The 72089-nt window shown below is 40.2% G+C and overlaps 1 protein-coding gene across 1 annotated transcript; it reads left to right on the top strand.

Annotated features, from left to right (window-relative positions):
* The first annotated feature begins 33758 nt into the window (after positions 1-33758).
* On the top strand, positions 33759-68576 carry LOC132864736 (uncharacterized). The gene is made up of 27 exons (XM_060898151.1): positions 33759-33920; positions 53856-53902; positions 53997-54377; positions 54578-54868; positions 55042-55338; positions 56190-56564; positions 57366-57653; positions 57791-58087; positions 58364-58738; positions 58999-59286; positions 59398-59691; positions 59945-60316; positions 60402-60689; positions 62439-62732; positions 62817-62855; positions 62948-63289; positions 63477-63773; positions 63876-63990; positions 64082-64114; positions 64217-64243; positions 64942-64989; positions 65085-65117; positions 65214-65240; positions 65348-65389; positions 67148-67216; positions 67503-67530; positions 67702-68576. Exons 2-27 carry the CDS (start codon positions 53866-53868, stop codon positions 67714-67716), a joined length of 4992 nt encoding a protein of 1663 aa, XP_060754134.1. The 5' UTR covers positions 33759-33920; positions 53856-53865; the 3' UTR covers positions 67717-68576.
* The last annotated feature ends 3513 nt before the right edge of the window (positions 68577-72089 follow it).

Genomic DNA, 72089 nt, shown 5'->3' with positions numbered 1-72089 from the left:
GACATTCAAAGAGATGGTTAATTAATGTAATTCAAAGCAAGTTACCAGGGTAATAAAGATACATTAATTAAGATACAGTGCATACATATCTGTGGTTACACAATCTGCATCCCTTGCCTGATTTGCAACATACATGTGCAACATTGTACTGTGCATTTGTGACAGTGCTACATGTGTTTTGCTACAACCCTTAACCAGAAAAAGTTGGGACGGTATGGAACATGCAAATAAAAAAAGAAAGCAGTGATTTCTAAATTTACCTTGACTTGCATTTCATTGCAGACAGTATGAACCCAAGATATTTCATGTTTTGTCTCGTCAACTTTATTTAGTTTATTAATATACAGTTGTGGTCAGAAGTTTACATACAGTGACATGAATGTCATCTTGGATATGAATGTCATGGCAATATTTGGGCTTTCAGTCATTTCTTTGAACTGTTCTTTTTCTGAGTCAGAATGAATGTAGGGCGGCATGGTGGTGTAGTGGTTAGCGCTGTCGCCTCACAGCAAGAAGGTCCTGGGTTCGAGCCCTGGGGCCGGCGAGGGCCTTTCTGTGCGGAGTTTGCATGTTGTCCGCGTGGGTTTCCTCCGGGTGCTCCGGTTTCCCCCACAGTCCAAAGACATGCAGGTTAGGTTAACTGGTGACTCTAAATTGACCGTAGGTGTGAGTGTGAATGGTTGTCTGTGTCTATGTGTCAGCCCTGTGATGACCTGGCGACTTGTCCAGGGTGTACCCCGCCTTTCGCCTGTAGTCAGCTGGGATAGGCTCCAGCTTGCCTGCGACCCTGTAGAAGGATAAAGTGGCTAGAGATAATGAGAATGAGATGAGAATGAATGTACAGCATACATCTTTAATAAAAAAAAAAAAACACTAGAATTTGGGGTACAAGTTTTAATTTTCTTTGGGCCTTCTGAAATCAACAGAGGATCAAAATTATACATACAGGGTCAAAAATTTACATACGCTCACTTAGATTATTAATTCAGAGGTGCTGAAACTTCCTCTTATTTTGCCAAGGCCGAGGTCTCTTAACTTCCTGTTAGTGATCATGATTGACTTCAGCTGGTAGCTTCTCTGTACCTTCGTAAAAAGGGTTTGTTTACAGCACTCATTGGATTGACCAACACACAGTAAAATGGGAAAGTCCAAGGAGCTCAGTGCAGATCTGAGAAAGATATACACAACTCCGGAATGTCTCTTGGAGCCATTTATAAACAACTGCAAATTCCAAGATCAGTTCAAACAATTGTATGCAAGTTATTGTGAGGTGTAGTCACTTTGCCAAACCACTTTGCTTCAAGAAAATCCAAACTGTCACCCTCAGCTGAAAGGAAAATACTGATATTTCTCAGTTTGTATGATTATTAAAATTTTTGAAAAGGCTTGGATGGTCAGGAACAACCTGGGAACCACCATGGCACAGCCCTGCCATGAACTGGAAGCTGATGGATCACTGTCTACAGTTCAGATCACCATGGACTAAGAAGCTGCTATCCAAGAAATTACCCCCTGCTCCAAAATTGACACCTTCAAGCTTAACTAAAGTTTGAAGCTGACCACATGGACAAAGAAAAAGCCTTCTGGAGGGTAGCTGTATGGTCAGATGAAACAAAGATTGAGTTGTTTGGCCACAATGACCACCATGTACAAAGGAACATTGTACTGTACCAGCTGGTGGTAGGATCATCGTGCTCTGGGGCTGTTTTACTGCGAGTGGAACTGGTTCATTGCACAAAGTGGATGGAATAATGAAGAAGGAGGACTACCTCATAATTCTTCAGCATAAACCATCAGAAAAATAATAATAATTAATTTCTTAAAAACGCATATTCACATAGAAATCTCAATGCTTTTTACAGTAAAAATCATGAAAAATACTTTAAAAAAGTGATAAATATAAAGAATTATCCCCCCACCCCAAAAAAATAACCATTTACGGCAGGAAGAAAAAGATAATAAAATGATACTAGTAGCTAATAAAAAAAAATAATCATGGTAGTTAATCACTTAAACAAAAATGTCTTTAACTTAGATTTAAAACTATCCATTGAAGGAGGGTCGTTAAGCTCAGCAGGGAGAGCGTTCCAGAGCTTCGGTGCTACTACAGAGAAAGCACGATCTCCATAAGTTTTTGTGTATGTGCACGGAACAGCCAAGAGATTCTTCGTAGTGGACCTCAGACATCGAGTTGTAGAGTAATCGTTCAAGAGACAAGTTAGGTATTGAGGTGCAAGGCCATTATGTACTTTATACGTCAGTAACAGGATCTTGTAGGTTATTCAATCTTGAACTGGGAGCCAGTGTAACCTCCTCAGAGTATCTTGGATATTATCATCAGGCTTTGGTCTTGCGACAACTCTGGCAGCAGCATTCAGAACCCGTTGAAGCTTGTTGATCTCGTAAGCAGGTAAGCCATACAACAGGCTGTTACAGTGGTCCACTCTAGAAGTGACAAAAGCATGGACCAACTTTTCAGCTTGGTCTTGATCCAGAAATCGTCGAATCTTAGCAAAGTTACTCAAAGCCATAAAAGACGCTTTGCAACAATTAGTAATCTGACCCTTTAGAGATAGATTATGATCGAAGAGAACACCAAGGTTGCGGGCCTCAGGCTTGGGTGCTATAATTTTATTGCCGACAGCAATTCCAGGTAAGGTAGAGAGTGACAGGGCAAACTTTGAGTGATTATGCAAGAGTTCAGTTTTGCCATCATTCAAAACAAGCTTGTTGGCAGAACACCAGGACTTGATATCACATATGCAGTTCTCAAGAGTAGATTGTGCAGAGTCTTGCTGATGCTTCTGAATAACACAATACAGTTGTGTATCATCAGCATACGTCATAGGCGATATTCCATGAGATGTAAATGTGTCTTCCAGTGGTGCAACGTAGAGGCAGAATAGAACTGGTCCAAGAAGAGAACCCTGTGGGATGCCAGATTCCAGTAGATAGTTGGGTGATAAGAAACTATCAATCTTGACGCACTGAGTCCGGTTGTTAAGATAAGAATGAAACCAAGAGATAGCAGTGCCAGAGAACCCAAAATGCTTTTCAAGACGTTGGAGAAGTAGACAATGATCAATCGTATCAAATGCAGATGAAAAGTCTAGCAAAATCAGGAATGCCTCATTGCCTTCATCCAGAATTCTAAGATCATCATTTTGTACGCGGAGTAGTGCAGTCTCGGTACTGTGGCAAGAGCGATAAGCAGATTGAAATTCAGGATACAGTTTATTCTCATGTAGATAGGACAGCAGTTGAGGAAGAACAGCACATTCAAGAACTTTCGAGAGAAAATGTAGATTGGAGATAGGTCTATAGTTATTCAGTATGTTAGTGTCCAATTTCGGTTTCTTCATGCAGGGAGTAACCAAAGCAGACTTGAAGACACTAGGAACAGATCCAGAGGCCAGAGAACTGTTGATGATGGACATTATAATAGGAAGCAAAACATCAATGCATTCCTTTAACAACACGGTAGGCACAGGATCCAAACTACAGGATTTAGAAGGCGATCTCATGACAATTGAGCGAATTTCATCAGCATCTGGCAAGATAAATTCCATCAAGTGTACAGAACGTGTGTTTTCAGGAAGAGCAAATAGATGTTCAGAGTCAGTAGTGGATGATCGAAGATTGTCACCTTTGCTTTTAAAATGGTCACCAAAAGGAGCTGGCAAATCAGACTTATCAATGTTAGTCGGTAGAATCGTGGCCTTTCTTCCATGGACAAGCATGTCGACTTCTCTGAATAAAGCTTTTTGGTCAAGATCTTTCAACTTGTTGTTATGATAGGTAGACTTGGCATTCTTGAGTAGCTGTTGGTAAATTGCACAGTATTCACGATATATTTGGCGATCTACTTCCAAACGAGTCGAACGCCATTTTCTCTCCAAACGATGTATAATGAGCTTGGCATTCCTTAGTGAGTCATCGAACCAAGGAGCATGAGGGCGTAACGTTACATAGCGCGTACGTTGAGGTGCATGCTGTTCAAGAAGATCACATAAAACAGTGTCAAATTGTTCCGTTAGTAATGAAAGGTCAGCAAAAGGTTCACAAGCCAAAGACGAACAGATCACTGATTCCCTAAATTCATCCAGATTGATGCTACGTAGGTTACGGCGAGTCACCAGAACTCTAGTCGGGCGTGGTCTAGACAAGGTAACACGACAAGAGATCAAGGCGTGATCAGATGGTAAACCAAAGGTGACATTAGGCTTGATGGCCAATCTGCCAACTGATTTAGTAATAATTAAGTCGAGTAGATGCCCACGTTCATGTGTAGGATCTTGTACATGTTGGATCAGCCCAAAAGATGAGAGGAGATCAGCGAAAGCAGAAGCATCAAAATTACTAGAAATAGCATCTAATTGAAAATTGAAGTCGCCAGCAATTAAAAGATTATGGGTAGGGATCGAAACAGTCTCCAGAAACGTCGAGAACTCGTCAAAAAATTGGGAAACAGACAAGTTATTTTTCCTTGACGGAGAAGGACGATAGACAACAATAATACGAAAATGAGTAGATCCAGATTCAACTCGTAGATCCAAGTGCTCAAATGATTTAAATACAGATGTAGTGTTCCTTTTGACAGAGTAACCTTTTCTCAGTATAGCACATACGCCACCACCCCTTGAGGACCTTGACTGTTGGAATACTTGATGATCCGTCAAACTGTTCATAATGTCTGCTATAATGGGTGAATCACGGACATCATCTTTAAGCCAGGATTCTGTTATAAGCATGATGTCAATATTCTCAGAAAGTACAGTATCGCACACAGCCATAGTTTTTTTAGTCAGTGAGCGAGCATTCCATTAAGCAAGATGAGAATCAACATTTTGAAAAGAAGCTTGATTTTGACTAACATTTATGTTAATCAAAACATAATTTTATGTCTAACATTTATGTTATGTTAAGAAACTTGAACACGACTTGGGACTTGGGAGTTACAACAGGATGATGAACCCAAACACGCATCAGAGCTGGTTGTGGAGGATAAAGCAGGCTAACATTAAGCTTAAAACAAGTCCTGACTTCAACCCTATTGAAAATATATGGACTATGCTTATAAGTCAAGTCCATGCCAAGAAAAAAAATGAATTTAATTGAACTCTACCAGTTCTACCAGTAAGAGTCGTAAAATATCCAACCAGAATTCTGCGAGAAGCTTGTTCATGGTAAACAAAAATGTTTGGTCGAGGTGAATCTTGCGAAGAGACATTTTACCCAAATATTAGGTGTGCTGTATGTATATTTTTGACCCTCTATGTATACTTTTGATGCTGTGCTGATTTCAGAAAACCCAAAGAAAATTAAAACTTGTGCCCCAAATTCTAGTGTTTTTTTTTAATTAAGGATGTATGCTGTACATTCTGCCAGAGATAAAAGAACAGTTCAAAGAAATTACTGAAAGCCCAAATATTGCCATGACATTCATATCCAAGATGACATTCATGTCACTGTATGTAAACTTCTGACCACAACTATACATCCATTCCTGCGTTTCAGGCCTGCAACACATTGCAAAAATAATTGGGACTGGGGCAATTTAGGGTTAGTAATGAGTTAAAACAATTAAATAATGATGTGATTTGAAACAGGCGGTCAACAGGTGAGTCTAATCATGATTTGGTACAAAAGCAGTATCCAGGAAAGGCCTAGTCTTTGAGGACCAAAGATGGGCCGAGGCTCTTTAGTTTGTCAACAAATGCGTGAGAAAATTATTGAAATGTTTAAAAACAACGTACCTCAAAGAAAGATAGGAAGGGATTTGGATATTTCACCCTCTGTGGTGCATAATACCATAGACACGTAGCAATGACACAAGGATATTTTGCATATTACCGTATAAGTTCCCACTGAACATTAGCTTCTCTATCAAAAGTTGTTATCTTTACGCTTCATAAGTTAGAGTTTTAGTTCCTTTTACTGACTGATGATTAATCAATGTTCATACCTACGCACTGATTCCATAAAGAAGCCCATCTAAACATCAACTGATTTTATAAATGTAAATAGAAATATCTTTACCACTGAGCCTGCCCTGTTTTTAAATGAGGATAATGAACTTACAAAAATGCTTGTGATTTAATTTTGTTAAAGAAAGACTCGCTTTGCAAAACAGTTTTGTATGAATGATTACATTCTGTTCAGTTGATTAGTAACTGTACTAATAATACAAATAATATTGCAGCTTCTTTGTGGCTTTTTTTGGCTGTCACCAGTAAAGTGTAAAAAAAAAATTAAATCTATTGACTGTGATCTTTTATTTGATTTTAATATATACTGATATTTCTCAGTTTGTCTCATCTCATCTCATTATCTCTAGCCGCTTTATCCTTTTACAGGGTCCCAGGCAAGCTGGAGCCTATCCCAGCTGACTACAGGCGAAAGGCGGGGTACATCCTGGACAAGTCGCCAGGTCATCACAGGGCTGACACATAGACACAGACAACCATTCACACTCACGGTCAATTTAGAGTCACCAGTTAACCTAACCTGCATGTCTTTGGACTGTGGGGGAAACCAGAGCACCCGGAGGAAGCCCATGCGGACAACATGCAAACTCCGCACAGAAAGGCCCTCGCCGGCCCCGGGGCTCGAACCCAGGACCTTCTTGCTGCGAGGCGACAGCGCTAACCACTACACCACCGTGCCGCCCTTCTCAGTTTGTATGATTATTAAATTTTTTTTGAAAAGGCGCTGTCAAGCAAGAGTTTTTCAACACTACTACACAATGACACGAACAGGCTCCTACTCGAAGTTCTGAATCATTGTGTTCAAATTACACAATACAGTTGTGTATCATCAGCATATGCCATAGGCGATATTCCATGAGATGTAAATGTGTCTTCCAGTGGTGCAACGTAGAGGCAGAATAGGACTGGTCCAATAATAGAACCCTGTGGGACGCCAGATTCCAGTAGATAGTTGGGTGATAAGAAACTATCAATCTTGACGCACTGAGTCCGGTTGTTAAGATAAGAATGAAACCAAGAGATAGCAGTGCCAGAGAACCCAAAACGCTTTTCAAGACGTCGGAGAAGTAGACAATGATCAATCGTATCAAATGCAGCTGAAAAGTCTAGCAAAATCAGGAATGCCTCATTGCCTTCATCCAGAATTCTAAGATCATCATTTTGTACGCGGAGTAGTGCAGTCTCGGTACTGTGGCAAGAGCGATAAGCAGATTGAAATTCAGGATACAGTTTATTCTCATGTAGATAGGACAGCAGTTGAGGAAGAACAGCGCGTTCAAGAACTTTCGAGAGAAAACGTAGATTGGAGATAGGTCTATAGTTATTCAGTATGTTAGTGTCCAATTTCGGCTTCTTAATGCAGGGAGTAACCAAAGCAGACTTGAAGACACTAGGAACAGATCCAGAGGCCAGAGAACTGTTGATGATGGACATTATAATAGGAAGCAAAACATCAATGCATTCCTTTAACAACACGGTAGGCACAGGATCCAAACTACAGGATTTAGAAGGCGATCTCATGACAATTGAGCGAATTTCATCAGCATCTGGCAAGATAAATTCCGTCAAGTGTACAGAACGTGTGTTTTCAGGAAGAGCAAATAGATGTTCAGAGTCAGTAGTGGATGATCGAAGATTGTCACCTTTGCTTTTAAAATGGTCACCAAAAGGAACTGGCAAATCAGACTTATCAATGTTAGTCGGTAGAATCGTGGCCTTTCTTCCATGGACAAGCATGTCGACTTCTCTGAATAAAGCTTTTTGGTCAAGATCTTTCAACTTGTTGTTATGATAGGTAGACTTGGCATTCTTGAGTAGCTGTTGGTAAATTGCACAGTATTCACGATATATTTGGCGATCTACTTCCAAACGAGTCGAACGCCATTTTCTCTCCAAACGACGTATAATGAGCTTGGCATTCCTTAGTGAGTCATCGAACCAAGGAGCATGAGGGCGTAACGTTATATAGCGCGTACGTTGAGGTGCATGCTGTTCAAGAAGATCACATAAAACAGTGTCAAATTGTTCCGTTAGTAATGAAAGGTCAGCAAAAGGTTCACAAGCCAAAGACGAACAGATCACTGATTCCCTAAATTCATCCGGATTGATGCTACGTAGGTTACGGCGAATCACCAGAACTCTAGTCGGGCGTGGTCTAGGCAAGGTAACACGACAAGAGATCAAGGCGTGATCAGATGGTAAACCAAAGGTGACATTAGGCTTGATGGCCAATCTGCCAACTGATTTAGTAATAATTAAGTCGAGTAGATGCCCACGTTCATGTGTAGGATCTTGTACATGTTGGATCAGCCCAAAAGATGAGAGGAGATCAGCGAAAGCAGAAGCATCAAAATTACTAGAAATAGCATCTAATTGAAAATTGAAGTCGCCAGCAATTAAAAGATTATGGGTAGGGATCGAAACAGTCTCCAGAAACGTAGAGAACTCGTCAAAAAATTGGGAAACAGACAAGTTATTTTTCCTTGACGGAGAAGGACGATAGACAACAATAATACGAAAATGAGTAGATCCAGATTCAACTCGTAGATCCAAGTGCTCAAATGATTTAAATACAGATGTAGTGTTCCTTTTGACAGAGTAACCTTTTCTCAGTATAGCACATACGCCACCACCCCTTGAGGACCTTGACTGTTGGAATACTTGATGATCCGTCAAACTGTTCATAATGTCTGCTATAATGGGTGAATCACGGACATCATCTTTAAGCCAGGATTCTGTTATAAGCATGATGTCAATATTCTCAGAAAGTACAGTATCGCACACAGCCATAGTTTTTTTAGTCAGTGAGCGAGCATTCCATTAAGCAAGATGAGAATCAACATTTTGAAAAGAAGCTTGATTTTGACTAACATTTATGTTAATCAAAACATAATTTTATGTCTAACATTTATGTTATGTTAAGAAACTTGAACACGACTTGGGACTTGGGAGTTACAACAGGATGATGAACCCAAACACGCATCAGAGCTGGTTGTGGAGGATAAAGCAGGCTAACATTAAGCTTAAAACAAGTCCTGACTTCAACCCTATTGAAAATATATGGACTATGCTTATAAGTCAAGTCCATGCCAAGAAAAAAAATGAATTTAATTGAACTCTACCAGTTCTACCAGTAAGAGTCGTAAAATATCCAACCAGAATTCTGCGAGAAGCTTGTTCATGGTAAACAAAAATGTTTGGTCGAGGTGAATCTTGCGAAGAGACATTTTACCCAAATATTAGGTGTGCTGTATGTATATTTTTGACCCTCTATGTATACTTTTGATGCTGTGCTGATTTCAGAAAACCCAAAGAAAATTAAAACTTGTGCCCCAAATTCTAGTGTTTTTTTAATTAAGGATGTATGCTGTACATTCTGCCAGAGATAAAAGAACAGTTCAAAGAAATTACTGAAAGCCCAAATATTGCCATGACATTCATATCCAAGATGACATTCATGTCACTGTATGTAAACTTCTGACCACAACTATACATCCATTCCTGCGTTTCAGGCCTGCAACACATTGCAAAAATAATTGGGACTGGGGCAATTTAGGGTTAGTAATGAGTTAAAACAATTAAATAATGATGTGATTTGATTTGGTACAAAAGCAGTATCCAGGAAAGGCCTAGTCTTTGAGGACCAAAGATGGGCCGAGGCTCTTTAGTTTGTCAACAAATGCGTGAGAAAATTATTGAAATGTTTAAAAACAACATACCTCAAAGAAAGATAGGAAGGGATTTGTATATTTCACCCTCTGTGGTGCATAATACCATAGACACGTAGCAATGACACAAGGATATTTTGCATATTATAAGTTTCCACTGAACATTAGCTTCTCTATCAAAAGTTGCTATCTTTACGCTTCATAAGTTAGAGTTTTAGTTCCTTTTACTGACTGATGATTAATCAATGTACATACCTACGCACTGATTCCATAAAGAAACCCATCTAAACATCAACTGATTTTATAAATGTAAATAGAAACATCTTTACCACTGAGCCTGCCCTGTTTTTAAATGAGGATAATGAACTTACAAAAATGCTTGTGATTTAATTTTGTTAAAGAAAGACTCGCTTTGCAAAACAGTTTTGTATGAATGATTACATTCTGTTCAGTTGATTAGTAACTGTACTAATAATACAAATAATATTGCAGCTTCTTTGTGGGTTTTTTTTGGCTGTCACCAGTAAAGTGTAAAAAAAAATTAAATCTATTGACTGTGATCTTTTATTTGATTTTAATATATACTGATATTTCTCAGTTTGTATGATTATTACATTTTTTGAAAAGGCGCTGTCAAGCAAGAGTTTTCCAACACTACTACACAATGACGCGAACAGGCTCCTACTAGAAGTTCTGAATCATTGTGTTCAAATTACACACACACACACAGATCAGCCATAACATTATGGCCACTGACAGGTGAAGTGAATTAGATTGATTATCTCATTACAATGGCACCTGTCAAGGAGTGGGATATATTACACAGCAAGAGAACAGTCAGTTCTTGTAGTTGACGTGTTGGAAGTAGGAAAAATGAGTAAGCATAAGGATCTGAGTGATTTTGACAAGGGCCAAATTGTGATGGTGAGATGACTGGGTCTGAGCATCTTCAAAATGGCACATCTTGTGGGGTGTTCCCAGAATGCAGTGGTTAGCACCTACCAAAAGTGGTCCAAGGAAGGACAACCAGTGAACCGGCGACAGGGTCATGGGCGTCAAGGGCTCGCTGATTCACATGGGACACAAAGGCTAGCCCATATAATCGAATCCCACAGAAGAGCTACTGTAGCACAAACTGCTGAAGAAGTTAATGCTGGCTAAAACAGAAAGGTGTCAGCGTTAACTTTTTCATAAGTTTGTGTATTTATAAAATGCAATTAATTTGACCCGTAAAACGATTGAATTTTTTTTTTGTACTTTTGTCGGTTAAATAAAGGTTCACGTGAATTAACAAACCACCGATTTTTGTTTTTATTGCATTCTGGAAAATATCACAACTTTTCTGAAAATGGGGTTAGTAAATAAATCTCATCTCTCATCTCATTATCTCTAGCCGCTTTATCCTTCTACACGGTCGCAGGCAAGCTGGAGCCTATCCCAGCTGACTACGGGTGAAAGGCGGGGTACACCCTGGACAAGTCGCCAGGTCATCACAGGGCTGACACACAGACACAGACAACCATTCACACTCACACCTACGGTCAATTTAGAGTCACCAGTTAATCTAACCTGCATGTCTTTGGACTGTGGGGGAAACTGGAGCACCTGGAGGAAACCCACGCAGACATGGGGAGAGAACATGCAAACTCCGCACAGAAAGGTCCTCGTCAGCCACGGGGCTTGAACCTGGACCTTCTTATTGTGAGGCGACTGCACTAACCACTACACCACCGTGCCGCCCAGTAAATAAATCAGTAAATAAAACGTATAGTTGTGTCTAGGTGCTATTAAAATGACATTTACAGAGAAAGAGACATTTCAAGCAAATTACCAGGGTAATAAACATACATTAATTAAGATACAGTGCATACATGTCTGTGGTTACCCAATCTGTGTCCCTTGCCTGATTTGCAACATACATGTGCAACATTGTACTGTGCATTTGTGACAGTGCTACATGTGTTTTGCTACAACCCTTAACCAGAAAAAGTTGGGACAGTATGGAAAATGCAAATAAAAAAAGAAAGCAGTGATTTCTAAATTTACTTTATTTGCATTTCATTGCAGACAGTATGAACCCGAGATATTTCATGTTTTGTCTCGTCAACTTTATTTCATTTGTTAATATACATCCATTCTTGCATTTCAGGCCTGCAACACATTCCAAAACAATTTGGGACTGGGGCAATTTAGGGCTAGTAATGAGTTAAAATGATTAAATAATGATGTGATTTGAAACAGGCGATGTCAACAGATGAGTCTAATTATGATTTGATACAAAAGCAGTATCCAGGAAAGGCCTAGTCTTTGAGGACCAAAGATGGGCCAAGGATCTTTAGTTTGTCAATGCGTGAGAAAATTATTGAAATGTTTAAAAACAATGTACCTCAAAGAAAGATAGGAAAGGATTTGGATATTTCACCTTCTATGGTGCATAATATCATTAAACGATGCAAGGAATCTGGAGGAATTTCGGTGCGTATGGGGCAAGGGCTCAAGCCTAAGCTGAACATCGCTGATCCCTCAGACAGTGCTGCATCAAGAACCATCATTCATCTATAGTCAAGTCAAGTCAAGTTTATTTGTATAGCGCTTTTAACAATAGACATTGTCCCAAAGCAGCTTTACAGAATTTGAATGAATTAAGACATGAGCTAATTTTATCCCTAATCTATCCCCAATGAGCAAGCCTGTGGTGACGGTGGCAAGGAAAAACTCCCTCAGACGACATGAGGAAGAAACCTCGAGAGGAACCAGACTCAAAAGGGAACCCATCCTCATTTGGGCAACAACAGACAACATGACTATAACATTAACAGTTTTAACATGAAGTCAGTTTCGTTGATGTTATAAACTCTTCATATAACCACATGGGCTCAGGATTACTTCGGCAAAGCTTTGTCAAGCACTATAATATGGAGTTCCATCCACAAATGCCAGTTAAAACTTTGCTGTGTGTGACAGGTAGGCTGCTTCATTTTCAACGTTTGCTATTCCCCCTTTGTTTTCTCACACAAACTTAGTTTAAGGGGGTGTGGTTTCACCCTAATGTAGCTCATCAGCCAATTATCAGGCTTGATGAAAGGAGTAACTGACTGTGCCATTCTCTCTCTCTTTGCTTTGCTTTGCTTCCTCCTTTATGCTGTCACAAGTTGCTCTGGTGTGATTCAGGCATATGCAGTGCGAGTGGTGGTTTTTGTGTGGATTCTGTTTAGCCAAAATGTTAAAGCTAAGTTTGCCCTTGCTATGCATTCATAGGCAATTATTTCAAGTTCAAATTCAAGTTCAGAGTGTTTATTGTCATATGCACAGTAAGGACATGTCCACAATGAAATTCTTAGTTTGCTGTCCACCATGAACACTGTAAAAAAAAAAAAGTTACGCCAACTTAAAAATTCAAGGCAACTTACTGCACAGGATTTTTGAGTTTATGTGACAACTAAGATTTTTAAGTTTTGAAGAAAGTTGTGCCAACTTATACTTTTGGTCTCAGATAACTTAGCCTTCATATTCACACAAACTTAATTTTTTCAGTTTTACATGATAAGAATTCAACTTTAAGGCCACTAATCTTTCATCCAAGTAAAAACTTCAAAATTTGAGTTCAATTTTCTTTTTATCCCACAATAAAACAAATAACAATCCAGTTCAAATAGCATGTTTATTTTAACATGATGGTAGCAAATGACGTGCAGTTTGCAATTTGTCAACCTTTTGAATATGTATGTGTTTTAATAGATTCACTCTTTATGTTCATTGTATACATATTATACACCATTATATGCCATTTGTAGCATTTTAATTGGCTGGTACTGAATTGTTTGCACATTTCGTTTGTCAAATTAGCTTCAGGCTTAAAATAAGTGAATGTGTGACTTAACAAAAAAGCACTGCCATTACAGTTTTATAGCAGTCTTGCTACCATCATGTTAAAATAAACATGCTATTTGAACTGGATTGTTATTTGTTTTATTGTGGGATAAAAAGAAAATTGAACTCAAATTTTGAAGTTTTTACTTGGATGAAAGATTAGTGGCCTTAAAGTTGAATTCTTATCATGTAAAACTGAAAAAATTAAGTTTGTGTGAATATGAAGGCTAAGTTATCTGAGACCAAAAGTATAAGTTGGCACAACTTTCTTCAAAACTTAAAAATCTTAGTTGTCACATAAACTCAAAAATCCTGTGCAGTAAGTTGCCTTGAATTTTTAAGTTGGCGTAACTTTTTTTTTTTAAAGTGAATGCCAATTACAAATAAATAAATCAATCAATAAATAGGCGGAAGAAATAATACAAAGTAAAGGCAATATAGTGCAAAATAAAAGCAAAAAAACAACCACCCAGTATAGTACAAAATAAAGGTAAATGTAGTGCAAAATAGACAGTATAATACAAAAATAAGGCAATGATTGGATGTAGCAGCAAAAAGGGCAGTAATGTGCAAACATGTGCAAACAGTGTTTTGCTCATAGTTCAGTTTTATTTTGTTGATTGTTTTGCTTAGGCCAGATTACTGTATTTCATTATTATTATTCGGTCTCATTTTTCTTGCTTACTGGTATACCGTGTAGAAATAGAACACTAGAAATGACTACTACTTACAGAAAATCATTTTCTGTTTCAGGGCCTTGTGGTCAGAGTGGTTGGTTGTGCTGGCTGGTTGGTTGTCCTGTTGGGGCTGCAGTGGGGGAGGCATGGGTCTGGTCACATATAGAAGGTTCCTTGCACCCACACTTTTGTTCACATTTGCTTGTTTGCTGTGCTAAGTTTTGAACTTTATTTTGTTGTGAGTGATCTGCATGAGCACTCATGGTCACAGGTAATGGACCTTTGGTAAGTCCCTGAGTTTCCCTCCACAGCCCATGCCCCCCACTTCTTCCTTATAGTCCCTCCTACAGGTAAACTACAATTGCTCTTTGGTACCTTCCGTTTTATCTCTTGTCACTTCTGATTCATTTTTAACTCCTTTTAATAATACTTCATGGTGTGTGTAGCACTCTTGTACGTTAAGGAATGAGGAAATAGGAGTCAGACTTGACAAGTCACTGTGTGTTTTTTTTATTATTATTCTTTACTTTTCACTTTTCAGTGACTTTCACTGTAGCTCACATGCACACTTGCACACAAAGAACATGGCTCTGGGTAACTCAGCAATCTGTCTCTGATTACCAGCTTCACTCTGCAAGAACACAGAAAAACACATGAGAGTAAATTGCCAGTAATCAAACACAGGAGAAACTCGTCATGTGTTACCTGCAGGTTCTATCTGATTCCTTGTAGCCCACAGCTGACGCTCAACCACACCCCTACTGCCACAGTGTGGTTAATAAATTATGACTTGGCTATAATTTTCATTGGCAGTGTTTTACTGATGTTTACAAAAAGCTACGTATGTTCTTAATTTTGAAAATCCTGTCTCCGCATTCAGTTATTGAAATAACCAAAGGGGAGTCCTTTTTCACTGTAATACTAGTGTGTAGAAACTTATTGTGTCAAAGTATATCTTTTAGTGAAAGGCCTAATGTGGCATAGTCTAAGGTATATGTTAAAGGATATCTGCAGCGAAAAATAAACAGGCTAGAAATATTACATACAGTGTCTTGCAAAAGTATTCATCCCCCTTGGTGTTCGTCCTGTTTTGTCACATTACAAGCTGGAATTAAAATGGATTTTTGGGGGGTTAGCACCATTTGATTTACACAACATGCCCGGGGGCGTGTCTACGGGGGGGGGGGGGGGGGGGGGGCAGTGCCCACCCTGAGATAAGCCTTGCCCACCCTGATAAATTGGTTGCCCATCCTATAAAAAACGCCTGTGAATATCATCACAATATGCGCGATTTTGCTCGGAGGTGGCGTCTTGTGTTCTCCTTTAAATCCATTTTGCACTCTACTGCTTTCTCACTGGCCATTTCGAAAGGGAAGGGGGGGTGCCCTGCCCACCCTATATATAAAAAAAGCTGCATGCGTGCTCGCTCTACGCACATGCGGTAGTAGCAAAGTCAGTGTGTACGGCAGTACTGTAGATTCCGAGTTAATAGTTAACAGTAATACATTGCTTACTTTCCCTTCTGATAGTCATGCATAGGTTTCTCATTAAAAAGCAGACACCCTCACCCCCCGTGCCCAGCACTTCCTCCGATACTGAGGACGTTTCTCAGCCCAGCACCTCTGCCCTCAACCAAAGTTGCCTCAACACCGTGCTAAGCGCTGCATCTTTGTCGGTGGATGCTAACATCGTACATGTCTCTGTTCCCGTTGACGCTAGCACCTCTGCTACAACAGATATTACCGATAAAGATGCATTGCTCTGCACAAACGTTACAGGCATACAGTCTTCCGTTCCCCTTGATTTAAACACGGATAGCCCATCTCAGCCCATTCTAAAAATTTATCCAAAACGCCTTTTTGGCCAAACCTACCGGTCATTTAGTGCAGGCTGGTTTCAGTCATGGCCATGGTTGGAATATTCAGTCTTGCAAGATGCCAGCTTTTGCTTTGCCTGTCGCAAATTTAGTTTAAATTCGGACAACATATTCACCAAACGTGGGTACACTAATTGGAAAAAGGCTCTGGAAAAAGACGGTGGCTTTAACAAGCACGCTTCCAGCCTTGTGCACATTAGGGCGATGTCTGCCTGGCAGGAGTGTCAACGCCGTGGAGAGACAGGAGAAAGTATCGTTCACCTTCTCGGTCAAACTCAGATTGAAAAGAACAGATACTATGTGAAAAGTGTAGGTGAAGTCATACAATTCCTCGCAGTAAATGAACTGGCTTTTCGGGGGCACACTCACGGGGCTGAAAACGAGGAAGGGCTTTTAATCCGGCTGTTCGAGTATACACTCCTCAAAGATCAAAAACTGAAGGATATCGCAAAATGCATCCCCGAAAATGCTAAATACACGTCTAACACCATCCAAAACGAGATAATTGAAACTCTGGCAAAAATGGTTCTAAAAGAAATCAAAAGGAAATATGATGAGGCTGACACCCCTGGCATGAGCATCAAGTGTGATGGCACCAGGGACCGCTGTAACATTGAGAACCTGTCAATAATAATTCGATTTGTCTGGAATTCCATTCCAGAGGAACATTTAATTGGCTTAGTTGAATTGGACCAGCTTAGTGCTGAATATAAGTGCAATCAAATCCTTTCACATTTGTCTGATCTGGGTTACAGTGCAAATAATTTGGTCTCCCAATGCTATGATGGTGCTTCTGTTATGTCAGGAGTGAGGGGTGGTGTCCAGGCCTTGCTACAGACCAAAGTTGGCAAAGACATCCCTTATGTCCACTGTTACAATCACCAACTACATCTGGCAGTGGTACATGCAATGCAGTCTGAGCCTCTAGCAAAGAAGTTCTTTGACTGGTCTGGTGCAATGAACACATTTTGTCACAGACATTATGTTGTACATAGATATGACACCCCCACACTGAAAAGACTCCTTGAAATCCGATGGACCAGTCATCATGATGTCACAAAATCAATTGTTGACAATGAGGATGCCATCAGGCAGCTTCTGTCTGAGGTAGCAGATGATAACACTGCTCCTTTTGACCTCTGTACAGAAGCGTGTGGTCTTCTGACCCAGCTGAACTGCCTGAACTTCTTTGACACTGGTAGATTTCTCCTTCGTGTGCTTGGTGCGCTGAAGCCAGCCAATTCAATTCTCCAGTCACAAACAGTAGATTTATGCACTGCAGGAGAGGTGGTGGCAGCCTCACTGAGTACACTGAAGGAGTTACGTTGCGACTCCTTCTGGGAGGAGCATTTCTCTCACTGTGGAAGCACTCCTAATCCACCTAAAAGGAGACGGACAGTTAACTCCCAGCTTGATGGTAGCATTATTTTGTCAAGTATAGGGCATGGTGACTCCAACAACCTAGCAAGTGCTCCTAATCAGGCATTTAAAAGGGGTATGTACAACATTCTTGACAGAGCTATTGTGGAAATGGAGACAAGGTTCTGTCAAAAAAATGTTGACTTAATGAAGGCGACATCATTCCTCCTGCCCAAATCTGTCTTTTCTTGACCCCTCTCTCCTACAGCCACTTCAAGTGCTTGCAGGCCAGGAACTTAATGATGTGGGCTTACAAAATGAAATTGCTGTGGCAAAAACACTGTTAGTCAATAATCTAAGCACAGATGCTAACCTCTCTGAAGTGTGCAAATGCATCCAGCAGCACAAGGAGGCCTTCCCCATGCTGCATAAACTGTATGTCACCGCACTCATCATTGGTGTGTCATCAGCTGCATGTGAAAGCTCTTTTTCTACTCTGACTCGCATTCTCACACCTCTCCGAAGAACAATGCTGCATTCAAGGAAGACACATTTAGTCATTCTGGCACATGAAAAACAAATAACAAAGAATTTGGATATGAATGAATTTGTTTTAGAATTTTCCAAATCTAACCGCAGACTAATACTGTAGATATTCCAGGTTATACACTAGAAACTGATCACTTGTCTAACTAGACTGAGAGCAATTTTCCACTATTCTTGTTCTCTAGTAGGTATAGTTCTTAAATACACCTATATTGCAGCCTATAAGTTCTGTTTGTATTCATAAAAAAGGGAAAAAATAGTGATATAAAAATGTTCCATTGCTTCTATTAATCACACAAGTCCATGTAATGACAGGTCCTTTCCTTTTATCACTAGATGCATATATGGTGCATAATGAAGCCCAACCTTTTTTTCATGTGTCTGTTTTTTTCATGTTTGACCCTCTGAATGTTTATGTGTGAGTATGGATCTCAACTTACACTACATTCCAAATTATTATACAAATGACTTTTTTCACTGATTTTCCTGAAGAGTCAATAGAAATGGCAATCGTCCTAATTTTCAAGTCATCAACCGTCAGTGTACAAATCAACTGTTTTTGAACAAACCTTCCAATGCTAACTGTATTTTTTTAAATTAAAAAAAACCTAAAAATGGACTGTTCCAAATTATTACGCAAAATAGAGTTTCAAAAGATTTTTGTTCTTGTAAAGAACTAAAAATGGCCATTTGTGAAATTGGAAGCATTAGTAGGTGATAATTACTGGAATCAAAACCTAGTTCAATCAAAACATCTTATAGTTCAAATTGCATTACTGGATTTGTAGCAGATTCAGAGCCCAGTGGGGCTACCCAACTCCCTGGGGTCAAGCAGATGATGATGGTGAGGACGATGATGATAAAAAGTAGCAAATGTCACAAGAGCAATAAACAAAACCTCTTCCAAGCAGTGCAGATTTCCCACCATTATGTTATTTTATCCACTTTGCTTTAACCAATCACCAGCAACTATCATTTATTATTTATTATTTTTATTTTTATTAAACCTTTATTTTACCAGGAAAGAAGACCCATTGAGATTAATAATCTCTTTTACAAGGGCGTCCTGGCCAAGAGGCAGCACAGGTTACAAAATTAAAATTACAATTTACAGAAGTCTAAAGAAAAAAAGAAAAAAATCATTTAAAACAGTTACAAATCAGGGACGCCGTCTCAAGTGCTCTCAGTCTGGAGTTAAAATCGCTCAATGGAATAAGTTCTTTTATTTTTAAGTCCTTTTGCAGCTTGTTCCAGGTGGTAGGGGCGGAGAAAACAAAAGCTCTTTTTCCCTGCTCTGTGCAGACAGATGGGACAGAGAGCAGCAAATGATCATTAGAGCGCAGGCCATAAGAGTCAAGGTTCCTCAATGTGATTAGGTTACTGATGTAGGGTGGCAGTAGTCCAAGTATTGCCTTGTATATAAAGGTATACCAGTGAGTCAGCCTCCTGGTAGACAATGATGGCCATCCGACTCGGGAATATAGTTCGCAGTGATGGGTCAAGGCCCTACAATTAGTGATGAACCTCAGGGCAGCATGATACACAGAGTCAATCTTACTCAGGCACTGAGCTGAAGCATTCATGTACAACAAGTCTCCATAGTCTAAAATAGATAAACAAGTTGCAGCGACAAGGTGCTTCTTAACATCAAAAGAAAAACAAAATTTATTTCTAAATAAAAAACCCAGCTTCAGTTTAAGTTTCTTAACAAGATTTTCAATGTGGGCTTTAAATGTCAGGGTGTCATCAAGCAAGATATTTATACGAGTGGACCACCTCTATTTCATTTCCCTCAAGAGTGAATACTGTGGGGATGTTTAACAGTCCCTTCCTTGGCTTTGAAAACAACATTTGTTTAGTCTTGTCCACGTTAAGTACTAATTTTAACTGCAGAAATGCATGCTGGATCACATCAAAAGCCTTCTGCAAGGATTCAACAGCATTAGTAGGGGATGACCCACAGCAGTAAATGATTGTGTCATCAGCATAGAAATGCATATTTGCATCAGACACATTTTGACCCACGTCATTTATATACATAATGAATAGGAGGGGACCTAATATAGAACCCTGTGGCTTTAGGAAATCTTTGTCCTATTAATTTGCTCATACCCGTCTGAATGCGCTATTAATCATGGGAAACACGTCTGATCACGAAAATGGGGGACTTATACACACATACATACACATACACTACAATAAGAAATGTAATTTGTTGCCCCCCCCCAAATAAACCAAATGCCCACCCAAGCATGACATCCTGGCAACGCCTCTGAACATGCCTAACACTTTAAAGGTGCACATAGTTTTTTATTGTGACGCAAACAATAATTAGGATGAAAAAACAGAAATTTGGAGTGTGCATAGGTATTCACCCCCCAAAGTCAATACTTTGTAGAGCCACCTTTTGCTGCAATTACAGCTGCAAGTCTCTTGGGGTATGTCTCTATTAGCTTCTAGCCACTGGGATTTTTGCCCATTCCTCAAGGCAAAACTGCTTCAACTCCTTCAAGTCAAATGGATTATGTTAGTGTACAGCAATCTTCACATTATGCCACAGATTCTCAACAGGATTGAGGTCTGGGCTTTGATTAAGCCATTCCAAGACATTTAAATATTTCCCTTTAAACCACTCCAGTGTAGCTTTAGCAGTAAGTTTAGGGTCATTGTCCTGCTGGAACATGAACCTTCGTTCCAGTCTCAAATCTCTGGCTGACCTAAACAGGTTTTCCTCCAGTATTGCCCTGTATTTAGTGCCATCCATCTTTCCTTCAATCTTGACCATCTTTCCTGTCCCTGCAGATGAAAAACATCCTCACAGCATGATGCTGCCACCACCATGCTTCACTGTAGGAATAGTGTTCTCAGGGTGTTGGGAAGTGTTGGGTTTGTGCCACACATGACATTTCCCATGATGATCAAAAAGTTCAATTTTTAATTTTTAAGTTCACGTCTATAATGAATTTAATTTAAGGACTAATGACTCTTCTGAGGAAGATTGGAGTCTCAGTCAAAGCTATCAAGCAGGTAAAGAAACATCTACACTATTATGTCTGAAGATAAGAAAATATTGAACACATCTAAACTTATCAATCCATCACTCACTTCAAAAATTGTAAAACTTATTAAACCTATATCCTCCCATAATTTTTGTTCAATTGACACTAAATGTGCAAGAGCATCTTCAGACTGTACTACTATGCAGATTTTTGATTAATCAAAATTGAGCCTGGAGTACATCAAAATGTTTGACTGTAAATGGAACATATACTAGCATGCAGGCTACTGATTAACCCATAAGAGCCCAGACAGATTTCTCAATCAAGGAAAATTATTGAGGAAATAAAATTAACTAAATAGACAACTGTAGCACTTCCTGATGTGGGTGGAGCACAGAAGCACAGCAGGCGAGAGTTGATGTTTATCCAAATAGTGGGGCGGTTTAGCTCGAATATTCAAAAGGATTGTGCATTTTGTGATACAAGCATCAAATTTGGCACAAATGTACATTGATATATGGCGAACACTTTCAGATATTGAGCCACTCGGAATTCTCCCTTCATGTCCGCCATATTGAAATTCAAAATGGCCGCCATTTGAAATCTACATTTTCGATTATCTTTGGGTCAAATATTTTTATAGTACATGACAATATTTGCTGGTATCCATTTTTCAAAATGACATACTTTATTACAGTACTCCACTTAATTCATGAGAGATGAATATTCATCATCATGTATTTTTGACAAGACAACATTTTACTCAAAGTCTGTGAAGTAAAAATTGTTGACAAGTTTGAGTTATTGATTAGATTCTGTGTTGTTCTAGGTTTGATATGGAACCTGAAGGAGTTCCAACAGTTAAGCAATAGGCTCATCTCATCTCATCTCATTATCTCTAGCCGCTTTATCCTTCTACAGGGTCGCAGGCAAGCTGGAGCCTATCCCAGCTGACTACGGGCGAAAGGCGGGGTACACCCTGGACAAGTCGCCAGGTCATCACAGGGCTGACACATAGACACAGACAACCATTCACACTCACATTCACACCTACGGTCAATTTAGAGTCACCAGTTAACCTAACCTGCATGTCTTTGGACTGTGGGGGAAACCGAAGCACCCGGAGGAAACCCACGTGGACACGGGGAGAACATGCAAACTCCACACAGAAAGGCCCTCGCCGGCCCCGGGGCTCGAACCCAGGACCTTCTTGCTGTGAGGCGACAGCGCTAACCACTACACCACCGTGCCGCCCTAAACAATAGGCTAATTATCCTAAAGTAGGTGAAGGTGACGGGCAGCACGGTGGTGTAGTGGTTAGCACTGTCGCCTCACAGCAAGAAGGTCCTGGGTTCGAGCCCAGTGGCCGACGAGGGCCTTTCTGTGTGGAGTTTGCATGTTCTCCTCATGTCTACATGGGTTTCCTCCGGGTGCTCCAGTTTCCCCCACAGTCCAAAGGCATGCAGGTTAGGCTAACTGGTGACTCTAAATTGACCGTAGGTGTGAATGTGAGTGTGAATGGTTGTCTGTGTCTATGTGTCAGCCCTGTGATGGCCTGGCAACTTGTCCAGGGTGTACCCTGCCTTTCACCCGTAGTCAGCTGGGATAGGCTCCAGCTTGCCTGTGACCCTGTTGGAGAGAATATGTGGCTACAGATAATGGATGGATGGATGGAAGGGTGAAGGTGACTGCATTGTCAAGCAGGAGAAGGTGTGTGTTCCTGAAAGTTTAACTGGAACAACTAGATAATGCTGATGAACAAGAATGAGCATCTATTCCGTCCTCTGCCTCTTGGTTACTTACTCAGTCACTGACTTTTGGTGGATGACTTCCTCATGATTGTACCAAATTCTTTCCTTTTTTTAAAATGATGGATTTAATATTGCTCTGTGGGTGCTCCAAGTTTGGGATATTTTTTTAATAACCAAACCCTAATTGACACTTTTTCAGAACCTTGTCCTGCATATGTTTTCATAGGTTATTAGTTTTCATGATGCTGTTTGCTTAAGTATGCTCTCTAATAAACCCTGGAGCTTTCTACAATCAAATCACTGTCTTTAGAATGGAAATCACCTCATAGTTTCTGGAAACTTTCAGCTGATTTAACCATAACTAATTTAGGGGTTTTACACCAATGGAGGGTGAATAGTTGACAAATTAATTTTTTTATTTGTAAATAATTTTGCAAACTATACTGATCAATCCATTTCTCAATAATATGGGCTATTTTGTGTAGAGACATGACATACAGCTCTGGAAAAAAAAAAAGAAATAAGAGACCACTTAAATCTTTTCTTAAATCAGCATCTCTGTGTACGGCAGCCATTTCATTCCAGTGTCTGTGCTGGGATTCCAACACATCTCATTTTACTTAATGAGGTATTGATTAGGTCATCACCTGCACCAAATATTATTTAATGAGGAAAAGTATAAAATCCACTGATGTGGTCATCACTATCCTCTTGCAATAGGACCAGTCTGGATGGCAAACACAGTGCTAGTATTACCTTAAATTTAATTGGAATATAAAAATATCTATTCTTCATGTAACAGTCCACAGAATGGAAACAACAGGGAAGTGAAGTTTAGGTCAGATAAGCGCAAATGTAGATTTCAAATGGCGGCCATTTTGAATTCCAATATGGCGGACATGAAGAGAGAATTCCGAGTGGCTCAATATCTGAAAATGTTCGCCATATGTCAATGTACATTTGTGCCAAATTTGGTGCTTGTATCACAAAATGCACAATAGGTTAGCTATGCTGCCCCACTAAAAGGTTTTATTGAGCTTTTCAGCTTCCTTTTATCTATTACTCACTCACTCACACACACATTAATTGACAGCAGGTGGAATGACTTAGCCACTTGCCTTCCCCGAACCCGCCCTCCATTCACAGACTGCTGCTTGGCCACGCCCCCACTGCCACAACGACAAAGAAAACATTTCTGACCTTTTATTTTTTAAAATAGCACTTTCAAGATCTGAAATATTAAATTGCAAATTTGCAGAACACTGCAACACTATACTGCTAACCCCAAAGTTCATTCTATGCAAACAGTTTGAGTGTAAATACCACTTTTAAAGATTAGTTTTATTGCATTACTTAAACAGTATATGAAGAGTATATGAGACAGTCATTGGGTGTACTCATTTTTGTAATTTAAACAAACTTAAACTATTATGTTTTACCTCAGGCCACAGTGCTGCCCTGTTGTGATTGGCTCAAAACAAGTCTGTGCTTGTCCATTGACGGCTACAGTAGTGCAGCGGTTAAGGAGAATATTTGGAAGAATTGTTCAAATTGTGATAAAAGTACCAAATTTTGCAGATGCATAGCCAAGACCATTGGTAAGCAGAAAAACGAGAGCTTCAGCAAAAATTAAAAGATTAAGGGGGTGGATTCAATGTTTTATTTAGGATACTCGGTTTTTAGCAAGAAATATGCATTGTGTGTATTTTTATTTTGTAACTATCTCTTTGACAACAACAAAAACAGGGCTAAATGTACTTTGTAAATACTTAAAAAGTGTTGACAATGTAGAAATGACCAATAAAAAATATTTTAAACTTTCAGAAAAAAAGTAACTAAGCACACCAATTATTTAATTGCCATTCAAAAGTTTTATTCAAGGAATTACTTCCACCAACTAAAATGTCTAATTACAATCCTCCACCATGAATTTACATTGCAGGTATTAGTCAGTAAGCTGTTATATGCACATGAAAATGCTACAGTTCAGTACCATCAGGAACATGCACATGCATCTGAAAGACAAAATAGTGTTAGGAAAATTAGTGCCATTTTCATAGTAGTGAATTGCAAAAGAATTGGTGTCTATAAATATGTACAAGCATCCTCCACATACTGTAGATAGACATTTTAAAATATAAAATTCAAAATGATTAGCTCATATTACATGTACATGTATTAATTTACATCATCAATTTTATGATAATCACCTCCACTATTCTACTCAAGCTGAATCCACCACCAATTACAAGAGTTCAAAATTAATGGCAGCCAGGATGTCGGCGGTCCTCAGTTCAGGTCTCTCATTTTGTGATTATGAACATGCACATGCATCTGTAAGACAGAATGTGTAATCATGTAGCCAGAGGATATAATCAGATCAAATAATCAAACCAATGTCACCCACTCAGGTCAATATCAACTTTTTGTTCTTTTTTTTTTTTTGCTCATGCAGGAGAGTCTTGTAAAAACCACAACAAAGTTTTCTGAAAATGATAATAACAGATGCAGACAGACAGGATAGGTGCAAATCAGACCCATTTTTAACATTTCAACTCACCATTGAACCATTTTCTATAATTATGCTAAGTCTGTACAGAAAATGGTTCAACCAGCCCTTAAGAATAACATCATATTTGAGATCAAGAAGTATAATAATAAACTGAAACCCTTTAAATCAAAATTTAATGTTTAAGGACAATACTCTAAAGAGTGAAATACATGAAAAAGACATAGGATTGTTACTTTTAAGTTACACAGCTATAAATTGTGCAACAATTGGATGAACAGCCATGTATAATGTAGGCCAAATGTTACTGATATGGTATAATTCTTAACTGTTAAGTATTCTGTATATTCAAAGTTTAAATTGTGTACATTTTGAAGTATCTATGCTGCAGAACCACTATTATTTTAGCTAAACATGCTTAAAATCCCTCTAATCAATAGCTGTCTTCCACTTGAAGGGAAAATAGGCCACCAATTTGGCTATATACACAGTGTTAAATGATTTTTATAATATTTAACATATTAACCGATACCCAATATTTAATACTTAATCTACCCCTGAAATAATGCAAATTTCTGGTGAAGCTCTCCCTTATGTGGAAGACAAAGGTTCAGGCTGTACTTGGTCCCAGTTTGGTACTTTTATCATAATTTGAACAATTATTCTCTTAACCGCTGCACTACAGAGGAAGTTGCGCCATTTTCTAATTTACACAGAGCAATTTAAGGTCTTTGCACTTTGCATGCTCCTTGGACAATATGCCTGCATTTTTCTGTTTTTAACAATGAGATAAAATCTCTTGCGATGGTGATCTCGTCAAGATGGCAGCAGTTACACTTCGGTTAAACAGCAAAAAGAAACATACAATGCTAGTAACAAAACAATGCTAACTGCATAGATTAAAAAAGTGGCTATGAACAGACAACAGCACATATCACGTATCATATTACAGCAGGAACAAGCAGTAGTAACATCCATGACCTTACGCTTAAAGCTCGACAAAGGAAAAACTTGACAGCAAGCTAATTAGCATTTGTTAGCGGCTACAGTCGGTACTCGGCACGTTAAAAGTGGGTCAGTGTTGTAACGACATAACGTTACTGTACAAGCAATGCTTATTTAACAGTAACAAACTTAAGCCCTACCAGTATATGTTGAAATTTCTATCTTATTCATTCGTTAATTTATCACACAGTCTTACCTCAGTCAACTTCTTCCCTCCTTCTGTGAAAATTCAACGTCTTAGACACGGACACAAGTGGGCGGGGGATGCGTTTGATTAAGTCTCCTGGGTGGCTGGTGATAGATTGGTGTCATTATAGTGCTTCGGAGCGGTTCATGCCAGGCTCGAGTCCGATCCACCACTGATGAGTTGCCCAATAAGAATCCAGAATGTCATCAAAAGCCGTATTTTTTTCTCAATAGACGCAGGTGATGTTAAAGCCTATTGGCAGTCACGAGGCAGACTACAAAACCACAAAACCACAGGGCATCAAGGCCACTGTGGCCTTAAGGCAGATATTTTTTTCCAAGGGCACAAGGCCAAATTGAGAGGGCACGAGGGCCATGGCCCTCGTGAAATTCCTGCCCTGCACGCAAGTTATGAGTGATTGTAACATGCTAATCACGTGCGTCACACATGCTTTACAAGTGCGGCCCGAACTCGTAGCGCAGGAAACTGGTAAAATGCAAGTCATACGCACTGATCACACATGTCAGACCTACGCTTTCCACGGGCTAATGGCGCAATTTTTCCCATGCTTCAAGGAAGTCAGGTGTGCAACCTGTTCTTGACAAGTACTTTGCCCGTACTCCTCACCCAAACTTTCCCCCGGGTTGACCGCAACCCTGCGGCACGGCTGCGAGCTACCAAACTGTGCGACCCGTGCGTGTCCAAAACACTTACGGTGGGTTGTGAGTGAGGCTTTAAGGATTTTGATTTGGCTGTGTGAACCATAAAATCTATGTTACCTGCATTTGGATCTGCTCCTGCCACATATACACTCACTGGCCACTTTAATAGGAACTTGTTCTTGATTCTAAGATTCTTGTTCTTGGCTGCAGGAGTGGAACCCAATGTGTTGTTCTGCTGTTGCATGCTGAGATGCTTTTCTGCTCACCACGGTTGTAAAGAGTGATTATATGAGTTATTATATCCTTCCTGGCAGCTCGAACCAATCTGGCCATTTTCCTCTGACCTCTCTTATCAACAAGATGTTTGTTTCCACCCACAGAACTGTCACTCACTCAGTGTTGTTTGTTTTTCACACCATTCTGTGTAAACTCTAGAGACTGTTGTGTGTGAAAACCCCAGGAGATTAGCAGTTTCTGAAATACTCAAACCAGTCCATCTGGCTCAAACCAACACCCACGCTACAGTGAAAGTCACACTTTGAGATCACAATTTTTCCCTTTCTGATGTTTGAAGTGAACATTAACTGAAGCTCTTGATTTGTATCTGTATGATTTAGTGCATTGTGCTGTTGTCAAGGGACTGGCTGATTAGAGAACTGCATAAAACAGCAGGTGGATGGGTGTCCGTAATAAAGTGCCCTGTGAGTGTATGTCATACTTAATGCATGATTAATTACATTTTCATATTCATATATTATTCATTTTTAAATTTCTGATTTAAAGAATTTTCTAGGAGCGGATTTCTGATTTAAATAATTTTCTAGGAGCGGATATTTAGGAAATCAGACAGTGTTTCGGTAATTTGTCTCCTGCACAAGAAACTTTGCTCTTGCAAACCTTCAGTGTTCTCTGTGCTCTCAAATTAGAAGCCTCTAATGTAGCAGGTTTCACTCTGACCATTTCCTCTGTTGCTTCTCTCTTGTTTCCATATAAACTGAACTCCGCTGTTTTTTTATTCAAGTAAAAATAGAATCTGGAATTTTTTTATGATGCAGGCTTCCTTAAAACAGACAATGAGGGGATGAGAGGCGTTAGAGCACTTCTTAAATTGTACACTATTGCTATAGACCATTAGCCTGCTTGTTAACCTGGACAATTTCTCCTCAGCCTCTCAACATCACCCCTGCTGACACAATTTATTAAAACTGTTTATTGAATATACAGACATACACTGGCCACTTTAATAGGAACGCTGGTACAAGCGCATGATTGATGATTGGAGGAAGCACCATTTTGTCTCAGCAGACCAAAGAAAAGAGACATGATGCTATTGAAGGATGTAACACTGACCTCTGGGGATACCTGAAGTAACATAGTTTAATGTTGATTTCATATTTTTCCATCCAAAGAGAAATAAAATTAAGAACTCCTCAAGAAATTCTTATAATTGGCAAATATTGCAAAGAATGTGCTGATCCACAGTACTGTGTGTGTTTTCCTTTCAAGAGATGGTATGAGCCAAACCAACACAAACATGACACAAACACAACACACTCGACTTGAACTTGACTTTTGATGGAGCCATGTTATTTATAAATGACACAAAGAAGAATTTAAAAACATCCCACAAGTTGGTTTTCACTTTTCTAATGCCACATGATTCTTTTATCCAGTCCTGCCTTTATTTTCTGCCAAAAGTTTACTTGTTTACTCTATATTTTATTAAAAGTTTACTCTATATTTTATTAAAAATAGTACAAAGACAACATATCAAATGTTGAAACTAATATACTTTTGTGTTTACTTTGTTTTTTGGCTGTTACCATTAAAGTGTAAAAAAGTATTAAGATATTGACTGTGAGCTTTTATATTTTTTAATATGTACTGATTTATCAGTTTGTATAATTCTTGAAATTTTAAAAGAAATACACTGTCAAATTATATACTGTTCAAATTACATACAAATCAATTAATTAATTAATTTAATAATCCCTTGCAATTGTGCCTTCTCAAAATACTGCTAAAGTGAAATAAAGACAAAAGAAAATACAGTATTTGGGGGGAAAATACTGCTGAATATCACTACTGATATTTTACTGACACCTACTATTAATTTATTACTCTACCTTTAGTAGCTGCTTTTATACTGGTCTGTCCAGCCTATTTCAGAAAGTGAGAGAAAACCAGCGAACATTTTGGAAACATACACAGACATGAGGAAAACATGGAAAATTCCACCTAGACAGTAACATGAGCTCAAGACCAAACCAGAGACCGTGATAAAAATGCATTAAAAAAAGGTGCTGATTTAAATAAGATCATTTCATAAGTGTTATTAAAATCACATTTAAAGAGATGATTAAAAATCTTTCAAAGCAATTTACCAATGTAATAAAGATACATTAATCAAGATACAGTGCATACAGTACTGAGGTTACCCAATCAGCTGTGTCCCTTGCCGGATTCACAATGTGCATGTGTATCTTTGCACTGAACATTTGCGTGAATTGCACATTTTACGATATTACAGCACATTTTGTGACATTTCCAAATAAACATTTACACTATATGTTTGTATGTTGTGATCAGTGGGAACATAAAAACATTTTAATTTTATCAAACGTTACAAAAATATCTTGTGCAGCAGTTGCTGCAAAAGGATGTGATAAGCTGCATGTGTGAAAAAGCACTTTGGAGTGAAATGTAATTTGATTGCCAAAGTTAAAAATTACATGATGAGATAAGTTAAGTCAAAACTTGGTGTAATATAGCATGTATGGACCTAGTTGTTATGACTGAGGATGAGGCAATGCCTGGTGTGTAACAAAATCTTAATTGCACATTATCACACACACACACACACACACACACACACAAATCCTTTTTATTAGTCAATATTACATGACATATCCAAAATTATGAGACAAGCTACAACCACAAATCAGAAAAAGTTGGGACAGTATGTTCAAATTAAAATTGAAATGATGATTTGGAAATAATCTTTAATCTTATAACACCACATTATTTGATGTTTTACCTCATGAAATTTTTTTTTTTCAAAATAAACACATTTGAATTTCTTGCAACACATTTCAAAAAAGGGTCCATACCGGAGTCCATGCCTGTACTGACATCTGAGTCCATGCCCATGTTCAAGTCCAAGACCATGCTGATGACATGTCCATGTTCTAGCACAGGTCCATGCCTGAATCCATGTCCATGTTGCATGAGGGCCCATGTACATGCTGAAGCCCAGGTCCATGCCCATACTGATGCCTCAATCCATACCTGTGTTCAAGTCCATGTACAGTGGTGCTTGAAAGTTTGTGAACCCTTTAGAATTTTCTATATTTCTGCATAAATATGACCTAAAACATCATCAGATTTTCACACAAGTCCTAAAAGTAGATCAAGAGAACCCAGTTAAAAAAATGAGACAAAAATATTATACTTGGTCATTTATTTATTGAAGAAAATGATCCAATATTACATATCTATGAGTGGCAAAAGTATGTGAACGTTTGCTTTCAGTATCTGGTGTGACCCCCTTGTGCAGCAATAACTGCAACTAAACGTTTCTGGTAACTGTTGATCAGTCCTGCACACCGGCCTGGAGGAATTTTAGCCCATTCCTCCGTACAGAACAGCTTCAACTCTGGGATGTTGGTGAGTTTCCTCACATGAACTGCTCACTTCAGGTCCTTCCACAACATTTTGATTGGATTAAGGTCAGGACTTTGACTTGGCCATTCCAAAACATTCACTTTATTCTTCTTTAACCATTCTTTGGTAGAACGACTTGTGTGCTTAGGGTCGTTGTCTTGCTGCATGACCCACCTTCTCTTGAGATTCAGTTCATGGACAGATGTCCTGACATTTTCCTTTAGACTTCGCTGGTATAATTCAGAATTTATTGTTCCATCAATGATGGCAAGCCACCCTGACCCAGATGCAGCAAAACAGGCCCAAACCATGATACTACCACCACCATGTTTCACAGATGGGATAAGGTTCTTATGCTGGAATGCAGTGTTTTCCTTTCTCCAAACATAACACTTCTCATTTAAACCAAAAAGTTCTATTTTGGTCTCATCCATCCACAAAACATTTTTCCAATAGCCTTCTGGCTTGTCCACATGATCTTTAGCAAACTTCAGATGAGCAGCAATGTTCTTTTTGGAAAGCAGTGGTTTTCTCCTTGCAACCTTGCCATGCACACCATTGTTGTTCAGTGTTCTCCAGATGGTGGACTCATGAACATTAACATTAGCCAATGTCAGAGAGGTCTTCAGTTGCTTAGAAGTTACCCTGGGGTCCTTTGTGACCTCGCCGATGATTACACGCCTTGTTCTTGGAGTGATCTTTGTTGGTCGAGCACTCCTACGGAGGGTAACAATGGTCTTGAATTTCCTCCATTTGTACACAATCTGTCTGACTGTGGGTTGGTGGAGTCCAAACTCTTTAGAGATGCTTTTGTAACCTTTTCCAGCCTGATGAGCATCAACAACACTTTTTCTGAGGTCCTCAGAAATCTCTTTTGTTTGTGCCATGATATACTTCCACAAACATGTGTTGTGAAGATCAGACTTTGACAGATCCCTGTTCTTTAAATAAAACAGGGTGCCCACTCACAATCTGATTGTCGTCCCATTGATTGAAAACACCTGACTCTAATTTCACCTTCAAATTAACTGCTAATCCTAGAGGTTCACATACTTTTGCCACTCATAGACATGTAATTTTGGATCGTTTTCCTCAATAAATAAATGACCAAGTAAAATATTTTTGTCTTATTTGTTTAACTGGGTTTTCTTTATCTACTTTTAGAACTTGTGTGAAAATCTGATGATGTTTTAGGTCATATTTATGCAGAAATATAGAAAATTCTAAAGGGTTCACAAACTTTCAAGCACCACTGTACATGCTGACACCAGGGTCCATGCCCATGTTCAAGTCCATGCCCATGTCTACTGTCTACCTGAGCCCATGACCATGCTCAAGCCTATGTCTGATTCATGGAGAAGCCATGGCCTAATGGTTAGAGAAGCAGCTTTGGGACCAAAAGGTCACCAGCAGGAATGGCTGAAGTGCTCTTGAGCAAGACATCTAACCCCAACTGCTCCTCAGGCTGGTCTGGGTATGTCATATGTCACTCTGGATAAGAGCGTCTGCTAAATGCCTGTAATGTAATGACTGGAGCTGCCTGTAGTTTACTATAATTTAACAGGGAAATTTAGTACAGTGTGTGTTTTGTGGTGGTTGATTCAGTTGTATTTATTAAATCAATTGTACTGTGTTGAATCAGCCATGTTTTGTATTTTTAATTTTGAGAAGTTTAGCCTCACAGAAATATCTGCCAGAAACACAGAAAATATAAATTTGTAGCAAACATTAAACATTCTAGTAAACCCACGGGGGTGGGGGGAATGAATTAAGAATCTTTTTTTGCCATGAGTTTCCCACAAAGTTAGCCAGACGTCCACCAGAAGTCTGCCACAAAACTAATTTGCATGTGAAAATATTACATTGCTAAAGGTTAACCACAACTCTCTTCCAGAAACCTAAAAGTTTTGTAAGGAAATATGTGTAACTATTGTGTGCATGTGGCATATAATATTAATCGTTTTTCAATTTAAAATAATATTTTATGTATTTTTTGTGGTAGTTTGATATTGTTTTAAAGAAATGTGATTAACTAGTAGGACATTATCTTGTCAATTATCACAGCAACACACATTACAGTAAATATCTGAGTTTTAGTAAGTAGCAGTCCTTGCACACTGATGCATTGTATTTTTTCTTCATATCTGTAATGTGCTTGACAAAGCATGACTGTTTTAATTTATGAGTCATAACTGATTTTAAAGTTGAGTGCACTGTGCAGCCGTGTGCATTCAGGTAACTGAGACAAGCCCCAGCCCTCTGCAGATTTCACTAACTTTGTGTTGCTTCTCTCACAGCACAGTTGAATTCTCGTATTCGATTATTTGTGTATAACAGCACTGCTCGGAGAGAAGGATAGGTCAAATATTAATGTGCTTGTTCTAATAGGCTACAGTATATTATTGTTTCTATGGTAACCATGCATACACAGGGACTTGAAAGGCAGACACTTTACATAATTTAACACTGATAATAACCAGATTAAAAAACATGTTGATATTTAACAAAGTTGACTGTAATTGACGTGTTGATTGGTTGATTGATTGATTGATTTTGTTCAGAGACAGTTATTTAATATTTATGGAAGGAGTTGCAATAGTCACGATGCTTGGCAAAGTTTCTCACAGAAAGAAAGAGAGAGAGAGAAAGAGTGACTTTATCTTGGTTATAATTTAAGTGAGAACAGGAACTAACTTATCTTTCGGACGAGCCACAGCATTAAATATAATCATAAACCCTTAAAAAATAGCTCATGTAGCCTTCATTAATAAATTAAACATTGTAATTCCTGGCAAATTATTGTGTTATAAGCAGAATAACAGACAACAGACCATGCACTTCTAGAAAATGATGCACTTCCCTTCATAATGTGTGATACTACACCCCCTCCCTCCCTCCTTTCCTCTCTCCCTCCTCCCAGAGTGCATGATTTTTGTATAACTGCATGGCCTGTTGTGTTTTATTTCCAAGAGGTTTGTCATCTGAGTGGATGGCATGCACTGCTTTGTGATTAGCAACATAAAATGATTTCATCACCATACTTATTTCCTCACTAAGCTTATCTAAGCAGCAAAAAGTTCATGTGCTTTGTTACAGCTGTTAAGTGAACTGTTGATTGGTTTGGACTAGATTTCTGAAGACGAATCCAAGAGATCCACTTTGTAAGTACAAGGACAATTGTCTACATTACTTTCTTCCCTATGGTCTGGTACTTTTTCCTGCTAACCACTGGCCATTTTATAACTCAAGAATTACTGTACATATTCTATGACATAAATCAGCCAAGAAAAAGCACTTCCTTAGAAATTAGATTCACTTTCCCTGTAACTGATATTACACATTAATTTCCAAGCTTTCTTATTATGTAATGTCCATATTGTGTGTAGTTTATATTTGATTTAAAAGTTTTGAAATTTGAAATACTATGTGTGTGTGTGTGTGTGTGTGTGTGTGTGTGTGTGTGTGTGTAATCACTCATTCACCCACTGAGCTTCAGTTAATGTTCACGTCAAACATCAGAAAGGGGAAAAATTGTGATCTCTGTGACTGTAACCATGGAATGGTTGTTGGTGCCAGATAGGCTAGTTTGAGTATTTCAAAAACTGTTTCGATCTACTGGGGTTTTCACACACAACAATCTCTAGAGATGATACAGAATGGTGTGGAAAAAACCCCCCAAAACAAAACATTGTGTATTCGGCTGAAAAAGCCTGTTAATGAGAGAGATCAGGGGAGAATGACCAGACTGGATTAAGCTGACAGGAAGTCTATGGTATATCAGTATAATATCATTGTCATCGCTACTGCCAAACCTGATCCAGGATTGAGGCGAACCATGTTTGGTTTATATACTGAATTACAGCAGCAGGGTGACCGTTTCCCTTCTGCGCACTCACACACACACATTCATACCTATGGGCAATTTAGAGTAGCCAGTTAACCGAACTGCATGTTTTTGGACTGTGGTGGGAACCGGAGCACCCAGAGGAAACCTACACAGACATGGGGAGAACATGCAAACTCCACACAGAAAGGCCCCCTTCAGCCACTGGGCTCAAACCCAGAACCTTCTTGCTGAGGCAACAGTGCTAACCACTACACCACTGTGCCACCCATCGGTATAATATATTACACAATGAAAACGATTCTATATTATCTGTAGTACTCATATTGCATAGCATTCTTGAAGTCTCAATTTATGGATGCACATTGTTGAAACTTCATGATGTCATGAAAGCTGAAAGTTTATACAGTCTAATTGACAAAATAATGGTGGTACATATGCACCGAAAGCCCGAATTCGGAGCAGCCTCCAAACATGGCCGTTCTGGACTACACCTCTCAAGAGCCACAGCACCCCCTGTCACCAGAATTCTAATTACATCACTCGTCACCAATCCACCTGCAATCACCCCGCCTATATAAACACAACTCATACACCCTCAACGGCCTAACGGCCAGGTAGAGCATGTGAACCAAGAAGCAGGATGCTTCCTACACATATACTGCATAAGGAACCAAGGAGACTGGGCATGATTCCTTCCCAAAAATGATTATATACACATTTAGTGGTGCTTGAAAGTTTGTGAACCCTTTAGAATTTTCTATATTTCTGCATAAACATGACCTAAAACATCATCAGATTTTCACACAAGTCCTACAGGAAAAGTAGATAAAGAGAACCCAGTTAAACAAATGAGACAAAAATATTATACTTGGTCATTTATTTATTGAGGAAAATGATCCAATATTACATATCTGTGAGTGGCAAAAGTATGTGAACCTTTGCTTTCAGTATCTGGTGTGACCCCCTTGTGCAGCAATAACTGCAACTAAACATTTCCAGTAACTGTTGATCAGTCCTGCACACCAAATTGGAGGAATTTTATCCCGTTCCTCAGTACAGAACAGCTTCAACTCTGGGATGTTGGTGGGTTTCCTCACATGAACTGCTCACTTCAGGTCCTTCCACAACATTTCGATTGGATTAAGGTCAGGACTTTGACTTGGCCATTCCAAAACATTAACTTTATTCTTCTTTAACCATTCTTTGGTAGAATGACTTGTGTGCTTAGGGTCGTTGTCTTGCTGCATGACCCACCTTCTCTTGAGATTCAGCTCATGGACAGATGTCCTGACATTTTCCTTTAGAATTCACTGGTATAATTCAGAATTCATTGTTCCATCAATGATGACAAGCCGTCCTGGCCCAGATGCAGCAAAACAGACCCAAACCATGATACTACCATCACCATGTTTCATAGATGGGATAAGGTTCTTATGCTGGAATGCAGTGTTTTCCTTTCTCCAAACATACACTGCAAAAAATGATATCTTAGCAAGTGAAAATTTCTTGAAAATAGCTGAAACAATCTAACATTTCTTATTAGAAGAATACAAGACACCAATTATGAGATTATTAAACTTGGTTCTAGATTGCAACCAACTTATTCTAAGATGTCTTATCAAGTAAAAATATCTGTCCATGCAGCAAGATAATTTCACTAGTATTAAGTGAATTTCTCCTCAAATTCAGTTTTCAATTTTTTGCAGTGTAACGCTTCTCATTTAAGCCAAAAAGTTCTATTTTGGTCTCCTCCGTCCACAAAACATTTTTCCAATAGCCTTCTGGCTTGTCCACGCAATCTTCAGCAAACTGCAGATGAGCAGCAATGCTCTTTTGGAGAGCAGTGGCTTTCTCCTTGCAAGCCTGCCATGCACACCATTGTTGTTCAGTGTTCTCCTGATGGTGGACTCATGAACATTAGCCAATGTGAGAGAGGCCTTCAGTTGCTTAGAAGTTACCCTGGGGTCCTTTGTGTCCTTGTCGACTATTACATGCCTTGCTCTTGGAGTGATCTTTGTTGGTTGACCACTCCTGTGGAGGGTAGCAATGGTCTTGAATTTCCTCCATTTGTACACAATCTGTCTGACTGTGGATTGGTGGAATCCAAACTCTTTAGAGATGGTTTTGTAACCTTTTCCAGCCTGATGAGCATCAACACTTTTTCTGAGGTCCTCAGAAATCTCCTTTGTTCGTGCCATGATACACTTCCACAAACACGTGTTGTGAAGCTCAGACTTTGATAGATCTCTGTTCTTTAAATAAAACAGGGTGTCCCCTCACACCTGATTATCATCCCATTTAATGAAAACACCTGACATTAAGTTCACCTTCAAATTAATTGCTAATCCTAGAGGTTCACATACTTTTGCCACTCACATATATGTAATATTGGATCATTTTCCTCAATAAATAAATGACCAAGTATAATATTTTTGTCTCATTTGTTTAACTGGGTTCTCTTTATCTACTTTTAGGACTTGTGTGAAAATCTGATGTTGTTTTAGGTCATATTTATGCAGAAATATAGAAAATTCTAAAGGGTTCACAAACTTTCAAGCACCACTGTGTGTATATATATATATATATATATATATATATATATATATATATATATATATATATATATATATATATATATATTTGTGTGTGTGTAGGGGTGGGGGGGTGGGGGGTGTTATAAAACTCCAAAACAACAATACTCAAAAAGGCCTTTTTGTGGGGGTGGGGGTTAGAAAACTCCAAAATAACAACACTCAAAAAGGCCTGCAGGAGTCTATTAACTGATCAAACAGGTGGAATCATGTGTGGTTCCTGCTTGCCCAGAATGAAAACCTACACCCACATCGACCCACGGTGGAAAGAATTGCCCTTACAGTAACTTTTAAAAATAATCAAATCATGAAAATATTTTGAAAAATCATTTTATTTTGTTTAGCAATACACTTTTAAAGGCAACACTGAAGACTGAAGCATCATTTGACAGCTTTTTTGTAATGTAGTATGACTAACAAATCTCTCTTTTTGGAAAAATCATCAATGATACGGAGCCCTTAAAAGGACATCGCTAACTACTACACCACCGTGCCGCCCACAATAAAAATCTTTGAATAAAAAACCTACTATAGTTAGTAATAGTTAGTTTTTTATTCAAATATTTTTATTGTGGGCGGCACGGTGGTGTAGTGGTTAGCGCTGTCACCTCACAGCAAGAAGGTCTGGGTTCAAGCCCCGTGGCCGGCGAGGGCCTTTCTGTGCGGAGTTTGCATGTTCTCCCCGGTTTCCTCCGGGTGCTCCAGTTTCTCCCACAGTCCAAAGACATGCAGGTTAGGTTAACTGGTGACTCTAAATTGACCGTGAATGTGAGTGTGAATGGTTATCTGTGTCTATTTGTCAGCCCTGTAATGACCTGGCGACTTGTCCAGGGTGTACCCTGCCTTTCGCCTGTAGTCAGCTGGGATAGGCTCCAGTTTGCCTGCGACCCTGTAGAAGGATAAAGCGGCTAGAGATAATGAGATGAGATGAGATTAATTCACTATATATCCAGGACATAGGAGAATCGAAATGCTGTTTCTCTCTCACCTTCCTTGTAAAATCAGATAAAAATATTTATGTTAAAGAAAATACACACACACACACACACACACACACACAGATAGATAGATAGATAGATAGATAGATAGATAGATAGATAGATAGATAGATAATATAGGTAAAAATACACTCTAAAATCAAACAATGTACAAAATAGCAGTAGTGCAAATACAGTACAATAATTATAATGGAGAAGGTGCTTAGAAGAATAGCTTATGAGGTGTAAAAGAACAGTAGTGCAAATGTCCAATAGCAGCAGATACAACAGTAATGCAAATGATTGTAGTGTGATGTGCAAACAGATATGAGAGACTTTTTTGTGTAAATGAATGTGTTACAGACCAGGGGCAGGGGGTAGGTAGTGGACAGCATTCAACATCATGACAGCCTGGTAGATGAAGCTGTTCATCAATCTTGTGGAGCAGGCCCGGAGGCTCCGGTACCTTTTCCCTGAGGGCAGGAGGCTGAAGAGTGAGTGTGAAGGGTGGGAGGTGTCACCAGTGATGCTGATGGCTCTGCACATGAGACGGGAGTGATAGATGTCCATAAGGGAGGGCTGAGGAGTACCAATGATCTTGCTGGCCGTGTCCATTATGCATTGCAGAGTCTTCCTGCAGGAGGCATTGCAGCCTCCATACCACGCAGTGATGCAGCCAGTGAGGACACTCTCAATGGTACCCCTGTAGAATGAGCACATGATGGGGAGTGGGACTCATGCACTCCTCAGTTTGTGGAGGAAGTAGAGGCGAGTTTGAGCCTTCTTGGCCAGCGATGCGGTGTTGTTGGACCAGGAGAGGTCCTCAGCGATGTGCACCCCTAGGAATTTGGTGCTGCTTACCCTCTCCACTGCAGCATCGTTGATGGCCAGAGGGGGATGGTGTGAGTGACCTCTCCTGAAGTAGACTACAATCTCTTTGGTCTTCCCCATGTTCAGGAAGCGATTGTTGTCTTTACTCCACTGGACTAGTTGGCTCACCTCATTCCTGTAGTTGGCTTCATCGCTGTTAGTGATGAGGCCCACCACAGTCGTGTCGTCCGCAAACTTGATGATGTGGTTGGTGCTGTAGATCGGTACACAGTCATGGGTCAGCAGGGTGAAGAGCAGTGGGCTGAGCACACACCCTTGTGGGGCCCCTGTGCTCAGCATGATGGTCCTAGAGGTGTTACTGCTGACCTGCACGTTCTGTGGCCTCCCTGTAAGAAAGTCCAGCACCCAGTTACAAAGAGAGGTGTTGAGTCCCAAATGTCTGAGTTTTTGTAGCTGCCGGAGAATGATTGTGTTGAATGCTGAACTGTAATCTAAGAACAGCATTCGCACATAGGTGTTCTTTGAGTCTAGGTGAGTGAGGGCTGGGCGTAGAGCAGTGGAGATAGTGTCCTCCGTGGACCTGTTTGACCTATATGCAAACTGGAATGGGTCATGAGAGGGAGGGAGGATGGACTTGATGTTCTGCATGACCAGCCACTCAAAGCACTTCATGATGATGGAAGTCAGTGCTATGGGCTGATAGTCATTATAGCTGGATGGGAGGGGCTTCTTTGGCACTGGTATTATGGTTGTAGCTTTGAAACATGTGGGGACAACAGCTTAGTTCAGGGAGATGTTAAAGATGTCAGCGAGGACATCCTTGAGCTCCATGGCATAGTCCTTCAGAACACGACCAGGTATGTTGTCTGGTCCAGCTGCCTTACGTGGGTTGATCCTGGAGAGGGTCCTCTCTACGCTGGCTGAAGCCAGACATACAGCCTGCTTGTCTGGGGGAGGAGTGGTCTTCTGTGCTGGTGTGTTGTTTTGTGTTTCAAAGCATCCAAATAAGTCATTGAAGCAGTTTAGCAATGTGATGTCACTCTCACAGGTCCGTGGTGGGAGTTTGTAGTTTGTGAGGGTTTGCATGCCATGCCAGAGAAATTGTGCATCTCTGGTGTTGCTGAAGTGTCCAGATATTTTCTTGCTGTACTGATGTTTTGCCTCCCTAATGCGGCGGGACAGGTTGGCTCTGGTTGTTGCTAATCTTGCGGTGTCACTGGCCCTAAAGGCTGTGTCCCGAACCCACAGGAACCTGTGAACCTCTCCTGTCAGCCAAGGCTTCTGGTTAGCACGAACAGTGATGGTTTTACAGTGAGTGACATCTCATCTCATCTCCTCTCCTTATCTCTAGCCACTTTATCCTGTTCTACAGGGTCGCAGGCAAGCTGGAGCCTATCTCAGCTGACTATGGGCGAAAGGCGGGGTACACCCTGGACAAGTGTGAGTGACATCATCAGTGCATTTTGTGATGTATGCTGTGACAGCTTCTGTGTATTCCTCTATGTCTATGTGGTCACTATAAGTGGCTGCTTCTTTGAAAATGTCCCAGTGTGTAGTGCTAAAATAGTTCTTCAAAGCATAGGAGGCCCCCTCTGGCCACACACGTACCTGCTTTTGTGTTGGTCTGATGGCTCTCGCTCTGGGTCTGTATGCTGGTCTCAGCATGATGGTGATATCAGAGAGACCCAGGTGGAGGAGGGAGGAGGCCTTGTAAGCTCCTTTCTGCAGGCCTTTTATACTTCGTTTACATGTAGCCGGGTATTTATGAAAATGGGTATCTTCTCCTCCCCATACTAGAAAATAATTCTGCTTACACAATGCTCAAAAACAGCCAGGGAAGGCTGTCAAAAACATGTTGTGGCAGCGGGGGCATGGTCAAACGCCGGTCTGTGACAGGAGGGCGGAGTCCGGGAAGGTAAGTGGCAGAATCACGACACCTGATGGCCGCTATCCATCTTCTCCATCGGGATCCGATAAAATGATAAACCTTGCCTTGTTTGTTGATGGTTACTACATCCAGGTGCACAACAATATAGTGGCATGATGGAAGTCTTGCTGAAAGTAAAAACTTTCTTTGCTCCTCATTTGTTCCTCAATGTTGGCTGTGGTAAACTACTGGTAGTACACGTCCAAAATGGCGGCCGCGTTTGTCGTGACGTCACGTGAAAAGGGTCCATACCGAGTGACGCAGGACACTCAAACTAAAGAGCGAGTCACGCAACTTTTAATTCCAAAGAGCCACCGGGAATTGGTATTCCAGGCGGCTCACTTTAATCCCATGGCTGGACACTTAGGGCAGGATAAAACACTAGCCCGAATAATGGCCCAATTCTATTGGCCGGGGATTCGCGGCGATGTTCGTAGGTGGTGTACAGCATGCCGCGAATGCCAATTAGTAAATCCAGTGGCCATTCCAAAAGCGCCTTTGCGCCCTCTTCCATTGATCGAGACCCGTTTGAGAGAATTGGGATGGATCTCGTCGGGCCATTAGATCGGTCAGCACGAGGGTACCGCTTTATATTAGTTCTGGTGGACTATGCAACGCAATACCCGGAAGCAGTGCCTCTGCGCAATATCTCAGCACGCAGTATTGCAGAGGCACTCTTCCGCGTCATCTCCCGGGTCGGAATCCCGAAAGAGATTCTGACTGATCAAGGCACTACATTTATGTCACGGACACTGCGCGAACTGTATGGGTTATTGGGGATTAAGCCGATCCGCACCAGTGTGTATCACCCACAAACGGACGGTTTAGTAGAACGGTTCAATCGCACCCTCAAAAATATCATTAAAAAATGCGTAAGTGAGGACGCACGTAATTGGGATAAGTGGCTCGAGCCCTTGTTGTTCTCAGTGCGAGAGGTTCCCCAAGCCTCCACGGGGTTCTCCCCGTTTGAATTATTATATGGGTGTAAGCCGCGCGGCATCCTAGACGTGCTGTGGGAAAATTGGGAGGAGGGACCTTCACAAAGCAAGAACGAAATTCAATATGTTATGGACCTGCGCGCAAAACTCCACACGCTCACCCACCTAACCCAGGAGAATTTGTGGCAGGCCCAGGAATGGCAAGCCCGCCTGTACAACAAGGGTACGCGCCTTAGAGAGTTCACCCAGGGAGATAAAGTACTCGTACTGTTGCCCACTTCGAGCTCCAAATTGATCGCCAAGTGGCAAGGGCCCTTTGAGGTCACACGGCGAGTCGGGGACATCGACTATGAGGTGAGGCGAACGGACAGGGGTGGGGCACTACAAATTTACCATCTCAACCTGCTTAAACTCTGGAACGAGGAGGTCCCCGTGGTGTTGGTGGTTCCGGAGAAGGCGGAGCTGGGACCGGAGGTTCAAAAGAGGGTATTGGCATCACCCACCTCTCCGGTCCCCTGTGGAGACCACCTCTCCTCGACCCAACTCACGGAGGTCTCCCAGTTGCAGACCGAGTTTTCGGATGTGTTCTCGCCCCTGGCCGGTTGCACCAACCTCATAGAGCACCACATAGAGACGCCCCCGGGGGTAGTAGTGCGTAGCCGCCCTTACAGATTACCTGAACACAAAAAAAAGGTAGTTCAGGAAGAACTTGAGACCATGCTGGAAATGGGCATCGCCGAGGAGTCCCACAGTGACTGCAGCAGCCCGGTGGTCTTGGTACCCAAGGCCGACAGGTCAGTCCGGTTCTGTGTGGACTACAGAAAAGTCAATGCAGTGTCTAAATTCGATGCGTACCTGATGCCTCGTATTGATGAGTTGCTCGATCAACTCGGCACTGTTCACTTTTATTCGACGCTGGATTTGATGAAGGGATATTGGCAGATCCCCTTGACTCCACTATCCCGAGAGAAAACGGCCTTTTCCACACCGTTTGGTTTACACCAATTCGTCACCCTTCCGTTTGGGCTGTTTGGGGCACCCGCTACGTTTCAGCGGCTGATGGACAGGGTCCTCCGCCCTCACGCCACGTATGCGGCCGCCTATCTGGATGATATTATCATCTATAGTAATGATTGGCAGAGACACCTCGAACATCTGAGGGCCGTCCTTAGGTCGCTGAGACGAGCGGGGCTCACAGCCAACCCAAAGAAGTGTGCGATTGGGCGGGTGGAAGTACGGTATCTGGGCTTCCACTTGGGCAACGGGCAGGTGCATCCCCAAATTAATAAGACAGCAGCAATTGCAGCCTGCCCGAGGCCCAAGACCAAAAAGGGGGTAAGGCAGTTCCTGGGGCTGGCTGGCTATTACCGTAGGTTTATACCTAATTATTCGGACATCACCAGCCTGCTGACTGACCTCACTAAAAAGGGGGCACCAGATCCGGTCCAGTGGACGGAGCAATGCCAGCGGGCTTTTTCTGAAGTGAAGGCTGCACTGTGTGGGGGGCCACTTTTACACTCCACTGACTTTTCTCTCTCCTTTGTGTTGCAGACCGATGCGTCGGACAGAGGGCTGGGGGCTGTTTTGTCCCAGGAGGTGGAGGGGGAGGACCGCCCCGTCCTGTACATTAGCAGGAAGCTGTCAGTGCATGAGGGGTGCTACAGCACCATTGAAAAGGAGTGTCTGGCGATCAAGTGGGCGGTCCTCGCCCTCTGTTACTACCTGCTGGGGCACCCTTTCACCCTCTGTTCGGACCACGCGCCCCTCCAGTGGCTCCACCGGATGAAAGATGCCAATGCGCGGATCACCCGTTGGTATCTGGCACTCCAACCCTTCAATTTCAAGGTGGTCCACAGGCCGGGGGCGCAGATGGTCGTGGCAGACTTCCTCTCCCATCGGGGGGGGGGGGGGGGGGGGAGTCGGCTGCAGGCCGGACGGCCGCCCGGCCTGAGTCGGGCAGTGGGGGTATGTGGCAGCAGGGGCGTGGTCAAGCGCCGGTCTGTGACAGGAGGGCGGAGTCAGGGAAGGCAAGTGGCAGAAATCACTACACCTGATGGCAATTAACCTGTGTTTGTGTGTCTTCCCAGTGACCGCGCCCTATTTAAGGAGGGGGAGCGAGAGCAGAGGGGAGCTTCCCTGGATGAGACGCTAGTGTGTGTGTCTCTGTATGTTCCCAAGATATTGTTAGACTGAAAAGTGTGGCAATAAAGCCTTTTGTTACACCTGATCTCTGTCCTGCCATCCTCTGTGCTCCACCCACACGTTCGAACGGAGTACACATGTCAAACAAATAGAAAGCCAACCAGAGATCTGAAAGTCAAGGAGAAGGGACTGTCAGAGAAGGGGGCTGAGCACACATCCTTGGGGGGCCCCTGTGTTCAGTATGATGGTGCTGGATGTGTTGCTGCCAACCCGGACTGCCTGTGGTCTTCCGGTCAGGAAGTCCAGCTACCAGTTGCAGAGGGAGGTGTTTAGTCCTAGACAGTCCAGTTTCTGTATCAGCTGCTGGGGGATGATTGTGTTAAATGCTGAACTAAAGTCTAAGAACAGCATCCGCATGTAATAAGAGTCCTTGGTGTCCAGGTGAGTGAGAGCTGAGTGGAGAGCGGTGGAGATTGCATCATCAGTGGACCGATTGGCCCGATATGCAAATTGGTACAGGTCCATGGAGGGAGGGAGGATGGATTTGATGTGCTGCATGACTAACTGCTCGAAGCACTTCATAATGATGGGGGTCAGTGCCACAGGGCGGTAGTCATTGAAGCAGGATGGAGAGGCCTTCTTTGGAACAGGGATGATGGTGGTGCTCTTGAAGCAGGTGGGGACAACAGCTTGGCTCAGGAAGGTGTTGATGTCCGTGAGCACTTCTGTGAGCTCCTCTGCACAGTCCTTTAGCACATGACCTGGAATGTTGTCAGGCCCTACAGCTTTGTGGGTGTTGATCCTGGAGAGGGATCTCCTCACACTGGCTGGAGACAGGGACAGCACCTGGTCATCCAGAAGGGGTGGTGTCTTCTGTGTAGGCATGCTGTTGTCGGCTTCAAACCGTCCAAAGAAGTTGTTTAGACTGTTCAGCAGAGTGATGTCCTTGTCACAGGTCTGTGGTTGAGGTTTATAGTCCGTGATGGTCTGTATCCCCTGCCACAGGCTCCTTGTGTCTCTGCTGTCAGTGAAATGATGGGCTATCCTGCTGCTGTACTGCTTCTTTGCTAGTCTGATGCCACGGGACAAGTTGGCTCTTGCTGATCTCAGACCAGCCTCATCACCTGCTCTGAAAGCAGCGTTCCGGGCTTTCAGTAACTGATAGACTTCCCCTGTCAGCCCCGGTTTGAGTGTATTTGAATAGTGTGGTAGTGTCTTAGTGCTATTTTGAATTTATGTTTGAAAGTTTTAAGTGAAAGTTTACAATTGAATTATCTGGAAAGTGACTGATTTTGATAGAGTTTTAAGGTTTAAAGTGAAAGATTACTAGTGAGTGTATTTTGGTAGTACTAAAATTTTGCATTCGAGTGAATTTCTTTGTGGAGTATATTTTGATAGTATGGTAGTATTTATAGTGCCATTTTTAAATTTTGTTTGAAAACTTTCAAAGTTTACAAATGAGCAAATTCCTTTGATGCATTGCAATAGGATTTTGATAGGATTTCTAGTGCTTTTTAAACATTCTGTTGGAAAGTGTTTAGTGAAAGAGATGCATTTTAGTAGTACTAATACAGTGCAGTATTTATTTAATTGAGTTGCTACTATTTTGGTCAAATCTTATTAAAATTTAATTTATATATGATATTATAGTTCTCTGCATTTTTACATGAGCTTACAGAAGGAAAACACATTTGATGCAATCCAAAAATACTTTCATTCACTGTGACTATTTTAAGAAATTATAAGCATTCTTCTAAAGCATCACTTGTGTTATTTTCTGTGGGTCTCTGTATGTATACAATATTCAGGCATGAGATTTTTCAGCTAAAAGTCTGATTTAAGACTTCCGTTTCATTGTTATTATATTAAAATTCAAGATGAGTATTATTTCAGATTTTTCACTCTGAGCTCTCTCATGCCTGATACATGAATCCCATAATCTAGAGTAATTGATAGAACAATATCAACAATTCAAAAACTCTTTAATTGTATAAATTTCAAATGGTTTGCAATTAATTGGGATCCACTGTTTTTATCGTTTCAACTGCGCATCATACCCTCATCCAATTGAAAAGGTCGTTCATGCACTTTTCTCCCCCAGGAGAATTTTGAAAAGTGGGCAAGTATGGAGCGCTGGGAACACAACACTTTGCACATGCAGAAAAGCCCAAATCACCCTGTATCACGACGGAAAAAGCCCAAATTCAGAAATACAGGGTGTAGCCCAAATTATATAATTGAAAGTTTTGGGTTGTGCACACCAAGTCCAGTAAGTTGTCACGTCTTGTTGGAAAGTCCACATGTTGATGTAATTTGGGCAGTAAAACCTTTAAATCTGCGTGATTGAAGTCTGCTGCTGTGATGAGGAATCCGTCTGGGTAAGCTGTCTGTTGTTCACTGATGGCCTGGTAGAGTTCATTGGGTGCCTTGCTCCTAACGTAATGCTGGTGTTAGCAGTGTGAGGGATGTAAACAGCGATAAGCAGAATCGATGTAAACTCCCTCGGTAGGTAGAAGGGTCGGCACTTGATGATGATAAACTCCGCCAGCAGAGAACAGTGTTTGTGCACAACGGTAACATTCTGGCACCAAGCGTCGCTGATGTAAACACACACTCCTCCGCCGTGAGTCTTGCCTCCTTCCATCACGGTAGCATGTTAGCCCGGCTAGCTGGATCGCAGAGTCCGGGATGTTGTCATTCAGCCAGGATTCCGTAAAGATGAAAACACAACAGTCCCCCACATCATGTAGCGCAGATCTCATTATCTATTTTGTTGTCTAGTAAGCGTACACTGGCCAGAATGAGGGATGGTATCGCAGGGCTAGCGGCTAACCTAGATGCTTCACACCGCTTCCGGCGCCTGCTCTCTGGGTGAGACACAGCAGGTGAGTCCGGTGATGTAGTAGTCCGGCGAGTAGGCCCAGGCCTCGAAGTTCCTCGATGACTTTCTGGTCCAAGACGAGATCCAGCCCTCCATCCATTATCTGTAGCCTATCCCAGCTGACTACGGGCGAGAGGTAGGGTAGGGTACACCCTGGACCAAGGGCGTAGGTTTGGTATAAACACTGGTGGGGACATAAACCCAATGCCAATTAACCCCCAGTGCTGTCAACATTAGAGGATCACAATATTTTGCTCTGTTGTGTTCCACCAAAAGAGTATCCATCATCTCTGCAAAGTCCAGACTTTTTAAAATTTGAAGTTCAGAACTGTAGTAACTCATCTCATCTCATTATCTCTAGCCTCTTTACCCTGTTCTACAGGGTCACAGGCAAGCTGGAGCCTATCCCAGCTGACTACGGGCAAAAGGCGGGGTACACCCTGGACAAGTCGCCAGGTCATCACAGGGCTGACACATAGACACAGACAACCATTCACACTCACATTCACACCTATGGTCAATTTAGAGTCACCAGTTAACCTAACCTGCATGTCTTTGGACGGTGGGGGAAACCGGAGCACCCGGAAGAAACCCACGCGGACACGGGGAGAACATGCAAACTCCACACAGAAAGGCCTTCGCAGCTGGCCACGGGAAAAGTTTTTAGAAAAGTTTTTAGCCACCGCTTTCAAATGAAGCCCCTCGAAAACCAATCAGTTCAGAGTATTATGTACTCGGTATGTGACGTTTTCAAAAGAGAGGCGGAGGAACCAAAAATTTCTGATCAAGAAGGCGGAGGCTGTTTTGTTTATTATGTGAAAATGTTTGATTTGATTAAAAGGTGTCTGGGCCACGAACAATGTCCACATCACTATCGGGTTATTGTTGTTTACATGTGTCGTGTTACACGAACTCGATCAGGGCTCTGCAGGTCTTAACTGAAGCACTTCAAATTAGCGGGTTGCTAAAGTTTGCAGGCACTTCATAAGCAACAATAGGTGCAATATTAGCCAACATTAGCACAGTTTGATATGATTTAATAATGTTTTTGTGACCTTAATGAACACCAGTTGTTGTCAGTATCAAGTCGGATTGTTATTTAAATACCACACAAACTTAGAAAACAGTCATATTCGTATGTTGTTGTTTTTACGAACTGTTGTTAACTGATTCATTTAATGAGCTAATTTAACGTTACATTCTTCTAGGACAGTTTGCTAGCTAGCAGCCAGTTACTGCACTGCAACCGCACTTGCTAATTGACATGGTAGCAATCTAGCTGTTTTTGCGACCACGCCTCCAGAGCGAATATTCATGAGCGAATTTTGCATGGTGTTTCGCCCAGTGGAAACCTACAGTAACCCTTTGTGTACCGCACACTGAATGTGATTTTTTTTTTCTTCAATCAGAAATCTTGGTAGGGACATATCAGCTGTCATTTGATGTTGGTAGGGACACGTCCATACCCAATTCTACGCTGAAGCCCTGGAAAAGTCACCAGATCATCACAGGGCTGACACACAGAGACAAACAACCATTCACACTCGCATTCACACCTACGGTCAATTTAGAGCCACCAGTTAACCTAACCTGCATGTCTTTGGACTGGGGGGGAAACCGGAGCACCCGGAGGAAACCCACGCAGACGCAGGAGAACATGCAAACTCCACACAGAAAGGCCTCCTGGGCTCGAACCCAGGACCTTGCTATGAAGCGACCAGTGGCATGCACAGATAGACACGAGGTGGTGCTCAAGCACCTGCCCCTCTGCCCTCTGTCCAAAAAAGTGCCCTTTTGAAATTTTTTTTTTTACAGCTTACTGAGGCCAATGTCGACATGATCTTTTAGAAAAGCCGCGGCATTAAAAGCGTGTGTGAAAATAATGTCCCAATGTGTGCCCCCTCCGCACACACACCGGACCTCTGTCTCTCTTGCTCTGTCACGTGAACAAGCGTGCAGTGCATTCAATGTGAGGTTGCAGCAGCATAGCGTCCTGGAAGCCACGGCCTTGTCGTAGCGCAGACAACACATCGGGCAGTCAGTCAGCTCTTCCCCTGCCCCACCAGCCAGGTAACACATGAATTGAGTGAAAATGTATTGTTTGCCCTCTAAGCCCAAGCTGTAATTATTTTGTGGTGAAGTACCCCGTCGCATACAGAAACAACTGCACATAAGTATTATATTTTTTGCTAGACCATTTTCAGATTTAGGAAAACAAAAATTTCTTTTTCTATTTTGTTCAACTAGAGATTCCTGGCAAAGTCAAAAAGCCTTGATGTAATAAATTAACATTAAGTGGTTGTTTTACACCTTTAAAAACTAAAACGGGTCAGTGGCGACCCGAACACAAGAGGAGGGTTAAATCTCAGACTTTTATAATAAGGTGTTCCACATGCGCAAAAAAGTGCCCTTTTTCCCCCCAGAGCACTTGCCCCCCAAAATGTCTGTGCACGCCACTGGAAGCGACAGTGCTAATCACTACACCACCGTGCTGCCCTCCAAGACAAGATGTTTGGTCATATTTCCTATAGCCAGAAGGCAGTGGCGATGATCTCATGTGACCAATATTGTCGGTGCACTACTCGCACATGTGCATAGACATAAAGCACAGAGATATACACTACTTTATGGTAGAGTATTTATTCATTAAAAGTCCACTGATTTACAAGTAATGTAAATATGCTTTTTTTTTTTTAAAAAAAAGTGTTTGTAAAATTGAAGTATTGAGGGTATTACCCGTGATGATATTACCCTTTTACTTTTGAAGATAAAATTGATTTAGGTTTATAAAATATGACAATAGGACATGTTTGTATGAATGATTTTTTGATGTTTGATGATTTGCAGTTGTTTGTAGGTGTGCAGCTACATTCTGTCTACTTGTCTAATGGACACTAGACAAGTTTATTACAATTAATTACCAGGAGCAAGTAATTTGTTTATTAATATTGGCTTATAAAAGCGACTTGTAATCTTAGGTTTGTGTTTGAGAAAACGTTTCACCCAACAGATACCAGACTGCAAATTGTTTTCTTTTCTTTAAATAATTAAAATAGATGTTTGTGAGGAGAACATATTTTCACTTCTCTTTTTTTGTGCTAAAATAGAATGGTGAGAAAGTGTGAAGAGGTGGTGGGCATGTTATTTAGATTTTCATATCTGGAACAATTTCTAATGTTATATGTATGTTATATATATATATTTTTTTTGTTACAATCTTTAGTAAAAAAATTTTAGGTATCCTTTTTTAAAACACTCCATTCTCTCATAATAAAATGCACTAGTTGTGTTCTGTAAATTCACTCGTTGTGTACTGTATATAACAACGGTTCAAAAAATTCTGGATAACTGCCAGGGGTGGTGAGAATCACCATGGTGCTTCTAAGGAATGCCCATGTGTAGGAGACACTCATAGGAAAGGGTCATTTCATGGTAGACACTGTGTTAATCTGCTTGCTGCCAAGAAAAATACAATACTGTGACTAGTTATGTTTCTCACTATGCCCGCTGAGTATGCCTCGTAGTCTGCACATAGCTGGTGTTACTGTGGGATGTGAGACAATAACTGCATGCGAAGCATCATTAAAAGAATAAGGAGTCTATTTATAGTAGGTAAAACCAATTCCAGCCCCAGAGCTGTGTCTTAAATGCATTGAACTAATCCAAGAACAATGACATGGAAACATCACTCAAACACATTAGCGGCACCAGTGTTGTAACTGAACGTGCTAAATGAGTGCTGATCATTGAATGTGCTCATATTTTTGGTGATTGGTGAACTGAATCAGTTTGCAACTAATGAATGTGACATGAGCATTGTTCACTCTGGTAAGACTGGACAACACTCATAAACCAGAAGTTCCCTACTAGAAGGTGGTGTCAATACACCAAAAAGCTGCTTGGCAAAAAAAAAAAATCAGAAAAAGATGAACAACTGTTCTATGTCAGCACCCAAGTCACAGATTACATATGTAAACCAATCTGTTTTGAGTTGTCCTACTTTATGACACGTTAAGTGGTAAAACATACAGTATACCCACATTGGTCCTCATTTATGCTACAAATGTACAACAGAAAACTGGGCGTATGGTCATTTCCACGCAAAACTCGGCACAAAGTATATAGGCTATACATATCACAGATGTATCAATTAAATATTCAAACATCAGCTGGATTTCAATTCTGGATGACACCACTGTTGACTGCAGGAATAATTTCTTTCCATACTGCATTTTTCTGACTTCCTGTGACACTTTTCAGGCTGCCAAATAGAAATAATTAATTCAGTTGGACTTGCGACATTAGAGATTCTATTTTGAGGGCAGCGAAGTTTCCCTTCTTGTCCATATTATGCCTCCCCATGTTGTAAAGTTTAGGGGCACAGACTCTAACAGAGGTGTATATTGGGATTTTAGAGAGACGCATGATGCCATCAAGGTGACATTTCTTCCCGGGAAGTCCATACTTATTTGAGCAGAACAATGCCAGGCATCATTCTGCAGGGACTACAACTGTGTGGCTTTGTAGAAACAGAGTGCATCTGCTTGACTGGCCTGCTACCAGTCCAGATCTGTCTCCTATTGAGGATGTATGGCACATCAGGAAGGGGAGAATCAGACAATGGTGACCACAGACTGTTGAGCAGCTGAAGTCTTGTATCACACAAGAATAGACAAAAATTCAAATTGCAAAACTGCAACAGTTAGTATCCTCAGATTCCAAACAGTTAAAAAGTGTTATTAAAAGCAAAGGTGATGTCATACAATGGGAAAAATGCCTTTGTTCGAACTTTTTTTGAGTGTGTTGCAGGCATCAAATTCTAATTTCATTTATATTTACAAAATACAATTAACTTGGTCAGTAAAACAAATGAATTTTTTTTCTTGAAAATCTTTCTTCTCACTGATTATTGTTTTTCTTGCATTTTGGAAAATATCCCAACTTTTCTGGAAATAGAGTTTCTACACTTGGAAATCTGCAATGATTTCTACACTTGGATCTATGCTGGTTTCTATGCTATGTTGATAAAAGAGGGCCATTGTTTTTTCTTGGCTTTTAAAAGTAATCCCCGTCTGTGATTCTACAGTAAGATACAGTAAATTGTTTAGTTTGGGAAGTGGTAGTGATTGGGGTTGGGGAGGGATGGGTCAGAAGAGATTCTACTGAAAAAGAATGGCTCATTAAAAATTTCAGAAGAAATTAATGTAAAAAGCTTCTCACTGGAACTTTTTATTTTTCATTTTTCCCCCTTTGTATTTCTTTTTGGGATTGTATGATTTGATGTTTGTTCTTTGTTTGAATGTTCTTTGTTTGAATGTTTTGTCCGCTGGTTGTAAAGTAAAATAAAGTAAAGTGGTGCTTGAAAGTTTGTGAATAAGTCCAGGGTGGTGTTGCCTGGTGGCATCGTGGTGGCTGTGTAGGCGGTGTGGGACATGCCTTCATGTACCTTTTGGTGGGACTGTGGACAGCTACGCCACTGGAATTACATCCTGACCCTCTTTGGGTGGACTTTATTTTTATTTTTTTCTCTAATTGTAAAGTGACCTTGGGCATGAGAAAGGTGCTATATAAATTATTATTATTATTATTATTATTATTATTAACTACATTTTTGGGGGCTGTGATCTATAACTGTGAACTAGTTCCATTTTAATCTGTGTGAACTGAATTTGAGCTTGCATTTGTTAAGTGTGAACTTTCATAACACTGAGTGGCACATAGTCAGAAGCCCATTGGTTGATTATATAGTGTGAGATGTGAAATACTGTAGCACTGAAGCAGGACCCAACCTGGCAGGAGAATAAGCAGTGTGTGTTTTGCCTACTGAGAAACATGGAGCAAGTTTATAGAGATCACTAATGAACAGCGTAGTGGGTGATAGCTAATTTGGCTAGTAGTGTTAATGATTGGACTTGAGATTAATGGGTACCAAGCAATGCTCTAGTATTTCACTAGGAAGGGGCTCACAATGAATAAAATATACACTCAATGTGACAGAAAAGAAATGTTTGGCAGCTTTGTCTGAAAGTGACAATCTGCTAAGTGGGTGGCTCTATATGGTCTGATGTGTGGTCTCAAGAAGAAAAGTTTTTTTTTGTTTGTTTTGTTTTTTTACAAATGCTATGCCATATGTAATTTTCTGCCTTTTCTGGAAGGTATTGGAGTTGTAATTCTGGTCATAAATTAAAACATTCATAAATTAAAAATAAATTAAAACATATTTCGAAGTCGAGGCGGCACAGTGGTGTACTAGTTAGCACTATCGCCTCACAGCAAGAAGGTCCTGGCCAACAAGGGCCTTTCTGTGTGGAGTTTGGATGTTCTCCCTGTGTCCACGTGGGTTTGTTCTGGGTGCTCCGGTTTCCCCCCCAGTCCAAAGACATGCAGGTTAGGTTAATTGGTGGCTCTAAATTGACTGTAGGTGTGAATGTGAGTGTGAATGGTTGTCTGTGTCTATGTGTCAGCCCTGTGATGACCTGGCGACTTGTCCAGGGTGTACCCCGCCTTTCGCCCGTAGTCAGCTGGGATAGGCTCCAGCTTGCCTGCGACCCTGTAGAAGGATAAAGCAGCTAGAGATAATGAGATGAGATGAATGAGATAAATTGACCGTAGGTGTGAATGTGAGTGTGAATGGTTGCTTGTCTCTATGTGTCAGCCCTGTGATGACCTGGCGACTTGTCCAGGATGTACCCCACCTCTCGCCCATAGTCAGCTGGGATAGGCTCCAGCTTGCCTGCGACCATGTACAGGATAAATGGCTACAGATAATGGATGGATGGATGGATGGATGGATGGATGGATGGATGGATATTTTGAAGTCAGATGATTTAATGACATTTCTCAATGCAATTAATCTTGCACAGAACAAATGCTGTATTCTCAGAAAATTGTCTTATAATTTCATTAACATTATATCATGTCCATCCTGGAGTTGACAGGTCTGTTTATCTGCATTCATTTAGGCCTGAGAACATGAAATGTTTGCTGCTCCTGGATATAATACTTTATGGTACAGTGTGGTTCTAACTTAAATACTGTTTTTATATAGCATAACAATAGTTATGAACATAAGAATGAACTAACATACCAATTCTTGCACACAGGCATCCTGTTTAACAACACCTGGGCCTGGAAAGTTTACATGCCAGCCAGGATTCGTGGTCTACAAAAATCCTGCCTTGTTATACCATGTTCATTCACGTATTCATCCTATCCACCTACTAACCCTGATAGGATAGTGTGGTATCAGTATGTTAACCGTGGATATCCTTTAGTGTATGACAGTTGGTGCCCCACTTCAGTGATTGATAAGTACAGAGGAAAAACCAGCTTGTTTAAGAAGACATACAGGGACTGCAGTCTACTGATTAAGGACCTTAGTCTTTCCCACAGCCAAGACCGACTGTATACTTGGGTAGACCCAGAACATATTGGGAAGAGCACTTACAGATTTTATGATGTCACTACTCTAATTCACGTTGATTGTAAGTGTTACAATTACTTACCATCTACTTCCTATTTAGTCCATTCCTTTACAATACAGTTGACAGTTAAACAGTCATTTTTGTGTGAAAATTGAGTTTTTATTTGCTACTGGAGCTTTGCTACAGTTAATATTTAGAAGATAAAAGCAATTTTATCTGATACATTTCTGTCTTTTTTCTGTCCCTTTTGAACGAGGCAGCATATGCACAAAATCCTTCTCTTGACATTACTGGAGGTCATAGAATTGGGGAAAGTATTACAGTTCACTGCAAAACATATCACACATGTCCTGACCAACCCCCCTCTCTAAGTCTGAGTGGAATAGAAAACATATCCTGCAGAAAAGACAACCGGTACATTAGTAATGGCGAATGGGAAATCAGATTAACATGCACAGGAGTTGTTCAATCTGAAAGACAAGACGTTAAATGTTCTGTTAGACACAGCGGTGGCCTCTCTGCGTCCACTACAAGAATACATAATGCAGAGTGTAAGTAATATTTTTACACTGTATATTTCTGAATGCAATGTATTGTCCATTTAAAAAAAACTGCATTGCGATGTGTATTGTCAAACATGCATTTACAAAAAACCCCAACCTGTTTTAGTGCCATTTTTGTTGTTGTCTATTGTCTTAGATAATGCCTTTGTTATTTATTGTAGGTTCCATTGATAACATCAGGATTACTCCTAATTCTTACACAGAGTTTCTGGAGGGTGTGGAACAAGACATTGTTTGCTCCGTTATATACATGTGCTCCAACAACAAACCTCAGATGTTTTGGGATGGCGAAAGGTTACATGGAAGCACAACTTATATTAGAAAACAGGGAATGCAACATGAAGCTAGATCCACACTAAAGTTCACAGCAAAGGCTGCTGATCATGACAAAACCATTACCTGCCGAAGTGAATTTAAAGGAAATTTTCAAAGAGTGCAGATTACTTTAAGAGTCAAGAGTGAGTAAGAATTTCTGGAGTTAAGAACATTTTAGTCCCATGTATCCCTACTTTTGCTTCTTCTCACTTTCTTGACATGTACACACATAACTTGTAAATGTATTTAGTATAAATATACAGGTGATTTTAGAAAATCGTGCGCACTGATTGGTCGAGAAATTCAGATTATTTCTCAGTAATCAACTCGAGCGACTCTGCAAAATGGTGGCCAATCACTATGTCACCATAAGTGAAGAAAAATGACAAATTATGAAAGAAAATGTTGTTCCTAAAAGCACGAAAGATACTACGAAGTTTGGTCTAAAAATGTTCAAAGGTAAAGTGGAATTGTGATTTATTTTATCGATTTCAAAACAAAGTCTTTTACGTATGTGAGTCGGCACAGATAAGTGACACAAGTCTGCGCGCATGCTGCAAGTCTGTGCGCATTACATTTGCATGCCGCTTTTGAAGTTTGAAATAAATTATTCTTTAATATGATTTTTAAATTTCTTTTTTCAATAATCACCTGTGTATTTATAGTAAAACAATTATCTGCCTCAGGCTCAGTGAATATCAGTGAATAATAACCTCGACTTCGTCTTGGTTATTATTCACTCATATTTGCTTCACCTTTGGCGAATAATTGTTAATTAGCATTTCTTTTGATTGTTAATTAATATGAATTTGCATAAGATAACTCATAAGATATAAATGCTTAACATTAGGGCTACAGGTAGGGCTAACAGTTTTATGTGTTTCTGTTGTGCCACTCAGAAGCTGGTTTTGCTCATTTTTGTTAGGATTCCTGGATATTTAGTATGGCATCATGAAAAAGGATAATGAATATTTATGTGTATTTTTTTTTTTAGGGTCAGTGGGCTCACTTGACTGGACTGTCAGAATTCCCAGCACAATTATTGGTGTCCGAGGTTCCTGTGTGGTCATTCCCTGCAATTATGAATTCAAAAACTCCCAGCGTCGTAGTGCTGACGTGAAATGGTATAAACTCTCCAATACAGTTTATCATCTGGTGTATGACCAATCAACATACAATATCATTGATCAGTTCAAAGGAAAGACAAGTTTATATGGATCCGCAAATGACAAAAGCTGCAGCTTAAAGATCCAGCCGCTTGGGATAGAATATCATCAGGCAAGACTGTTTCCCTGGATGGACCAAAAGCCTACTGAAGCATACCACCGAGCAAATGTTAATGATGTGTCTATTGCCCTTGAGGTGACAGGTATGCTCAGTGCTTTCAGTAGGTATACTTATATAGTAATATAATATACAATATATCAAATTTCTTACATTAATAATAATAATAATAATAATAATAATAATAATAGAAAATTTAGTATGCTGTTAATGTTAGTAGGATTTTTAAGTACAAACAAAATCATAGATGACGTACACTCATGGGCACTTTATTAGGAACACCTGTACACGTACGCATTCATGCAATTATCTAATCAGCCAATTGTGTGGCAGCAGCACAATGCATAAAATAATGCAGATATGAGCCAGCAGCTTCAGGTAATGTTCATATCAACCGTCAGATTTATTTATTTTTTTTTGGTGGGGGGTGATTTTCATGTGGCATGAATGTTGGTACCAGATGGGCTGGTTTGCGTATTTCTATAACTGCTGATCTGGAACTTTCACACACAAATGTCTCTAGAGTTTACACAAAATGGTGCAATTAAAAAAAATATCCAGTGAGTGGCAGTTCTATGGACAGAAGTGCCTTGTTGATGAGAGGTGAAGAGAGAATGGGTAGACTGGTTCGAGCTGACAGTAATTCAGATAACCACTCTGTGCAGTTGTGGTGAGCAGAAAAGTATCTTAGAATACAAAAGTCAAACTCTGAGGCAGATAGGCTACAATAAGATCACATCTGTGTAAGATATGGCTATTTCAAACATCCAACAAGTGTAACAGAGCAAAGAGGAGTACCTGTAAAGGTATTTTTAGAAAACAAAATATATCCCAGTCAAACGGTAACATACTTTTGTATATTTTTTTTCTGTTTTGTCTTTTAAAGATACTGTTGAGAAACCACAGGTAGAACTTCTTGGCATAGCTAAAGTTGGCGAGCCTGTAACCTTATACTGCAGTGTGTTCCACACCTGTCCTTCATCACCCCCAACACTGAGCTTGAGTATATCACGTGGATCTTCTCGTCTTACACAAACACCCCAACATAATGGGAAATGGAAAGAGACCATGACGATTACATGGACAGTTGAGGAAAATGATAAGTCTGTTACTTGTACTGTGAGTTACACAGGTGGACAGAAATCAAATACTGAAATCAGTCTTAATCCTTTATGTGAGTCTGAATCAATGCACAATTTCAGCATGTAAAAGTATTATTCGAGTAAAATTATTCTAGTAAAATTACATCTGTTTTTGTATCATTTTGTTCTTGTGTATTATCTTATATAATGCCTTTATTATCTGTTATAGGTCCCATTGATCAAGCCCAGATTACTCCTGATTCAAACACAGAGTTTCTTGAGGGTGTGGAACAAGCCATGGTTTGCTCTGTTACATACACATGTGCCAAAGACCGACCTTACATGATTTGGATTGGTGAACAGTTACCTGGCAGCACATTTTCTATAACAAAGCAGGAAACAAAGCAGAAAGCTAGCTCCATATTGAAGTTCACGCCAAAAGCTAGTGATCATGGCAAGACCATTACCTGCCAAGCAGATTTTAAAGGGAATGTTCAAACAGTGGAAATCACTTTAAGAGTTCAAAGTGAGTAAGAACTTTGGTGGTAAGGCCTTGTATTTGCCTGTATCTTTAGTTTTCCTTTTTGTCCTTCATGTCCATCATTCAGCACATTCTCATGATTGCCAAATGATAAGAATTTTCATCAGCCAGCTCAAGTTATGAATCCTTAAGGTTAAGGCTAAAAGCGAGCTAGTTGTATGAAAAAGGAGACTCTTGCTCATTCTTGTTAGGATCCCTTGATATTTTGTATAACATTATTTAAAAAATGCACATATAATAACATATGTATTTTTATTACAGGGTCAATGGGCTCACTTGACTGGAGTTTCACAATGCCCCAGACAATTACTGGTGTCCGAGGTTCCTGTGTGGTCATTCCTTGCCATTATGAATTCAAAAACTCCCAGCGTAGTAGTGCTGGCGTGAAATGGTATAAACTCTCCAATACAGGTTATCCTCTGGTGTATGACCAATCAACACGCAATATCATTAATCGGTTCAAAGGAAAGACAAGTTTATATGGATCCGCAAATGACAAAAACTGCAGTTTGAAGATCCAGCCGCTTGAAATGCAGCATAATCAGGAAAAACTGTTTCCCTGGATGGACCCAAATGCTATCGAATCATACCACAGCAAAAATTTTGATCATGTAACTATTACCCTTGAGGTGACAGGTAAGATCACTTAATACAATTAATACATTATATAATGATATAATCGTTATTATGATAATATAAAAGTATTTAATATATGTATATCAGTTAATATATAATATATGACATCCATATCTGTTAAATATCCATATAATATTTATTGCATGTCTATTTATTACTTACTTTGTTAATTTATTAATTACTAAATAAATGCCACCTATTATTTTTGCCTTGTAAATATGTTTTGCATCACTCATAAATAATATGTTTACCTTTTAAAGATATTGTTGAGAAACCACAGGCAGATCTTCTTAGCATAGCTAAAGTTGGCGAGCCCATAACCTTGTCCTGCAGTGTGTTCCACACCTGTCCTCCATCACCCCCAACACTGAGCTTGAGTATATCACGTGGGTCTTCACGTTTAATACACACACCTGTTCATGATGGGAAATGGAAGGCAACCAAAGAGATTACATGGACCGTTGAGGAAAATGATAAGTCTGTTACTTGTACTGTGAGTTATGCAGGTGGACAGACATCAAAAACTGAAATCAGTCTCAATCCTTTATGTGAGTCTGAAACAATAAGCATTGATTTTAACTCAAAAAGTCCTGTGTGTCAGATTGTTAGCTTCACATCAGTCTTTTTTTTTCTTTAATGAACCTCACTATTTTTCTCAGGTGACTTTCACAAACCTGTAATAAGTTCAACTCAAGACGAGACTATGGAAGGAATCGAGAAGAGCTTTACTTGTACTGTGAACCACACATGTCAAAAAGAAAAACCAAAAATAATCTGGAACTACCAAAACATGCCAGTTTTTGTTCAAACGCAGAAGGTTTCCTCCTCCAGTTGGAAAACAGTTTCCACTTTAAAACTGAAAGCATCAAGGGATGACCATGGAAAGACATTAACCTGCACAGCTCAAACTACAGAAGGAGAGACTTCAGATCATGTTACTTTAAAAGTAAAACGTAAGTTAGTTTGCATTGTTTGGTTCCAAATCCAAAGGGGGAAAAAGAAAACCCCACCTGTACTAGCTGCAGTCCAGCCCTGGTCATCAACAAGAAGTAGCCAAAAATTAGTAACTGTTCACTTTTTTAGTAGTAGTTTTTGGTTCACTTCTGTCTTGAATATTAAAAACACTTATCTCATATGAATATTTTTGAATTAATGCTCAAAAGTATCCTACTCACTGCATGCTGCATTATTTGTTCTTTATTGAAGGGGGGATGTTTTCACTGGACTGGACATACTCAATGCCCAGTAAGATCACAGGCCTCCAAGGCTCCTGCCTAGTCATTCCCTGCAGCTTTGAGTTCAAAACAGAAAAACTTAGCAACGTTGAGGTGAAATGGTACCTATACTCCACGACAGAGTACCCTTTAGTGTATGCCTCAGATAGTAAGAATGTCAACAAATTATTTGGCGAGACAACACTGTATGGATTACCTAGTGAGAAAAATTGCAGTTTGGAAATCAAGCAACTTAATATGCAGCATAACGGGCGTAGACTCTACCCCTGGATGGATCCAAAATCAGTTCACACATTTCACAAGGAAAATTACTATGATCAATCTGTTGAACTCCAAATAACAGGTAGTGCTAATTATTTTTATCGAGACACTTTACATGACCAAGGAGTGTTTGAGCTTGATTCCAGTCTCCTGTTTGCTTTTGACAGAACAAGCCAATAAACCAAAACTAAGTATTACCGGCATACCAAGAGTGGGAGAGCAAGTCACAGTGTCATGTAGTGTCCTGCATACCTGTCCACCCAATCCTCCAAGTCTGTCTGTGGGGAAAGCACTTGAGACTGACATTACTGTACACACTCCAGTGCAGGATGGCTTTTGGGAGCTCATGAGGGTGCACACATTTATAATTAAGGAAGAGGAGAAAACTGTTACATGCAAAGCCACATTCCATGGCGGACAGACATCAGAAACACAAGTCAATCTCAATGCTCAGTGTAAGTAATAAAGCCTGGACAACAGGCTGATGTACTCCTTCTGATTATTGCAAATGTTGTCTTGATTTCACACTGGTCTTAAACAATTACCTTTCCATTATCACCCAATGGGGTAGAGGGTGTAAAGTCAAATATTTACCCCTCTAACTACTCAAAGTACAGTTGTTACTCCCCAATTTAAAATGGCAAATATGTTCAATATTCCATCCATCCATCCACTGTCTGTAACAGTTTATCCTGTGCAGGGTCGCAGGCAAGAATTGGAGCCTATCCCAGCTGACTATGGGTGAGAGGCAGGGTACACCCTGGACAAGTCACCAGATCATCACAGGTCTGACACATAGAGACAAACAACCATTCACACTCACATTCACACCTACAGTCAATTTAGAGTCACCAGTTAACCTAACCTGCATGTCTTTGGACTGTGGGGGAAACCGGAGCACCCAGAGGAAACCCACGCAGACACGGGGAGAACATGCAAACTCCACACAGAAAGGCCCTTGTCAGCCACTGGGCTTGAACCCAGAACCTTCTTGCTGTGAGGTGACAGTACTAACAACTACACCACCATGCCGCCCATGTTCAATATTTATGACCCCAAATCCTGTGTGGACAGTAGTGCAGCAGGTAGTACTGCTGTATCATGGCTCCAGGGTCCCTAGACTAATCCTGAGTGGAGTCTGTATGGAGTTTCACATTTTCCAAAAACATGCAGATAGATGGGTTGGCTATAGCCCCTTTTACACAGCCTGTTCAAGGCAGGAATCTTACACCTTTATTTTGCCTCCTGTTCTGTATAAAACGTCCAAATGCAGAATGGGGGTCTGTGTTGTTCTGCCTCTGATCCGGAACGATTGATAGTATCCGAGCCGGAATATGATGTTATATTATAGGCAAACCCTGTAGTGTGGGGGCATTCTGAGAAAACCCCCCCCCACACACACACACACACACACACTCTATCAAATGTGCATTTACATTTGCAATATCTTTATAAATGGTTAACAGGATTGTATACATTTCACACGGCCCTGGCTTATTCCCCATTTTACAGCTTCTCAGAGCAGCAATTGTAACCATATATCACTTCAATATTAGAATTTATTTCTCCTTACATGTTTGATGGATGTACTACAACTGTTAGCAAGTTGCATCATACAATAGTCATAATGACAATATACAATGCATCATGACCAAACAACTAAAAAGAATTTTGCCATATGGTGTTTCAACATAAGTAAACGTTCACAGTATTGACACTACAATATGAGGAAATATTGCGATATGATATTCATACAGGCGGCACAGTGGTGTAGTGGTTAGCACTGTCGCCTCACAGCAAGAAGGTCCTGGGTTTGAGCCCAGTGGCCGACAAGGGCCTTTCTATATGGAATTTGTATGTTCTCCCCGTGTCTGCGTGGGTTTCCTCCGGGTGCTCCGGTTTCCCCCACAGTCCAAAGACATGCAGGTTAGGCTAATTGCTGGCTCTAAATTGACCGTAGGTGTCAATGTGAGTGTGAATGGTTTGTCTCTATGTGTTAGCCCTGTGATGACCTGGCAACTTGTTCAGGGTGTACCCCGCCTCTCGCCCATAGTCAGCTGGGATAGGCTCCAGTTTGCCCGCGACCCTGCACAGGATAAGCGGTTATGGAGAATGGATGGATATTCATACAGCTATATCCTCTGACTAAATTTCTAGTATTTTCATTGCATGTACTCTTATAAAGGTGTATAATTTTATTTCAGGTACCTATAAGGATATAATTATTGATCCCGAGGTAGCCGATGTTGTAGAGGGTGTTGGAAATAACTTCACCTGCACAGTTTTCCATTCTTGCAAGGGTCAGCCTCCAGCTTTCACCTGGAACTACAAAGACATACCAGAGACTGTGGGGACTAAAAAAGGCCCATCATTATCCTGGGCCACCTCCTCCAATATATTATATATAGCTTCATTGGAGGATGATGGCAAGAAACTGATTTGCACTGCAACATTTCCTGGAGGAGAGATCACAACTTCCATTGTTTTACAGGTTCAAAGTGAGTGACTCCAAATTCATGACTGTATGATTAAAGACATTTACCATTTATTTAACATAATTTGTGGTTTGTGTTAATTTCTAGGATACATTCCAAAGGTGGTGGATCCATTTGAGAATGACAGTATGTGTTTTTTTTTCTCTTTTTATACTTTATCAGTATAAGACTTAATAATAATAATAATAATAATAATAATAATAAATTCTTGATTTCAGCTCTCCACGTTTTAGAGGCAAATGTGGTGCCCAGGATCAGTGCTTTGACCCGCTCATGTGTGGTGATCCCCTGTACCTTCCAGACTGGTGATATGCCTATTACACGCCTTCGAGGTCTGTGGTACAGCAGTACTGGCGAATATGTTTTCCACACTGGACAGTACAATGTTATGGACAACTTTAAGGGTCGCACACGACTTCTGGGGAATCCAGATGAACAGAACTGCACTTTAGAGATTGATAATGTCCAAGCTCATGACAATGGGCCATTCTGTTTCCGTGCAGAAAAAGACAACGATAAGTACAGCTTCAACCACAGCTGTGTGTTCATCATCATGAAAGGTGAAAGTTGTAACAGAACACACAGACGTTTTATGATGTTATGTGCATGCTTTTTTAAGCCACCAGCAATAAACCCAGTTGTGTTTTAAAAGTGCTCTCTTGTACAACCATTAAGTTATGGTTATATGCATATAGTATAAGAACAAGAAACAGTTTGATGAATGTCCTTGTCTTTCTTTGAATGCAGTATCTCCTGACAAGCCTGTGATATCAGCTCTTCCCGAGGAGATGGAGCCAGGAAAGCGATTCACAATACACTGTTCTGTCAATCATACATGTTCCTCACATCCCCCAACTATCACATGGAATGTTCAGGCTGCCAGAGAAGTGGTAAGCCATGTGGAGAAAAGTGCAGGCAAATGGGAAACAACCTCCACAATTACCTTCATCCCAACTGGCTATGAACAAGAAGACAATCTTGTTTGTCGAGCCTCTTTCTGGAAGGGAAAGAACCAAGAAAGCTCAACCTTACTGAGTGTGAAACGTGAGTATGGAAAAATCCTTCAGCTTAGATTTATTTGTTTAAAATGTGCTGCTATGAGTTATTATATGACTTGTATCTACTTTTTTGTTTGTTTGTTTTTAGGATTTGAAGGACTGGGTATGGACAGCATAGGACTTTATATAATTCTGCCTTTGGTTTCATTATTGCTTTTTTGTATTGCTGCTGGAATTATCATCTACAAGAGAAGAGTCCAAAAGTAAGGTTTTATATTTATATCTTCATGTTCTTTTAATGTTGAAATATTGAACTTATTTATTAATACTGAAATATTGAACCTTCAACTGCAGGAAAACGAGTGATGAAGCAACACCTGAAAGAAGGCAAGAATTTGTTTTAACTGAAAATTGTTTATATTAAGAAATGCAAATGTAGAAAAGTTATTCAAGTAAAGTAAATCTGTATTATTTTTTCTGTTTAAATAGAAGATCAATTTGGAGCCAAATTTCCAGGTAAGAGCAAACTCTTTTTTTTTTTAAACACAATCTGGGAACAATTTTAAAAACACAGTATCGTGATAAACTAGAACCTTATTGGAATTACTGTAAGCATGATGTGTGAAGATTATGATTTTTTTCATAGCTGTGTGAGTATGTGAATATTACAGTACAGTGATACATATTGTCCTTTAACGTAAGTGACAAAAAAAAATCTATTTTTTATGGTTGACCAAAAGCCAAAACAGCAGTATGGTGGTGTAGTGGTTAGTCCTGTCAGCTCACAGCAAGAAGGTTCTGAGTTCAAGACTCACGGCCGACAGGGGTCTTTCTGTGTGGAGTTTACTTTGCATGTTCGCCCTGTGTCTGCGTGGGTTTCTTCTAGGTGCTGTGGTTTCTCCAAAGACATGCAGTTAGGTTAATTGGCTACTCAAATGATGGTATGTCTGGGGAAGCTGCGATAGATCTAGCAAGCTGGCAGTCGATGAAGTGTGCTCACGATAGATGCAGACAGCCTTATAAGAGGCTCGCAACTGATAGGCCAATTGGCCTACAGGGCAAAGAAAAAAAGCAGAAACAGTGCAGATATTATTTATATTGTGATAATTTTCTGTCACAATTATTGTCACGCAAAACATATTTGTGCTCCATCCATTTCCAAAAATAAAACACTGAAAATGATCTTTTTCATGTCTTCATCTTGCATTCTAAAGGAGATACGATAGGACTGCAAATTGGCTAAGCTCTTCTGGTGAAACCAGGTATATACTGAAGAGAATTTGTGCCAAATCTTTGTATTTGTTACTGGGAAATTATTAGAATGTTAAAAATATAACGTTGTTAATATGATCAACAGAGCACCTCCAAGGCCACCGAAACCAGAGAAAAGGTATAGTTTGTTGTATGGAACTCACACTTAACTGGGTAACTAAAATATTGTAAAATAAACAATGATACTGAAAAGCTTTATGTGTGATAATTTTAGGCGCAGCATCTGGAGCAGGTTTTCCAGGTGATTATCTTCCATATTCTTATGTGTTTGTGTTATGATTTTATTATCACAAGCATTTAGCTGAAAATACAAATTTTCCCATCATCATCATCATTTTTCATTTACAGAAGAGGTCCAGTGACCAATACAGATCTGACTGTTCAGTACAAGTAGGTGATACTTCTTTTAACACACAAAACCCCTTTATAGCATACATTATGGTACAACATGGTTGATGTTAGAAAAACAAAACGACCTGCATGTGATATTGTTGAGCTGTAAATATGTTTGAAATTACATTAATCCTTCAATTTATGTGTAAATTGGGTGTCTGTGAAACTATGTTCATTTTCGAATATATATTGATCGAAACTCATGTGTTTATGTGATTTCTCCACCCTGCCGCCTCTCTCAGCTCCTCCCCGACCTCCCTCTCTCAGCCCCTTGCCCACTTTTCAGCATTTTTCAAAATGATGCAGTGGGTGGAGTTAGGCTCAGAGCTGGTGTGTGTGTGTGTGTGTGTGTGTGTGTGTGTGTGTGTGTTATGAAAAGATATACAGTCCCCTCTGAACATCTTGGAACGGAAATGCTACTTATATTATTTTTGCTCAATATTGAAGACATTTGGTTTTGAGGTCAAAAGATAAATATAGGACAATGGGTCAGAATTTCAGCTTTCGTATCATCATATTTACATTTGGATGAGTTACACAACTTAAAATATAAAGCCTTTGGTGGCTCATTCAATTTTTAGGTGAGCAAAAGCATTGGAACGGATATCTTAAAGAAAATTAAAGTAAATAACACTTAATATTTGGTTGCATATCCTTTATTTGCAAAAACTGCATCAAGCCGGAGACCCGGTGACCAATCTTTTGCGTTCTTCTTTTGTGATGCTTTTCCAGGCTTGTACAGCAGCTTCTTTCAGTTGTTGATAGTTTTTGGAATGTGTGTTCCTTCAGTTTCCTCTTCAGGAGGTGAAATGCATGCTGAATTGGGCTAAGTAATGGTGATTGACTTGGCCAGTCTAAAACCTTCCACTTTTTTTTTTTTTTTGCAAATCTCCTAATGAAGTCCTTTGTTGCATTGGCAGTGTGTTTTTGGTCACTGTCTTGCTGCATGATGAAGTTCCCCACAAGTAGATTGGATCCATTTCTCTGTGAATTGTCAGACAGAATATTCCTGTAGCCCTATAAATTCCATTTGTTTACTCTTTTGAACAAAATAATGTAGTCCTCACAGGAAAAATCCAGGGCTCAAGTAGACATTCAGCGCTATTAACTGGTTAAGCAGTCAATCTAATAGGACACGCCTGGGCAAAGAGAAATATTTTTGATTACTTGAAAAATCGGTGTGTTCAAACAAAAGGTGCTATGTTCCAAGTTGTTTAATAAATCTAGATGTAAATATTGGAAATGAAAGCTGAAATTATGATCTGTTGTCTCATTAATTCTTTGATCTCAAACCCAAATGTCTTCCATGTAAAACAAAATGGAAGTTGGAATTGTTGTTCCAATACTTTTGGAGAGAACTATGTATATGAACCTGACCAACAAGATCAGGTCCATCTGTATTTGTTAGTTTGCTTTAAATGTATTAAAACTTATAAACATCTCACTCACTTCTTACAGCTTGTCCCACTTACGTGTGTGGGTTTGCTACCATGTGGACCCTATTGATCCACGTGTCATATTAATTGGACCCTAGTTTTACGCCCTTCCTTCTGCAACGCTCCCATTTCCAGACTTGGGAAACAACCATTCATACACACATTCACACCTATGGGCAATTTAGAGTAGCCATAACGTATAAACATCTATGTATTGTAAATTTGTGTAAAATAAGTCATAAATGATGAGTTGGTTTTTACACATGGTTTTATTTTAAAGATCACAAATAGTCAATGAAAATGTAACTTTTATTTACAGGGTAAACACTGTCAGTACAGCAGCCACATCTGCAGGATATTCAAAACCTCACTTTCCATCACCAAAGAGGTACAGTATGTTCTCTTTAATAGTTTCCATGAATGAAATTAATAGTTTCAGTTCTGAAATCAGATAAGACCTTCAGTACTTAAGCTTATTATACATAGAGCGTCAATTTCTTCTTTGCTTATTTCTGCTATATAAAAAAAAAACTATAAAGAAACATAGTTAATAAATAACACGTGTTTGAACAGTTTAAAAATACATTCAATATTGTAAGTTATCTCACTCTGTCATCTCTATCTGTCTGCCTCTGTGTGTTTATTTTTCTCCTTTTGTACATTATGCATCACAGCGAACCGAGAAGAGGTGGCCTCTTAACAGTGAGTATATTATATATTATTTATATGAGCAATTCTGTTTATAATCCTTTTAGGACTACCACAAATATTCCAACTAGTTCATTAAACAGTTATCTGTTCTGTTCAGCTGAGTGCATTTTTAAAGTTCTGAGTCTGTATGCTTATTTTGACCCCCCCATCCATCCTCTGCAGCATTATGATGAGTGAGATTTCACCAACGTCGCAGATTTCAAAATGCAATGATAACAGAAGAGTCTGTGCAGAAGGAGTGAAATACTGTTTTATCTTTAAGACTTGGCTTATGCTTGGATCTTATGCAGTTTTTAGTTTGTAGCAGATGTTTTGTGATGCTAGACAAAATAATGTAAAAAAAAAAAAAAGAGCTTGAGATACTGAGAATCATGTAATAAGATATTCCAAAGTATATTATTCATATTTTATTATTCACTTTTCAGACATATGTATGCATGTTGGCAATGCATAATGATTATTATTCTATCCACACTCACTGGATATGAGCAATTGCACACTCTGATTGGCTACTCTACTACTAGGCTATCGGCTCATATACCGTGATTAGAGAAAAACAAAACTGCAGAATGCTTTGCTGAACCAACCGTGGATGAAATAAAAACTCTACTTGAAAACAAAACCCTGAGAAATACAAAAAAAGCAACAAAATATGGAATAAAAGTATTTAATGGCAAGAATGCATCTTTTTATTTTTCAAAAATTATTATAGCATTTTTCACAAATTGCTACTGTCATTTCGCTGGTTTGATTACATTCTAAGCAGAAATTATTTTGTCAGACGTTTTGTATAAAGTTATTTATCGAATTTGCAAAAAATCATAAAAATGCTCCGTTTCTCAAAATCCAGTGAATGTGGATAGAATAAAACAGTTATTCCACTCAATCTTGTCGTACATGGCTTATAGCCAACTCGGCGCTACACACCTCATCAGCTATCAGCTCATATATGACTCAATTTCGTGGAATAATTGTTAAATATATACTATTTTATAGCATATTGTATCTGACAGCTTCTTTCTGCATTATGTCATATGCATGTGGAATGATATTGTGCGCTGAATAAAGATTGGAACATTAGTTAATGGCTAATTTAATCCTTCATTCACAGTAAAATATATGTCCCTAATAAGATCTAAAATATCACGTTATGGGAATGTTTCAGTGTTTAACCATTTACAAATTACCACCACAAGCATGTAGACTCTTACATATACAAGAATCATGGTGATAGTCTATATCAGGGGTTAAAGCACAGGCAGTGGCGATCCTAGAGTGATTTACTCCCCGGGCGAAACCCCCTGCTGGCGCGTCTTTTTTTTTTTTCGGGGGGTTTTTTGGGGGGACCTTTTTTTGGGGGGGGACCGTTTTTTTTTTTTCGCGCTCGTGCCGCCCCCCGCGTTGGGCTCTGTATTAGCCAACAGAATGTTAACAGCTTTACATGGTCGTTTAAACATTTCTCGTCGTGTGTTGTACGTCGCGGACACGGCCCGTTATAAATTTGCTGTTACCAGAATGGCAATGATCAAGTCGTAATGTATTACTTAAGACTCTGTGTAATGTCATAGTAGTGTAGTACTATGGTAGTAAAGTCTTTTTGATGACTAGTACAACGTTCCGCTGGCGGGATTGTGCATGTTATGGGGCTACGACAAGTTAGGCACACACACACACTGATGACGTCACCTGCGCAACTTTGGTATCGAGGGCTACCGCATGACGTCACCGCGCCGCGAGATTTTGTTAAGCGCCATATTGGAAGACCAAGTACACAATCTATGCAAGTCCATACATTCATAAAACAAACTACACCTGAAATGTAGCCAGGGCCGGTTCTGCCCTAATCTGGACCCGGGTGCAACATCGTGCACCCCCCCCCAAAAAAAACAGTCTAAATCAGGACAACCATCACATTACTATAACTATAAACATTTTATATCAACTATTTTAACTAAATGGGCTATAATAAATAAAAAGTAACCATTTGTCCTACCTTAAAACTCGTTTTGCATTTTCTGCCTCCTTTTTTGTATTTTCGACCCTGCGTTTATTTTCTTTCTTTTTCTGAAAACCCGATTTGTGTCCAGACATTTTGTTCTGCTACCAACGAACTAACTCGTCAGGTCTCGTCTCTCGAGTCCGCGATGATTCCCGTGGGAAGGGCAACAACTGATACATTTTTACCAATAAACAGCCAATAGGGAGGTTGCAACGTTCAGGCTCTCCTTTGCTCAGACACTCAGTAATGCACTTATTCTCTGTCTCCTGGCAGAAAGCTCCTTGGTTTGCTTGTGTCTCAATCACAGCTGGTATTCTGTAGAAAGACTTCTTTTCACCTTTCCCATCAGCTTTGTTGGAACACCCTAACACAGCACAAAAGTTTACCATTGTAGGTTTATGATGAATCAAGTGCCTCGTGGGTTTAAATTCCGCGCGCTGCCGTTATTTCCCCCTAATCACGAGTTTGTTGGTCTTCCAATATGGCGCAGGGTTTGTTTACTTCCGGTTTCCGGTGACGTCAGTGAAAAGGGTCTATTGGGCTTCCCCATCCAAAATGTTCACACACACACACACCCGCCCGTCTTTTTTTTTCCGGGTTTTTTTTTTTGCGGGGGGAGGTTCGCGCTCGTGCCGCGATGCCGCCCCGGGCGGCTGCCCGGTCGGCCTGCCCCTGAGCACAGGCACACATGGAAATCAGATGTAGATTCTTTATTAGTATAGGCAGAAAGGAATTAAAACCAGAAAAAGGGGGCAGCGGGAGAGGGACTAGGAAATATGACTAAGAAACACAAAAGCAAAAGGTAAACACCAGTTAGAGGTGCACTGTAACAACACACGCAATGAAATTATGAACATAATCAAGGAAAGTGGTTAGGAAGTAGGTGGAGTGGACGGAAAGCAAAGTACAACACAGGAGTGGAGTACATACTTATCCAATCAAAGCACACTCACAAAAAGTATAATTTTCTTTTATTTTAAAAATTATTACATGATCCCACTTAAGAGTAATTCATTTTTATAGAACATCTGCACAAAAATAGACAAAAAACACATACAATACTTATACAACATTCAAAAGTTAAAAATCTCAATATACAATCATGGGGAAAAAGAAAATATACCCTCCTCCAATTCTTGGTTTTCATTTATCAGGGCCTAAATAATAATGTTGTTCTCTCCATCTTCTACACACAATCAAATGAACTCAGGTTACAACAGCAGCAACAAAAAATACAACAGATTTCAATATTTAGTCAATTTCTCCCCAAAAAGTAAACCAACATTCAGAACCCAAGTTGGAAAAAAAAATAAGTATACCCTTCCTACTTCCACAATCTTTGAGTCAGCTAAAACAACAACAACAACAACAAAATAGCAGCTAGGTTTTACTAATTAAAATGCACAAGATTCTTTCATCATAAAGAAGCGTGACTACCTCTATACAAAGCAGAACTTTTGACAGTTTGTGTTCTGGAGCACTCAGGTGTGTCTACATCATTACAAGAAGAAACATCATTAGCCATGACCTCAGAGAAGCAATTCTTGCTGCTCATCAATATGAGAGGGGTTTAAAGTTCATCTCCAAACAGTTTTAAATTCACCATTCTCCAGCGCGAAGGATTGTTTACAAATGGAAAGCCTTCAGCACAGTTGGCAATCTTGTCAAGAGCAGACATCCCAGCAAATTCAGTCCAAGGTCAGACCATTTAATGCACAGAGATTAAAAGAAAAACCCAAGAACTATATAATGTGACCTACAGGCCTCTGTGAGCACATTAAATGTTTCTGTTCATGAGAGTACAATAGGAAAAAAAGACTGAACAAGTATGGCTTTCATGGAAGAGTGGCTAAAGGCCCCTTCTCTCCAAAATATGGTAGCATGACTTAGGTTTGCAAAATTGCATCTGAATAAACCAGAGAAGTTCTGGAACAATATCCTTTGGACCGATGAGATGGAGATGTTTGGACATCATGTACAACATCATGTTTAGGGAAAACCCTAATACAGCATATCACCACAAACACCTCATACCAACCGTCAAGCCTGGTGGTGGAGGGATGATGATGATGATTTGGGCTTGTTTTGCAGCCATAGGAGCCATTGTGATAACAATGAACTCCACTATATACCAGAATATTTGAGATAAATGAGGCCACTAGCTTAAGCTGGGCCAAAATTGTGTCAAGCAACAGGATATTGATCCCAACTACACCAATAAATCGACATCAAGGTGTAGAAATGACCAAGTCAAAGTTCAGACCTCAACCCCATTGAAATGATGTGGTAGGACCTTAAGTGAGCTGTGCATAAACGACTGCCCTCAAACATCAATAAACTCAAGCAATGTGTAAAGAAAAGTGGGCCAGTGTTTCTCCAGAACAATGTGAGAGACCGTTAAACTGCTACAATAATTTAAATGTTCATTTCAAATTATTGTTGCTAAATGTGGTTCTATATGTTACTGAATTATCAAGTGTACTTATATTTCCCACCAGATTTCTGAATGTTTATTTACTTTTTTTTTTTTTTTGGGGGGGGGGGGGGGGGG

Source organism: Neoarius graeffei, chromosome 17 (genome assembly GCF_027579695.1).
Source record: "Neoarius graeffei isolate fNeoGra1 chromosome 17, fNeoGra1.pri, whole genome shotgun sequence".
Taxonomy (NCBI): Eukaryota; Metazoa; Chordata; class Actinopteri; order Siluriformes; family Ariidae; genus Neoarius; species Neoarius graeffei.
Note: the sequence above shows the minus strand (reverse complement) of the source record. Positions and strands in the feature narration are given on the sequence as shown.

What these genes read in the sequence shown, in the direction of transcription:
- LOC132864736 (XM_060898151.1), top strand. Translation starts at nt 53,866, where the DNA reads ATGAAATGTTTGCTGCTCCTGGATATAATACTTTATG. An exon ending in TATTGCCCTTGAGGTGACAG is followed by an intron (nt 56,565 to 57,365) that starts GTATGCTCAGTG and finishes TGTCTTTTAAAG; the next exon opens with ATACTGTTGAGAAACCACAG. An exon ending in TGTTGAACTCCAAATAACAG is followed by an intron (nt 60,317 to 60,401) that starts GTAGTGCTAATT and finishes TGCTTTTGACAG; the next exon opens with AACAAGCCAATAAACCAAAA.